Genomic DNA, 64,859 nt, shown 5'->3' with positions numbered 1-64,859 from the left:
CTCTCTCTCTCTCTCTCTCTCTCTCTCTCTCTCTCTCTCTCTCTCTCTGGGTTTTTTTTCGAGACAGGGTTTCTCTGTGTAGCCCTGGCTGTCCTGGAACTCACTCTGTAGACCAGGCTGGCCTCGAACTCAGAAATCCACCTGTCTCTGCCTCCCAAGTGCTGGGATTAAAGACGTGCGCCACCACCGCCCAGCATCAGAAGCATATTCTTGAGATTATTTCTCACTGATCTTTGGATTTTCTCAGTACCTGGCATACTGCCGAAGACACCTTTAGCACTGAGTTAGTGTTTGTTAAGTGGGTGGATCAGAGAGCACAAACTAAGAATTGTGAAAGTCAGAGGGGGGAGGGGGAGGGAGAGAGGGAGGGAGGGAGAGAGAGTAGAAATGATGAAATGGGACTACAGATATTTTGAAAATCAAAAGACAGCTACACCTTCTCTCTGCCATGTCTTCTTTTTTCCTGAGCCATACAAGACTTAAGGGGAACCAGATAGAACTCCTCAACCAGTTGCAAAATTAACCGTGGTGCTATTTAGAGACACGTACTATAAGCTACAAGATCGGATTCTTTGGGATTAAATATATCTAAAAATGATGGACTAATTAGGCTGCTAGGGTCTTCAGCGGTAACAAAAACTGGTACTGAGTAACTGAAGCACAAATGGAATGCATTGAAAGATCCTTGAGGAGCTCACTGAGTCAACAGAAGTAAGAAAAGAAGGCTCGAGACACAGCTCTGCAGTTAAAAGTGCATGCTCCTCCTCCAGAGGCCCTGAGTTTAATTTCTAGCACCCACACTGGGCAGCTTATAACATTCTGTAATGCCAGCTCTAAGTGGATATGCTGCTGCCTTCTGGCCTCCACATGTACCAGCACATACATGGCACACGCAGGGGTGTGTGTGTGTGTGTGTGTGTGTGTGTGTGTGTGTAATAAATCTGTTTTGTTTGTTTGTTTGTTTGTTTTTGTTTTTTTCGAGACAGAGTTTCTCTGTGTAGCCCTGGCTGTCCTGGAACTCACTCTGTAGACCAGGCTGGCCTCGAACTCAGAAATCTATCTCTGCCTCCCAAGGGCTGGGATTAAAGGCATGCGCCACCACTGCCCGGCTGTAATAAATCTTAAATAAAATAAAATACTAATAAATTTTAAACAAAATGGACAAAAGGACAGGATGAAGAACCAAGCTAGAAACGTGGGCAGTCACCCATGGAGGCAAGATGAGTGATTTTTTCAACCTGTGGGTGGTGACTCCTTTGAGGGGTCATATATCCGATATCCTGTATATCAGATATTTACATTACGATTCATAACAGTACCAAAATTGCAGTTATGAAGTAGCAATGAAATAGTTTTATGGTTAGGGGTCACCACAACATGAGTAACTGTATTAAATGGTTGTAGCATTAGGAAGTTTGAGAACCACTGGTCTATAGGATCAGATCCGTGAAAACCACACCACAGGAAGGATGCCTCTGCTCTAACACTGGCAGTGGCCCATCCCATCACCAAGCTCTGGATCTGGTGATGAACACTCATAGCTGACCCAGCTGTCATCCTGTGAACAAGTGTTGACTGACACCTTCACTGTAATTCACTACAGTTGACCAAATACTTTTATGAATTGCCTCTTCTCTTTCCATCTATCTATCTATCTATCTATCTATCTATCTATCTATCTATCTATCTATCTACACACACACACACACACATATATATATATATAAATACATATATATATAAATATATATATATCTCTTTCTCATCATAGTCTAAGATGAACAGTGTATTACTTTTTTATTGCTGTGACAAAATAGCTTAGGAGAAGAAATTTTGGTTTATGGTCTCATAGGTTTAAGTCAATGACTGTCCCTGGGCATTGTTGTTAGGTCTGTTGGCAAGGCAGACGTGTCATGGAGGAAGCTCATAGTAAAGGAAAGCTTGTCTCTTCCAAGAAATCAGGAGGGAGAGGGAAAAGGAGGGAAAGAGAGAACAGAGATCCACACCTCCACCTAGTCCCTACCTCCTGACAGCCCACTCTTCTGTGAGTTCATCAGTGGATTGATCCGTAGAGGAGGTCAGTGTTCTTGGGCTCCATTTGCCCCCTAATAAAAACAGAAGTGTTGGTTTCGTGTCATCTTAGTTACTTACTAACTGGTACAATTAAAATATCCCGACAGAAGCAACTTATGGGAGAAAGGGTTTGTTTTGGCTTACTGTTTTGGAGAGATACAGTCCATGGTGGTGGAAAAGACACGGCAGCAGGCAGGGAAGGTGAGGAGGCAGAAGCAGGAAGATGATTGGTTGATTGGTTATATTACCCCTGCACTCAGTAACCAAGGAGTGAGCAGGAAGTGGGACCAGGCTACAAAGCCTGCGTGTGTGTGTGTTTGTGTGTGTGTGTGTGTGTGTGTGTGTGCAAACATGAGCACTTATGAGGGGGAACTTTTCACATTAAACCACAACACGTGCTGTGATCCTGTAGATGTCATTTCCCAGGCAGTACCTTCACAGTGTTCTGAGCCATCCATAGACCAGGCCCAGTCAGTCTTCTCTTTCTCTACAATCATACACAAGATCTCATGAGGACATAGGTACATGCTTGGGAGTGGAGGAGACTGCAGCAGAAAGAGGACCCATAGCCATTTGGGCCACTTATTCATATAACTCACACATGCCTTCAGGATATACTTGAGCCTGGGCATGGATATATATAGTACATCCATTTAAAGATGGATTGCTCCTGTGCAAAAAGCTGGATGTCTCGGAAGTTCCTTCAGCTTCTCTATGTCTGGGCCACACCTTGTAGGGTGCCAGTCACATGGAGGTGGGTCTTCTCCTGTCAATTATTCATCTTTAGAAATACTCTCTTGCCAGGCGGTGGTGGTGCACGCCTTTAATCCCAGCACTTGGGAGGCAGAGGCAGGCAGGTTTCTGAGTTCAAGACCAGCCTGGTCTACAGAGTGAGTTCCAGGGCAGCCAGGGCTACACAGAGAAACCCTGTCTCGAAAAAAAAAAAAAAAAAAAAAAACTCTCTCACAGACATACCTAAAAGTGTGTCTCCTAGGTGATTAGGAATCCTGTCAAATTATCAAGCCCAAGCTTTCATTAGTGAAAGTGTTTCTAAGGAGAAAACATTTTCTCAGTGACCTTCAAGAAATAAAAAGAATGCATTAATTGGTGTTCTCCAGATGGTGACAATCAATAGAAGTTATGTACAGACACAAGAACAGACAAAGCTGGGAGGGAGGAAGAAAGATTCATTTCAACAGCTTGGTTTACGCAGTTGTGGAGATTCTGTGAGAATCTGTGTATGCTGATAGGCTCGGGACTTGGGGAAGTGTTAAACTTGAGGTCTGAGCCACCTTCTGATACAATTGTTTCCAGATTGATAGAAGTCAGTCTTTGTTCTGTTTGGGCCTTTGTCTGGGCTAGAACCCGTTGTAGAGATAAGGCTACCCTTGGACTGGTAGAGATCAGCCTCCTTCTGCCTCTAAAGTGACTTGATTAAAAGCGTGTGCCACAAAGCCTGACATCTCCTTGAGCAGGGCTTCTCAAGCCTTTTCCAATTGTGATCCTTTTCTCCTAAAATCCCAGATATACAGATATATAAAATAGTGTTACAAAACTGAACACGTATTAATTAACAAATCATAAAGAAATTTACTTTAAAACAATTCTTTGGTATATGTTTTCTTCTAAAGAGAGGAAGGAAGGGAGGGTTTATTCTGACTTCTAGTTCCAGGAGGTACACACTGTCATGGAAGGAAGGCACAGCAGCAGGAGCAGGAGGCTGGCTGGTCACACTATACCCACAGTCAAAAATTAGATGGTATAAATCTTAATAGTCTAAATCTCATATAATTCATTCATGACAAAAGCATATTTTTATGGTGATAAGATTGATATTCTTATTTATTTAACATAAAGAATTCAACTTGAGTGGCTGGAGAGATAGCTGCACAAATTAAGAGCACTGGCTGCTCTTTCAGAGGACCCCAGTCGATTCCTGGCACTCGCATAGTAGCACACAGCCATCTGTAGCTCCAGTTCCAGGGCACCTGATGTCCCCTTCCGACCTACTCAGGCACCAGGCATGCACATGATCCACAGACACACATGCAGGCAAAATACTCTCACACATCAAGTAAAATTAATGACTCTTTTTTGTTTTGTTTTGTTTTATTTTTTCGAGACAGGGTTTCTCTGTATAGCCCTGGCTGTCCTGGAACTCACTCTATAGACCAGGCTGGCCTCGAACTCAGAAATCCACCTGCCTCTGCCTCCCAAGTGCTGGGATTAAAGGTGTGTGCCACCACGGCCTGGTGATTTTGAAAATTAATGGTTGGAGAAATGGCTCGTGAGGTAAGAGAACTTTCTGCTCTTCCAGAGGACCTCAATCAGGTCCCAGCATCCAGTCAGGTGATTCACAACTGCCTTTAACTTCAGTCCAGGGTCTCTGGCCTCATTGGTCACCTGCACACATGTGACATATATGCATTTAGACACACAGATACACAGACACACAGATAAATAAAAAAACAAATTTTTAAGAAACCAGGGTTATAAAAAGATGCCATTGCAATTGGGAAATATACAGAAATATTTAAGGATTCAGTATACAGTGATACATAGTTAGAAGATGTGTGTGTGTGTGTGTATGCATACTCATTAAATTAGAAGTAGAATGCTATGCAGTTCTCAGCAAATAATAGTCCTACTGTTGCATCTAGTAGTCAATAAAGTGGCCCTTGCCACGTGACAGAAGGAAAATGAATTTGAAAACTTCACAAGCCGGCCCCTCCAATTATCTTTGCGACTTTGAATGTACTCACTAGAATTTCTGGGACTTGGTTTCATGGGTTAATCAGTTATAAAACCTATATGTCTTTTCTATGGTTTTTGTTTTTTGTTTTGCGACAGGGTCTCACTATGAGACCTTAAATAGTTGAGAGCTCACTAAATAGACCAGACTGGCTTCAAACTCGAAGAGAGATCCACCTGCCTCTGCCTTCGGAAAGGCATGTAGCATCACATCCTGATACATCTTTATGTCTTTCCCAGGGTTGATTGACAAAAAAATGAAATAATGTATAAGAAAAATATAAACTTCAGAATGCCCCCAAATGGAGCAATCACATAACCATCTCATAGTATTTTATGGGATTCATTGAGTTTATACTAATTCTAAAACCATAGACTAAATGGCATTTCTTGCTCATACCATCTAAATCCAGACTGGAAACCTCCTAAATGCTGAGGTGTTAGATCTTTATCACTTGGTATGGTGGCTGGCCCACAGTGGTACTCAGCAAATAATGCCAGTACCCATGCCTAATAGCTGCTCTTTTAGTGGCCACCGAGAAGGTTAAATATGTTTTAATTTCTCTTAGTCACCAATATGCTTTTGTTGTTCAGGAATAGACATGGCATTGTGGGTAGAGAGAGTACTGACCGACCTGGGAGTCTAGAAAACCTGCTCAGCTATGACTATGATTTGTCCTCTGTTCTCTATGTCCCTCACTCATTACATCACAAAATACAAATAGACCTCATTAGTCACTCTCATCGATCACTGTCTACAGAGAGACAGAATGCACTACACAGTGATCATGACACAATATGACGTCATTATAGTTAGAGGAAACAAGGATTCTTTGCAGTTTGTGTTGCTCTGCACATAATGTTTGATTGTTCTCTGACGTGGTCTTTTTCACCTACCATGCTCCATGAACATCACAGTTGGGTTTTTTCAGAGTGAGTTCAACACTGTGTATTTCCACCGAGGTTATTTTCTTCTCTGTGACTGGCAAATGTCAGTGCATTTAATATTTGATTTCAGAAATGGCTAGGGAATCTAAGTCACAGTACGGCAGTCATAAAAGTTGTAGATGCCCACAAGGTGGCAGCATTGTATAAATATTGAAAACCAAGACACTGGGTTCTTGGAGACTCCCTTTTGTGGTGTATTCTAGAATCTATTGAGTAGATGTCTGATTTTGTAAATTCTTTTAAGTATGACATTCATAGTTTCCTTCCTTGGTATATTTTGCAATCCTGAAACTGAGGGACTTAAGTAAAAAAAAGCATGTTCTTCAACATGAAAAAAAAAAAAATCTGGGCGGGCGGTGGTGATGCACACCTTTAATCCCAGCACTTGGGAGGCAGAGACAGGCAGATTTCTGAGTTCAAGTCCAGCCTGGTCTACAGGGTGAGTTCCAGGACAGCCAGGGCTACACAGAGAAACCCTGTCTCGAAAAACCAAAAAAAAAAAATCTATTTAAGTAAATGAGCCTTAGCTGTTCTGTCAAAACATTTTAAACAATGACAAATTTTACCTATGGAATAGTTATGGCATAAACTAATGTGTATAAGAATAATATTATAGATTGAATGTAATGGCAAATACTTTAATCCCAGCACTTCAGAGGTAGAGGCAGGAGAATCTCTAGGAGTTTGAGGCCAGCCTGAAATACATAGTAAATACCAGTAACATTGTATAAATTTTTGTAAATATTGTAAAATGAATGCAGTAAGAATTGCAAGAAATGGTTGCCTTAGCATGGAAAAATATCAATCCAGGTAGATGCCATGTAAAACCCCAATATTATCACATTGAGTAGAAGACAGGTTCAGAGACCTTTGGAATGGCCTGGAAATTCTTATTTCTGTTCCCTGTGACACACTTAAACATCTTATAAATACCTTATCAACAGGAATTGTCTCCATGAAAAGCAAGTTGCAGAAATGTCCCAGTGGCTGCCTTTTCTCATTTCGGGCATCAAACAATAATTGTGACATTCATTTTTTAGCTGGCAGTCTGTCTCCTCCCACTAGGAGGTTAGAGAATGTCACCTTTGGTTTGTCGACTTGTCTAATAATAACTGTAGAAGCATATATGTCTGTGGGTTTTATGGCTGAGACAGAGTACTCTCCCATATCCTGTTTCAACAAATGCAGAGCAATGTAGTCCTTGAGACTGTGAGGGACAATGAAAAAATATATACATATAAGCTAAGTAAGGATGAAAACCGAACTTGAGCCTTTAAAAAAAATACCAAATAAGCCAGGTGGTAGTAGTACAAGCCTTTAATCTCACTTGGGAGGAGGCAAAGGCAGGAGAATCTCTGTGAACTCAAGTCCAGCCTACTCTACAAGGTGAACTAACAAGGACAAGCTGTTCCAGGACGGCTAAGGCTGCACAGAGAAACCCTGTCTTGAAAGACCCCAGATAGATAGATAGATAGATAGATAGATAGATAGATAGATAGATAGATAGATACCAAAAGTGTTTCATATAGGCTAAACAGCCTACCAAGTAAGTAGAAGAATCTTGTCTATTGTCCGCTTACATAGGTAAGATATACTTTTAGGAGTTCTGACCAAGCTCAGAGCCCAACAGAAATTTAGGAACTCATAAACTACAAAATGCTCTTACGTGTAAAGGGTTATTTCAGTATAATCAGATATTTGATCTTGGTGGATTAGGGCCCTACCAGCCAAACCACCACACACACACACACACACACACACACACACACACACACACACACACGTGACCACTCTGGCTCTGCTCACTCCATTGCAGCAAGTCTTAGCTGGCTCCAAGTGGAACAGTTATTCCATTTCCTGTGATAACCATCAATGCCTCTGGCCCTCAGCCTGGCAAGTTGAGAGTTAACAGGATGTGGTTTTAGGACCAGCACTCCTCAGGAATGGTAACTCAACAGTCTCACAAAGAAAAGTAGATTACTAGAGTGAACCATGAGTTACAGGAGCACAGCTTCATACCCTTGTTGGTGAACAACACAGACGGGAGAGGCCCGGAAGGACAAAAGAAAGGCACATGGAAATTGCAGAAACTCCAGAATTTAAGGACTAGTCTTCTTAATAAAAATAGCTAAGAACACCCCAAACTGCCAGGCAGTACAGTAACAGTTCATGCAAATTGAGTAAAACTATTAAAAATATAATTTGATAATCTAAACAGTGTCAGGTCGATCTAACCAGAAGTGTGGGAGAAGGCTAAAGAAGGCCCGTCAGTGAAGGTACATTGTCTTTTACTACCTGATGCTTAAGCTTTTGCGCATTGCACTGCAGAACGTTCCTTTCAAACAAGTCATAGCCTCCAGCATTGTTTCAGAGCAATCCTGAGAAAGAGGGGAGAGGCCTGGCTCGATTACCACTGTTGAATTTCATTACTTTATTGTGTTGGGTGGTATAAATCATTTCTCCTCTTACTCTACATTAAGCATTTTCTTAGGCAAAAAAAGAGGGGGGCTTTTAGAGATTATTTAACCCTGTGTCCCTCTCCTATCTTCAGGAGTAGCTATTCTGAAAACTAAGTTATAATTGCTGTCTTTCTTAAATATCCTGAAAGGGAACTTGCCTCCCAACCCTTCTAATTACTACTATGCTACTGTACCGGTCGGAGGGCCATTTATTGTTGGTTTGTTTGTTTGAGTTTGGTTTTGTTTTGGTTTTTTCGAGACAGGATTTCTCTGTATAGCCCTGGCTGTCCTGCAATTTACTCTGTAGACCAGGTTGGCCCTGAAATCCGAAATCCATCTGCCTCCGCCTCCCAAGTGCTGGGATTAAAGGTGTGAGTCACCACCTCTAGATTCTAGGCTATCCTGAGGCTCTTTGATCTCCAGTCCTTCCCAGCAAAGTCATTTTCCTCTTCTGTTCAATTGAATCAAATTCGCAGTTGATTCTCGAATGGACAACAAATACCTTCTCAGTCCTGTCACATCTGACAAAGGGAGACGCTTTCACTAGCATGTTCAGAATCCAGGTGAGGGAACAATGGAACTACAAAATTAAATTCAGATTTTCTGTCAATATGTTAGTCAGAAAGGAAGACCTAACAGCCTCTTTTGGAAATAAAATAAAAAGACTTAGATTTGAGTGTGTAACTATAAAATTAAGTGAGAAACCAGATTAGCCCTTGAGTGAGCTGAATCAGTAGATTGTATCAATACAGAATCAGTTTCCAGTGAACCTGTTTGATTATGATACAGAGGGTTTTTAGGCCAGTGGCATTTCTAGAATTATACTCTCTTCAACTAATGTTGCGTGATAACCAATATTTAGCTACGGTAATATTCATTATAGCATTGTTTGTTTAGACTAGAAAAATCTGGAAAACAACAGAATATTCATTTGGGATTGGTTCAGCGTTCCATCAATACTATTTACCTTTCCATAGACATTAGGAGTGATACTGCAGAAGACTGGTTATATAGGACCATATTTCTGACAAATTATTTACAGAGAAAAAAAACTGGTCTCAAGATAGAAGTATGACCATTTTGTTAAATTTAAGAAGTAAAATTAAACATAAAGTGTACACACATGTATACTTGAAATTTTAAACATTCTTTAAAAATATTGAAACATGAGTTTTATATAAACTAAAAGGGCTAACGGGTAACTAGAGAGGTCTTAAATCTATATCATTTGCCCACTGAGATATATGTAAGAAGCTCTATCAGGAATTCTTACCAAGTTCAGACCCCAACAGGGAGTAAGGAGTTCATGAACTACAAAATAGTCCTGAGAGTTAAAGGCTACTTCATTATAATTTTTAAACTCTTTTTTGAGTATCGTGTACTGCAGTTACATCATTACCAGTCTTCTCCCCCTATAGCTCCACTGTTGTCTCCCACTCCCTCACAACCGTGTTTTATATATACACATACACATACACACGTACACACACACAGAGGCATATGTATAATAAAGGTCACTTATATATAGCTGAACATTTGGGATTGGATAACCTATCAGGGAGCTCTACCCCAGAGAAGACTGACCAGCCCTCTTGTAGCAGCCATTACTTGGCTTCATCTAGAGGTGGGCACTTGAGATTCTCCACAACCATGTTGCTTATTAACTGGTGTTATCATTGTGATGGTTTGTATATGCTTGGCCCAAGGAGTGGCACTATTTGGAGGAGTAGGCTTGTTGGAGTAGTGTGTTACTGTGGGTCTGGGCTTTAAGACCCTTATCCTAACTGCCAGGAAGCCAGCCTTTTCCTGTTTGCCTTCGGGACAAAACGTAGAACTCTCAGCTCCTTATACATCATGCTTGCCTGGATGCTGCCATGTTCTCACCTTGATGATAATGGACTGAACCGCTGAGCCTGTAAGCCAGGCCCAGTTAAATGTTGTCCTCATAAGAGTTGCCTTGGTCATGGTGTCTGTTCACAGCAGTAACACTCTAACTAAGGCAATCATTGATCCAGTTTTTTGTTTTTTGTTTTTTGTTTTTTGTTTTTTTGTTGGTTTTTTTTTTTTTTTTTTTTTTTTTTTTTTTTAGGTTTTTCGAGACAGGGTTTCTCTGTGTAGTCCTGGCTGTCCTGGAACTCACTCTGTAGACCAGGCTGGCCTCGATCTCAGAAATCCACCTGCCTCTGCCTCCTAAGTGCTGGGATTAAAGGTGTGAGCCACCAACTCCTGGCCTCAGTGTTGTTTAAATGACCGTGTTGTTACGATTTCAAGGATGTAACTTACTGTTGTATATAGAAGACACTATGTCATAATCCACATTAACAAAATCTTCTGAACAATGCAGTGAGGAAGAACAGAGACCAAGAAAAGAAAGAACAAAAGAAAGATAAAATTGCTGTCAGTGTTAAATACAGGGAAACAGGCTGAGTAGACGGTGACTCTGACCCAAAAGTACATTTCCAATCTCCTGGGGTTTTCAATCACTCCATTGACTCCAGCATCTGATACTGAGTATCCTGGGGGGGGGGGGGGTGGCTCTTTAGCACCTGGGGCAGTGCTTGATGTGTTTGTTCTAAAGGTGTTGCATTTTTTTCTACTGATTTGTAGGTTTGTGATCCTAGAGATGGACAAGCCAGCCTGTGTTTTTTGAATCTACCTCAACTTCTTCATTTGTTCTAATTTTACTCAAAATACATTCTGACTACCACCCAGGGAGCATTTCTTGAGGAGCACTGGCTTTACAAAACAATTGTGGCCACTTAAAAAAGTCTAGATTTGTCAATAAATACAGCTGTAATAACCAGAACATGATTATTTAAATTTGTGTCCTACTTTTCAAAAGTTCTCTCTTGGTTAAGTTAGGGTTCTACTCCTGCCTTTGCCATCAAGATCTGTGTGACCTTAGGCTCGCCAGTTTATCATAGGAGGGGATAAATGGTGTGTATGAAAGCTCTCTGCAAATTGTATTTGAAATGTAGTAATTATCAAACTTGATCTCTAAATCTCTTCAGGGTCTAAAATTTTTATTCATTTTAAAAATAATTTTAGTAAATTCATCTGATAAGTGCCAACTATTATAGTTTGGCACATATGAAGACTCCTTTAATTGGAAAACGCCTATTTTAATGAGTGTGGAATAGTTGGTGAGTTTAAATAACAGCACCCCAAATAAAGTCAAGTCTTCAGGAACTTAGGGTAAACGGTTTTACAGAATGATAGATGAGTTAAAAGAGAAGACTGAGTCCCAGCCAATACCTTAAAAAAGTTTCCACATTTGAAAGCAGATATCACCAAGTTTGCCCATCCTGTGCCAAAGAAATTAAAATCAATCGTCTGATCGGCATAATAGAAACTACGGCTGCAAGGGTTGTGGCCACTCGCACATTATTTTGTCCCTACTGGAATGGTGAGTACAATATTCTGGAAACAAATAACACATGCCAAACTATACACATCAACTTTATTTTCCATGTGCCTGTGTAAAATCATATAACCTTAGAAGCACTTCTGAAAGACACTTAGACTACGAGGCCCACAACTGAGATTTTTTGCAGGTGGGTTTCTAACAAGTCCTCCTTTTAAAAAGTTAGATATATAAGTTGACTTAAAAAAAAAATGGCCGGGCAGTGGTGGCGCTCGCCTTTAATCCCAGCACATGGGAGGCAGAGGCAGGTGGATTTCTGAGTTCGAGGCCAGCCTGGTCTACAGAGTGAGTTCCAGGACAGCCAGGGCTACACAGAGAAACCCTGTCTCAAAAAACCAAAAAAAAAAAAAAAAAAAAAAATCATTGACCCTCAGCACCAGTTTTTAGGATTATTTTTACTTAATATGGATAGCTATTTTGACTGCATGTAAATCTGTGCACCATATGGGTGAAGTGCTCTGGAGGCCGTAGGGCATCTGATCTTCTGGAACTGGAGTTACAGACAGTTGTAAGACATCATATGGATGCTGGGAACCGACCCCAGATCTGCTGAAGAACTCCAGCCATCTTTCCAGCCCCCCACACCCCAAAAATGCATTTTAATGACACAAATGTAGGAAGATAAGAATCTCAATAAAATACATGAAATTAGATTAGTAGATGAAAAACATACAACTCGCTAATCTTTAGAACGCTTTGCTAGATTTGTACCTATCTAACCACAGACCTTTGAAAATCACCTAGTTTAGTTCTGTTTGTGTTCTCCCTACCACAGCAACTAAGTATTTATAACCCTCCACCAAGATGCCTCATGTTTGTGTGTGTGTGTGTGTGTGTGTGTGTGAGAGAGAGAGAGAGAGAGAGGGAGAGAGAGAGAGAGAGAGAGAGAGAGAGAGAGAGAGAGAGAGACTGACTCTCAGCTTTGGCCAGAGTTTGCTTATCCTTCAGAACTCCTTGTTAAGCCCTAGATAGACTCTGTTTTTAACTACTATACCAGCTTTCAAAGTTGCATTTAAAACTTTTTTTTTTCCATTTTTCCTGGTCTGGAGTGATGGCTCAGTGGTTTAGAGCACTTAAATACCCTTGCAGAGCACCTGGAGATCACCCACCTCAGATGGGTCTCCAGCACCTGTGACCCCAGTTCATGCGCTCCGGTTCTCTCTTGCATCCACGTACGTGGTGCACAAAAACTCATGCATGCACACACATACACGAAATAAAAATACATCGCTTTTTATTTTAATGTTTATTTTAGGATTCATTTAAAAGTTTTACAATTCAGGCTATATTCGTGTTTCATAGCACCCTAGGGAGCTTTTGTAAACCTTAACCTCCACACTCAAATTTTAGTAAAATTTTATACCTGAAAATAAGGTCAAGCCCTGTTTTATCAGCTTTAAATAAAAAATTACCTCAAGTTTTAAACAACGTCGGTTTTATTTTGTAATATTTATTTATACCGTTTGCATTAATAGTGTACTTCTCAACATGACCCAAGACGAAACTGTGGGGATGGGTATAACAAATTTTACTATGCGCAATTTTCTTATTGTTGTTAAGGTTTTCTGTTCAATACGTAATATTATGAAGCTTCTTTATAATTGTTTCTTTCAAATAATAAGTGTATTCAAAGGGATACGAACAGACATAGGGCGAGACTAATTCCAAGTTCTTTATGCTCCCTTTAAAAATAGGGGAAGGGGAGTTAGCAATATTTCACGGAGCCTTGGACTCTAATTACTAGTAATCAACAGGGATCGCTAAAACCTGAACCACTTCCTAAACCCAGCTCGCCCAGAGCAGCTTTTCTCTTTCCATCAGAGACCACAATCTATTTCGACCCACTGTGCTGGAAAAGGACGGCCCCAGAGTGACCTGAAAAAGGATCAAAGGCTATAAACCGCTTCAAACGCGGAAAAAAAGGTCACTCAATTCCTAAGGAGACCAGAAGCTTTCATTGGCCACATTTGAAAAGAAGGTGACTCCCTAATGCGCTCTCCTGACGCACAGCAAGACACTGCCCTCAGGGTCCGAAGTGACTAACAGGTAGCAAGAGCCGCGGCCGGCCGGAAGTAGAAGTGAGCCCGGGCGGGGAAGAGGACAGGCCGCACCAGGCCTGCGCAGTCCGCAGGTATCTCAGTGCGCAGGCGCAGCGGGGCGTGACTGGGTGACGCTAGGAGAGTGGGCTGCGACTCTCGCGAATCCGGTTCCGCCCTCCCTTTCTCAACCCACCCTACCGAAAGAGCGCCCGAGATCCCTTTCCCAGAGTGCTCCGCGCCGTGAAGAAGCGGCTCCCGGGGACTGGGGGCATTTTGTGTTGGCTGGAGCTGGAGTAACAAGATGGCGGCATCAGCGGAGTGACGGGTTCCCTCCGGGCCGGAGCCGGCGGCAGTGGTGGCAGCGGTACCGCCGCCCTAATTCACCGCGCCCCTTCCCCAGCCCGCGACGTCGCCGCGAACGCGAAACAGCGGCGACCGCCCAAATACCAAGTGGCCGAGCTTCAGCAGCCGCGACCACCCTTCACTAACTGCGGCCTGGCCCTAGCGGCGGCGATCCGGCTTCTCTCAGCCGCCTTTGCGCCCTGTAACGCCAACAAAGCCTTGGTTTTAGGTTGCCTGCCGCGCTCTTCAGTTCTGCCGGGTGGAACAGCCCCGGAGGCTTCCATCCTCTTCCAGAGGTGCCGGGGCTTGGCCCCCGCCTCCGTCTTCGCATCTCAGGATGGCGAGCAGCAGCGGCTCCAAGGCCGAATTTATCGTCGGTGGGAAATACAAACTGGTGCGGAAGATCGGATCTGGCTCCTTCGGGGACATTTATCTAGCGATCAACATCACCAATGGCGAGGTAATCACTTGGTTCGGGGGGAACGTTAACGCTGGGCTTTTTTTCACCCCAACCCCCCTTAGTACTCCAAGCCTCTTCCCACTGCACGCACGCACGCACGCACTGGGGAGTCCAGAGCAAGCCAGTTTTCCTGGCTTAGCAGCCTCCCCCACTATTTCCCAAAAAAGGAAAAACCCGATAGAAAAGGAAGGGTAAACTCAGAGGTTTTCCACTTTGTTCAAAGTATCTTATTTTAACCGTTAAGATGAGAAGGGCGAAGTCGTGTGATCGCCATGGTTTTCTTTGTATTTCTTAAATTTAATCTGAGGTTCTTGTTCCAGTTATAACAGTTTCCTTTTAAAAGTATCGCCTTACGTTCCAAGGTTGCCTGTTTTCTGGATGACTCCTTTCATTCACTTTAGATTTAGAGGACATGGAAAGGGTTCGCCTTTGCCCCCCTGAAAAGGCCTTTGAGGCTGCTTGTGCTTTGTAATTACTGAGGTAGCTTTCCCCATCTTTTCACGTCCTTGTAGAGGCGACTAGAAGCAAGCATTGCTAACATTTCTTCTCGTTTCCCAAGTGAGTTTGAATCTGTAGGGATTTTGATACCATCATCCCCTTTCCTCTGCAGGAAGTGGCAGTGAAACTAGAATCCCAGAAGGCCAGGCATCCCCAGTTGCTGTACGAGAGCAAACTGTATAAGATTCTTCAAGGTGGGGTTGGCATCCCTCACATACGGTAAGAACCTTTGAGCACGTAGTCGATCACAGAGGGAATTGCGAAATGTTGAAAGGGGTTGAGGCTGGTAATTGGACCCGATGAATCGGTGTTGGTAATGAGTCCTCCAGATTCCACAGTTAACCGTAATCGTTGAGTAATTTTTAGTTCTTCAACTTAGTTTGTTCCACTGCTTCATTTAGCTTCTGTCATTTTTCCACTTCCCGAGGCTTTCATTTGCAGTTAACTATGCGGGTCGTCTTTGGTCCCTACGCGGAAGTGTTGGCTTCTTGCTATTTTTAAGGAGACCTTTGGTGTTCATACGTTTGTCCCCTGAAGTGGTTTTCAAGGTGTGGATGTAACTGAGTTTAGTCTATTGGGGTTGCTATCGGAGCTGGTTTGGGAAATGGCTGCTCTTTTGTTGTGTTTTTGTTCCAACATGTCTTCCTCCTCCGCTTAGAAAATGGCGGAGCGACGTGACTCAACCCCCATATTTCTGCCTTTTTCTCAGCTTGGAATCACAAAATAAGCTTCCTTTATTAGCCTTAAATGGATTAACCTTGAAAAGCCAAGAGTTGAGTTTCATAAGGCCATGAGATTCTGGGAACGAGATGACATGGCTATGTGATCTCTGCAGCAGATTCGACATAAACTTGTGAAATTGTACTCATGTAAAATTCTTAGCCCTGTCCAATGCGTTCGTTGCTTTTTTGCTTTTGTGAATGGTAATGTTTGATGTTTCAGTTCCTACAAACTTTATGTGTAATGGCAAAGGCAGTTTTGAACAGCACCAACTGTTGAAATCTGCTGGTCAGCTGTATAAAAGAAAGCTTCACTTGACAACAGTTTGATAAATAGTTTCAACCTGTTGAATTATTTTGTTGGTAACACTTAAAGGGAATTAGAAAGGAATGAATGGTAAATAGAAAATAATCAGGATAGAAACTGCTCTTTCAAATATTTTAATGTTTTAGAATAATTTTAAATTTTGTTTTTGAAATTAACCTTTAAAAGTATAGTTTTAAATCTCAACTGTTTCCTAGCAGTACTCACAGGTAGCATTTGCAAATGGAATCATAGATGAGAAGTAAATGGACTGTTACATAATGTATTCTCTCTTCTATCCCTCCCTCCCCTCTGCCTACAATGGGCATTGTAGACCAACCAACTACCCTGGGCCTGGAACTCAGAGATCAGCCTGCCTCTGCGTTCTTAGTGCTGGGAATAAAGGATTCAGCCACACCTGGGCTTTTTTCCCCCTTTGAATCCTCAAAGAATTGTCTTCAACCTAAATAACACTACTTTTAAAAACAAATTTTTTAAAAAAGAAAACGTTTTAATAAAGATGTTGGAAGGTAAATACACCACTGATCATTTGTAAATGAGCTCTTTGAAAATTCAGATTTATGTGGCAAATACTAAAGTGAAATTGGAGGAGATCTAAGTTTGAGCTTTGAACATTTTTTGTCCCTAATATACACAATCATGGGAGGAAATAAAGCCCTCAATCTCCACTGATTTGTTTTCATTACCATTGTTTTTCCTGGGATTTCTTAGAAGTACAATCACTGTACCAGGTCATTTGTATTTGATTATATATATTGCCCTCTGTTGAGAGAGTTATACATTTCAAAAAACAGTCCTTGCCTTTTCAGTGCTTAAAAAAATGCTAATGTGTTATTCAGTCTAATAGCTTATTTAAGGGCCATGCAGATACAGATCATTAAGGGCTTTGAGTAGTATATTAAATAAGCAGATGAATAAACTAACTTGGGAGCAGACTAGTAGGTGCCTACTATAAAATGGTGAATGCAGAGAGAGTTAAGGGCTTTGTAAGTAAGCTTTCCTTGGGTGTGGCTAAATAGGATTAACCTGGCTTTTAAATTAAGGCTTCCTGGGAAAGGAGATGAGATTTCAGGAAGAAAGCTTGGTAGACTGGTCGGGGAGGGCATCCAAGAATAGATGGCTTCTGGGAGTGGTTCCTAGGGCAGAATGGTAATTAGGGAGGGGTGGGGAGAGTGTACTGGGATATTTAGCAGTGGTAGGAATGGGTACATAGACACAAATAAGTGTGTTGGGTTTTGGTTTTGTTTGTTTTTAATTATTTTGAGACAAGGGTCTCATTGTACAGTTCTGACTGGCCTCAAGCTCAGATTGTTTTGTCCTTCCCTCTCACTGGTTTTTGTCTATTCCTCAGTATTTCTATGTCACTTATGCATACTAGATAGATAGACAGATAGGCCCACACACATATAATATTGGTAAATACTGAGTTGGCTGCTAAATAGAGCAGTCTGTTTTATCCATTAATTGATATTAATTTAAAATTTAAATTTTTACCTCATTGTACCCATCCCCCTTTCGTACTTTGGTTTGTGTGTGTACATATAATCTGTTTATAAGATGGACTTTAGGATAATCTGGTATATCCTAAAAGAGACTCAGTTGCCTATGAAGATGGTGGCCCCCCTTCCTCTGTACTTTGAGGGACTTGCAGCCACTTAGAAGTCTAGCATCAAGAGTATGACATTCAGTTGTATGCTACAAGAAACTGATTCCTTTGGCTTGTGGGATATCTGGAAGCTCATCTAGAATCTCGTCTGTTGTCTTCCTTTGCTATGTGCTGTTCTCAAGTCAGTTCACTTTCTCTACAGAAAAAAAACTGTTTTCATAAACAGGAAGAGTTGTTACCTAAGTGGAAATGGTTAGGGATTGGATATTTGAGCTCTAGATCTGCTCAGGGCTCTTGAAGCTAAGGTGATCTAGAGTCAGTCTCTTAACCTCTTGAAGGCTCATCAGCTTCCTCATCTATACAATTAAAAAATTACTAATTTATTAATGTTTTTAGTTTTGTTGGGGGTGGAAGAGTGCTGAATAGAAAGAAATGTTGAGGAGGCTCTGCAGTTAAGAGCATTTAAGGTTCTGAATTGAGGTCTCAGCACCTGCTGGGTTGTTCACAGCTGGCTCCAGCTCCAGTTCCAGGGGAGTGTGATGCCCTCTTGTCATCCAGGCACTTGGACTCCCATGATACTTACATACTTATACCCTTTTACTACCAAGGAAAAAATAGGAAATGTATTCTTCTGGGAAAAGAACTCACTTCTTCCCACCTTTTTTTATGTTCAGAAGTTTGGGTGTGAATAAAGATTTCCTATTAAAAGTGTTTTTGATTGCTTATTTAATCGCAGACCTTTCAGTTCATGAGTTTTTAAGGCTTCCAGGTGATAGTTACAAGCATTTTGTTTTTCAAAGTTTGGTGCTATGTCAAAGTCTTACCATTAAATGTTTTTTTATGAAACTACCTCCAAGACTAATAAATGCTGCATCTGCTTCTGGCAACTTTTAGATTAACTATTTAGAAGGACATAATGGTAAAATGTACTTTTATAGGAAAAGTGTGTATAAGAAGGTGGTTTAGGTATGGGAAAATAATTTTTGCTTATGTTTTTCAACTACATCTTCCTGCATTTGCACTTATGAAGCACTAGTTAATACAGTTATTGCTAAAAGAAGAAGTTTAAACAATTGCAGTCTTAAACTTCTGCTTTCAAGTATATACGTTGTGAATAAGGTTGTCATGTTATAGAGGAAAACAGCTGTTGAAGGTGTTATGAAAATGACTTCTTTCAAAGTGTACCTAAATTCAAGTGTACTAGAAATGCTTTGTATTGTTAATTTGTGGGATGGTGTTTTTGAGCTGATAAAACCTGAGAGAACATCTACTGACACAAATTTAAAAAAGAACATCTGATAAATTTGAGTTCCTGGCTCCATGTTCTCCTGAGAGCCATTATCACCTCGATGTCAAGGTCATATCTTGCCTGTTCTACACTCCACCCCTTTATTTGATACTGAGAGAGGCATGCTTTCTCAAGTACCAGTATCCCATGGAAGGAACAATATAGCTAGGCTTGGTGGCTCATGTCAGTAATCCTAGCATTTAGAGCATTGTGAGGCCAGCCTGGGTAACAACATTAGGACCTGTCTGCAGAGGAGAAAACATGTATAGGCAGAAGTCTAGAATTTGTTGCATCTTTTTAAGTCAGGGTCTCACCATGTAACTTGTCTGACTAGGAACTCAACCTTGTAGACCAGGCTACCTTGAACTCTGATATCCTTCCTCAAGAGTGTTAGGATTAAAGATGTTCTCCACTACTTTTCAGTAATTCAGCCTTGGGTTATTACTAAGTAAGTTACTTTTGCCTATCTTTTATAAACTACAATCTGAATTTTTTAGGGTAATTTTTATATTATAATTGTGTGTCCATTTTTTTCTAAATTTGGTAACTGACCAAAACAAAGTACTAACAATACCAAAGCCTTCAAGTTGCTAATCTGCTTCTCACCTTAAGTTCTCTGTAGAAATTACCTGACAAAATAATTACGTGGCTGTGATGCTCCTGGTTGAATTCTCAGTGATAGTTAATAACTTTAACTTGATTCACTCCCTCTAAAGACCTAGAATATTGCCATTCCCTAGTCTTGGTGACCAGTGAGTGGAGATGTATTGTGGCTGGTTTAATAAGGACTTTGAAAGTGCCATACAGAAAGAATTAGTTGAAAAGTATTAGATATTAAAATGGAAAAGGCAAAAGCCAAACTATTTGAACCTAGAAGTCCATAATTTTTGAGGCAAGAGGTTCAAGAACAGCCTGAAGCTACATTGCTAATAATAATAATAAAGCAATAATAATTAACCAAACAGGAAAGAGCTCAGTAGTTAAGAATGTGTACTGCTCTTACAGGAGATATGAATTATATTCCCGACACCTATTTTGGGTGGCTAATGACTAACTCCAGCTCCAGGGAATCCAACTCCTCTGTGATCACTCCACTCGTGATTCATATAAACATTTTGGAAAAATAAATAAAATGAAGAACAAGAGTCACACTATTCAAGCATTATTTGTTAACTACCTCTTAATCACTACAAGAGTCCTATAAGTTGAGAGTTTCATATAAAAATAACATAGTATATGACATAGATATTTAAGGGCCTTTAGGGTGATTCTGATGTGGAAAAATACTGGACCATACTACACTATGTAGGATAACTATTGCATACTACTTACTGATTGGCTTACGACTTAAAGAGGTCCTGTTAGGTGGGTCTCAAGTTTGAGGCTAGCCTGGTCTACAGAGCCAGTTCCAGGCCAGCTAGGGCTGCCCAGGGAAACCCTGTCTCAGAAAAACAACAATGGACTTTTTATGTGCTTAGAGTGCTATGCTTCTAACCTCATACAACCAGATGGTTTGGTGATTTTTGTTGTTTGGTGTGTGTGTGGAGGGGAATATCTAAAACTGAATTAAGCTACAATGGTTTGAAGAAAAAACAGGTCTTACTCAGCATAGCCTTTGGGTATAAAGAAGCTCTTACTGTGACTTGATTTTATGTGTCTGCTTGCTTTTTTTTAAATCCAGCTATAGGAATACATAAAAAAAGAAGTAATTGATACATGTATGGTTAAGTTCTTTAGCTTCTTTCTTTTTTTTTTTGTTTGGTTTTTTGTTTGTTTTTGTTGTTGTTGTTTTTCGAGACAGGGTCTCTCTGAGTAGCCCTGGCTGTCCTGGAACTCACTCTGTAGACCAGGCTAACCTCGAACTCAGAAATCCGCCTGCCTCTGTCTCCCAAGTGCTGGGATTAAAGGCGTGCGCCACCACCACCCGGCAGTTCTTTAGCTTCTAATGTTCTCCAGTTCTAATACTTGTATTAGACTAAGACTGGGCTAATGCTCTTTCTTTTGCCTTGAATACTGTTCTAAAGAAACCACTGTATCCTTGAAATTTAATGTCCCAGAACTGTGTGTGATAGAACACACACGTAATCTCAGAATTATAGGCCAACCTGGGCCACAAGTGAGACCTTGTCTTGAAAAAAAAAGTTCTTTAGTTTATAAGTTTAATTGCTATCTTAGCCATTGAAAATGTCTAGGTCAATATCAAGAAGGGGGTTGCTGCATTCAGTATTTGTGTGGTGTGTGCTTTTTTTTTTGCTTGCTTGTTTGTTTGTTTTTTAAGAAAATGGCTGCTGGGCAGTGGTGGCACACGCCTTTAATCCCAGCACTTGGGATGCAGAGGCAGGCAGGTTTCTGAGTTCGAGGCTAGCCAGGGCTACACAGAAAAACCCTGTCTCAAAAAACCAAACCAAAAAGAAAAAGAAAATGGCTACAGTGGCTGAAGTATAGGTAGTATAAATTGCCCTGTGTTTAATTTGTATTGCCTTTAAATGTACAGTGGAGAAATTTACAAGTGAAATTTAAGAAATTGTCCTGTGCTCCCTTATCTGAAATTGAAAAGCTTGGAAATAGTTTTTTTTCTTTTTTTCTTTTTCTTGTTTTTTGGTTTTTTGGGTTTTTTTTGTTTTTTTGAGATAGGGTTTCTCTGTGTAGCCCTGGCTGTCCTGGAACTCACTCTGTAGACCAGGCTGGCCTCAAATTCAGAAATCCGCCTGCTTCTGCCTCCCAAGTGCTGGGATTAAAGGCGTGCGCCACCACCGCCTGGTGGAAATAGTTTCATTAGAAGTGTCTCATATGTAGTACTTGGTAAAAGTGTAGGGAGAACCTTCTGGACTAGAGTTCATGCTTTTATTAATATCATTCTCTACTACTTCTTTTCTTCACATTATTTATTACTGTTTTGTTTAGTTTGAGATGGGGGTTTTACTGTGTAGATGAGGCTGGCCTCGAACTGAAGATCCACCAACCTTATCATCCCTAGTGCTCGGATTAAAGGTGTGTGCCATTCCTCGACGCCTGGCTTCCCTTTTCTGTTCTTCATTATGCCTTTTATTTTCTGGTTGGAATTGGTTTTGTGTGGGGGCTGTTCCTATCACCAAATTGTCCTTGGTTAAATCAGTGTTCCAGTTTTGAATTTGTGCAATTTTAATTCAGAAATGAATGTTAGCTTCAAATAAATCTATAATGGTTGAAACTGTCTTTTAAGTTAATATACTTAAACATATAAGCATGCTTATATACAGCATGTCTAAGTAAGTTATATATAAAAATGTTTTTTTTCCTATGAATGCCCACTGTGTAAAAGTTTAATTGTGCAAGTTTAAAATAGGCACACTTCAATGCAGAATTTTGTGTTCTGAGCATGTGTTATGAATCAAGCATTGGCACCAGTAACTTTGACTTCCTCTGAAAATTAGGACAACCATGTCTAATTCTCCAAATGAGATTGAATGTGTAAGGGCATAAGAATTTTCTTAATTTCAAGAGGAGATTGAATGTGTAAGGGCATGAGAATTTTCTTAATTTCAAGAGGATAGTATATAAGAAAGAATAAGTTTCAAACTGTACATAGAAGTACTCAGTTTCTTTCATTGGTCATTGTGTTAAAATTAGAGGTGTCTGTTTCTATGACAAAGCACCACGACCAAAAGCAACTCTGGGAGGAGTTTATTTTAGCTTAGAGTTCCATAGCACAACTGGGAGAAGCCGGGGTAGGAACTTGGAGGCAAAAGCTGAGTCAGGCCATGGAGGATTGCTGCTTGCAGACTTCTTTACAGCAGCATTTAGGACCACTAGATCGGACTTGAAGGACCTGGCTCACCTTCAGGCAATCTAGTGGAAGTATTTTCCAGATTAAGGTTCCCTCTTCCATATGACTTGTGTGAAGCTGACATAAAACTCTCTAGCACAGTCAGATTCAAGGGACAGATACCTTTAAGGATGTCTGTTTGAATCCAGTGAAGTGAGCCTTTCTCAGACCTATAGCTACATGACATGGGTCGAGAGATGGCTCATCATCTATTCTTGGGTAAGAGCATTTGTTGCTTCTTGAGGATTGGAGCTCTATTCTAAGCACCGAGATGGTGGCTCACAGTCATCCAAAACAATCTCTCTCTCTCTCTTTCTGTATATACACATATGTGTGTGAATATGTTTGTGTGTGTACACATACATACATACATACATACATGCAAAGAGTTGTTTGTCTTCCTTCTGCTTCCTGAATACTGGAACTACAGGTATGGGCCACTACTCAATACTTTCAATACTAACATGAGAAACAATTCCCTTACAGCCTCTCTCAAATGTTAAACTTTTGGTCATGAGCCTCCATAAATACTCCAACTGTCCTTAAGATTTCTATAACTTCTAATTATAGAATAGGAGAAATATTAGAAATAACTTAAAATGACAGTTTGCTAATGAAAAGCTTGGCCTGTTTAATGTGTGTGTTTTATTTTTGTCATGTACAGAGTTGTACAGTCATTACCATAATCCAGTCTTAGGGTATTTTCATCATATTCCTCAATGATACCCTGAACTCATTAACAGTTATTCTCTATTTCCTTGCTGGACAGAGGAAGGCAGCAGTTTTCTTTTCTGTATGTATATAGTTAGTTGCCTATTAGGAAAATACTGATCAGGGTCTTGGACATAAGACAGTGGGAAAGTGCTTGCTTGGCATCTGGGGGCCTCTGGGTTTGGTCTACCACACCCAACCAAAAGAGCAAGACTGTGAATCATTTGTGCTGGACGTGCAGATGATGGCTGTATTTTCCACTTCCAATGAATAAAGGTATTGTAATACTTGACTCTCTTGACCTTCAGTTGTCTACACCTTGTCCCATAGTACTAACACTGTTATCAGTGCTTAAAGTAGTGAGAACAGGACCTACTAGAACAATTCATTCATTGTGATTTTTGTCAAACTTTAATAAGAATGCATAGCTTTAACCAAGAGAAATGCAAATAAATTAGCGGATATAAAATGGTTTTTTAGTGAATTAAATAGTGAAGAAGACAAGGTTACTGATTCTTCTTTGTAATACAAACCATACTGGTTACCTGCAGTTTATTGTGACCATTCATGCTTTCACCTGACTCAGTAAAAGTAACTTATTCTCAAGTAGAAATTTTTGTCTGAAGGATTACTGCCTCAGTCTGCTACCCTAGGCCTAGTCCTGGAAGCTTCTAGCCTCTATACAATCTAATGTAGCCCTAGAATGTTTTCAGCCTCTGAGAGTTACTGCTGAATAAGCTTGCCCATTCTTAGTTCTTTCTGATCTCTGGCTGGCAGATTCAACTCTGCTATTCTGTCTCTCCAACCTGACTGAATCAGTCTTGCTTCTCTTTCTTGTCCTCTCCAGAAGTACTCTGCTTGGCCTCAAACTAACTTCTAGCAATATGTTCTGATCTTGTGGTCCCTTCTCATTCTCTGGCTTATTCTGTCTTCTTCATCTGTGTCTAGTTTGTTCTCATTTTGCCCTTTTTGAGCTGTCTGTAAGGCCCTCCCAGTAGAAATGCCTTGATTCCTGCCCCCTCCCTGCATTGCACCTCAAGTAGCTTTCCTTTCCTCTCATAAGAGTTGGGCATGGGCTGGCGAGATGGCTCAGTGGTTAAGAGCACTGACTGCTCTTCCAAAGGTCCTGAGTTCAATTCCCAGCAACCACATAGTGGTTTCACAACCATCTGTAATGGAATCCAATGCCTTCTTCTGGTATGTCTGAAGACCAGTGTAGTCATATAAACAAAATAAATCTTTAAAAAAAAAAAAAGAGTTGGGCATATCCTATTCTGTCAAATTTTTCTCTGATGTATCACATCACTTTGCCTGACACTCAGTTAGACATTTTCATTTCTTTTTTTTTTTTTTTTTTTTTGGTTTTGTTTTTTTGAGACAGGGTTTCTCTGTGTAGCCCTGGCTGTCCTGGAACTCCCTCTGTAGACCAGGCTGGCCTCGAACTCAGAAATTCGCCTGCTCTGCCTCCCAAGTGCTGGGATTAAAGGTGTGCGCCACCACTGTCCAGTTTAGACATCATTTTCAAACATGAGTGCTTCTACAAATTAACTTTATCTTCATTGTTTGGGATTAAAGGTGTATGTACTAAGGGTGTATCTGTATTCCAGCCAGAGGGATTAAACGTGTGTGCTAAGGCCAGAACACAACTAGTGACAGGCTTTTCAGTAAATCTTGGTGTTCACAGTGTGATCAGATATCCTGCAACAAATCTCTATAGTACGATTAAGGAGCAGTCTCATTACTTTTTGGAAATTAATATTTTAAGTCATCATCTAAAGTTTTTTTCTCTGACAGATCTTTATTTGACTATTACGTATTGCATGGTAAACAAAGATAATTGTGAAAGAAGATATTGTTCGGTTTTGTCTTGTTAGCTACTATAAACATCAAATTCATAAGTGTGCAATAGTTTGAGTGGTGTTTCAGGCTTTATGCTAATGAGAGACATCAAGAAGTACATACAACAATGCCCTTCTGCCTCTTTCTCCAGCTCTTAAATTATTTGGGGATGTTCCCTGGGCCTTGGAGAACGACAAGGTATAGAAGTCCCATTTAAGGCCCATTTTCAACAGTTAATGTCAGCATTTTGACCAGTTAGGAGGCTCTACAGTTAGCCCCTGACTCACTGCAAAAAGTAGCCTCTGACTGCAGCTGACTGCAGCTGACAGCAGCACTGGTGCATGGACATAGACAAGAATATTTAGAAGGCATTCTGATCTGCATGCAGTCTCTAGTCAGCAATACAACAGTGGTCTGAAATTAGAACCAGTTGATTTGAGCTTTTTCTGTATTTCCTGAATCTCTTAAATATCACTTTTGAAATCCACTACAATTCTGTTCTGGTGGATGATATTGAAGTGATGGTAGTATTGAGTATCTGAGACCATTCATTGAAATAAACAATTTCAAAAACAGAAGTACCAGCATTTTGATCTGCATACAGTCTCCAGTCAGCCATGTAACAGTGGAAGCTTCCCTAGCAGGGTCTTCGAGTTCCTAAACCACAGGCTTTTGACCAAGTTTATAGTACCAAACATTATATAGTGAGATCTTTGTATTCCTATGTTAATATTGATGTTTTAAATCAGTGCTATTTATTAGCAGTGCAGCATGTTAGAGCAAAACTGTAAAAAGGGGAAGGGCATTGAAATACCTAAGAAGGAGTTTCCTAGATACCTGTAAGTAATCTCATCTTACCGTGGAGCTTAGGCTAGACTCTACCTCAAACTCCTGAGGACTAGTGTTACAGCCAACATTCACAGATTATATTTTTTAAAAAATCTTGGCTTTAATTCCTGTTGGTATTAGCAAAGAAACTAAGCCAGGTTAGGCTTTTATGTCATTTACAGCAATTTTAACTTTTTTCTGGAGACAAAGGCTTGCTGTATATAGCCAGGTTGGTTCCATATTATTTTGGAGAAGAATGTGTTTGCAGACATGAGTAATCGCACTTGAGTTATTTAATGTGCAGTATATATAGCACAAGATAGTTAAGCAATTCTTCTCGAACAGATAAACCTAATCATGCGTGCCATGTGTACTCCTTTTGTAATACTAAACTAAGCAAAATTTGATTTCTTTGCAAAGACAGACAAATAGGTAAGTGCAGTTTGGTGTGAAGGGAGTCATGAGCGACTAAGAAGCCTTTCTGTAGTGTTGTGGACGGCTGAGGGAATCATTTCTTCATTACAAAGAGTTTGTCCAAGGTCAGGGAAATGATGCAGAAGGCTACAAAATTGATTTGTGCTGGTGACAGTTGTTTATTAGATAGGTGGCTGTGCGGGAGGGAAGGGTCTATTACTCTTTATTTTGTGATTAGAGGAAAGGTTACCTTAAATAAACCTTAAATAAACAATAGAAATCTGTCTTTGAGACAGGATCTTCTTAGCTGAGGATGGCTTAGAACTCATCAGTTCTCCTTACTCTCTCAGGTGCTCGGTTATTACAGATGTGAGCTGCCGTGCCTGAGACACCGCCTGAGACTGGTCTCTCAGGTGCTCGGTTATTACAGATGTGAGCTGCCGTGCCTGAGACACCGCCTGAGACTGGTCTCTCAGGTGCTCGGTTATTACAGATGTGAGCTGCCGTGCCTGAGACTTAACGTTAAAACAATGTAAATTTTAGGATGTTAAGTAATAATGTTTTGTATTGACTCTTTCCTTGTTAGGTGGTATGGGCAAGAAAAAGACTATAATGTGCTAGTCATGGATCTTCTGGGACCCAGCCTTGAAGACCTCTTCAATTTCTGTTCAAGAAGGTTCACTATGAAGACTGTACTTATGTTAGCTGACCAGGTATGTGAACTTTTGATAAAACAAACAAAAACTGAGAAAGGTTGTTTATGAAATGTCAATATTTCATAGAGCTATGGTTTTGGGTTTAGTTTTTTGTGTGTGGTAGCACAGACTCTTTAGAACTCCAGCATTCAGGAGGCTGAAGAGGGCTTACCAGTCTATCCTGAGCTTTATACAAGATCCTGTTTATGATAATCAAAGAACAGCAAAGAAGTTTTTCTTTCTCTTTTTAAAATGAATAAGGCACCCAAATAACTAACAATGAATGAATCTAGACAAGTTGATGCTTAAGGTCAAGAAGTCTGAAAGTACTAATGGCATTGAAACAGGTCCAGGGCGTTGTAGAAATGCCTGAGTTGGCTTCTTTGGGACCCAGCTAGCTTCAAACTCCCTAGGTTTACCACTGGGGAAACTAAAGTAGAAAAAAGTAGTCCTTTCTAGGAGCCTAGAGTCAAGAAGAGAAAGGTACAAGTTAGTCAAAGTTCTGTGGTAGAAGAGTTAGCACTAGTAATGGGGAAAGACTAGCTAATGCTTGTAGTAAAGGCTTTCTTGCAATGAAGTACTTGAGAGTTGTTCTTTCTTGGTATGTAGAGCCCATAGAGATGCACCTGCCTTTGCCTTCTGAGTACTGAGATGAAAAGTGAGTGCCACATTCAGCAGCCCATGTATTTATTTGTTTATACTCAAAACAGGCCAAAAGCCATTACTAGTTTAGGCCTGAAGAGCCAGCAAGCTTGAAATCAATGAGGGGCTCTGTTGTTTTAGTCTGACTCACTGTTGTTCTTGTGTGGTCATTATAGACTATGAGTGAGTGAGCTGACTGACTGCAGTGCTTGGGAAGGAAACTCTGTGCTGCTTGCTTTTATCACCTGTTCTACCCCTTTTCTTTTTCAGATGATCAGTAGAATTGAATATGTGCATACAAAGAATTTTATACACAGAGACATTAAGCCAGATAACTTCCTAATGGGTATTGGGCGTCACTGTAATAAGGTTAGTTAAATGCTCTTTGCATGAAAAAACAAAGAGTAAAGTATTGACATGAATTGCTTTGATAAACTTAAATTTTTAAAAAGCCATAGTAAATTGAATATTCTGTAATTTACGTAAGAGATTGTGCTAGAAGGATAATCAGTTAACTCTATTAACTTAGTAACTTGAAATATATTTTCTACAATTTATCCAACCAAGGCTAGTTTATTTATGTGAAAATAATAAAATTCCAAGGGCTTTTTAATGAGCTTTAATTAATTAACTTTATTTAACTTGGACAATTGTATCTAGTTTTCATTCACTTAAATAGTGAAAACACATATAATCCTTCTTGAATGAAAGGAATCCGATTTTTAACCTTAGACTCTAAAGTGTAGTTTTGTAATAATGCACTTGTGGCAGCCACCAACCCATCTGACGCTATGGCTGACGTGGTTGATACTGAGTTCTTCAGTCCTTGGATTGGTGTATTTAAAGGAATAACTCTTAGGCCTGCTTCAAAAATAGCTTACAGTTTATTACTTGGGTTTCAGGTTGGGTGAGTTCTCCACCCCTCCTCCATGCTGTTACAGGAAAATACTGACTAGCAAATTAAACATTTGTGTAGCAAAATGAGTACTTATTGGGGTTCCTGATGATCGTTCCACGTATGGGGTGATTAGGTTATGACGCATGATCGCAGTTAGAAACTAATTATATTGAACATTTTGTCTGCAATGCTTAGTTTTATTGAGTGAATTGCTTTCTTTATTCATTCAATGTTGAGCTCGGGCAGACAGGCAGCATTGGCAATGCACGAAGCATGTTCCAATCTGATGATCTCAGAAATTCTCAACTTCAGGACAAACTTGGGGGAGGGGGGCTTTTTTTGTTTGTTTTTTTGGAAGGAAACTTCCCATTTGTTAACCAGGTAGGGAGTGTGGTGTTTTAGGTCCAGCTGTAAATGTTTACCTTTGTTTGCCTGTATGAATGCCAACTTGGAGCCATTATTAGAACTGCTGTTACTTGTTAATGCTGGAGATATTAATGTTGGTCTGACCAAGTTTTAGGAAATTAGATTTTTTACTGAATTTCATACATTTAAGGGCTTTTCAGCCGTATAGTTTATCTTGCATCCCTAAATTGCATATAAAGAAATGAGACTTCTCTCTTTGAAGCATCCAGGTTCTTAGTTTCTACTGTAAAACCTGGTAATTGGTTGGAAAAAAATCGATCTTAATTTTTTCTCCTGCAGTTTTGGTAACTTGACTCTTCTATTGGCCATTTCCCAGCCCTCTCCTTCTGTTTTCTTATCCTTAGACACCCATTATGCCCACGTGATCCCTGTTCTGCATAGTGACAGAGCAGTAAGCACATGGGTTTTGCCTTTACTTTAAACAATGGCCTAGATAGTAATGCCTCACACTCTTTCCCCCTTCTTAGGAATAGTCTCTTTAACCACATAGATGATGTCTTGGGAAGTTCATGTTCCATTTTTAGAAGCTGTGTCCTCAGTACAGATGGTAAAATATGACTTGTGGCACTGTTTACCTGTCTGTAGCAGTTTTGAGAGAGACCATAGAACAGAAGTGAAGTGCTTCCTTTAAGATTGAAATATAAGTGTTCCTCTTGGACACTTCAGTGTCTTGTTTCTGTAGTTGGGGTTTTTGTTTTGTTTTGTTTTTTGTTTTTTTGGTGTTTTCTGTGCTACTGTAGTTGGAAAGTGCCCATTGTGTAAGACTGGCTCCTTCAGTCAGCTTGTACCAGTAGATTGTATGCAAGGGATCAGGCTTGATGGGGTGGGGGCAGCTTCCGAGTTTGGTTTTTGAAGTTAAATTTCTTACTTGGAGATTGTTCTGAATTTGATATTGGAGTAGCCATTCCAATCTTAGTGAATTTGCTCATCTTTTCCAGTAATCAGCCCTGCATGGTTTTAAAAATAAATTTTAAGGTGACTAAATGCCTTCTACCTCTTCCTTACTGAAGATTTTTTCCCCCATACATTCTTTTTGGGGGGAAGGGCAGATTGTGGTTTTAAAGATTACAGATCCAAATTCCCCATTTTTTTATTTAAAAATTAAAGAGCCAAATGTCACCATTGATATCCCTGTTTTCAGGCAGTGACACAATCATAGTGGCATTAAAAACTATAAGTATTCTAGAATTCAATGTTCTTGAGCATGTGATTTTTATTTGGAAAACTGAGAAGCTACAGTGCTTGGTGGAAGAAGGATGGCATTTGGCTACCCTGTTCTTTCTCTAATGCCTCGGTGTTGCCTGTCTGCGCCGGCCATTGTTGCAATGTACGCAATACTGTTTGATGCACTGCCACCTCTATTGTCTGTTCAGTGTTTAGAATCTCCAGTGGGGAAGAGGAAAAGAAGCATGACTGTTAGTCCTTCTCAGGACCCATCTTTCTCAGGATTAAACCAGGTCTGAAACTGTCTCCTATTCCAACCTCAACCCCAAATTCATGTGCTTTTCTTTCTTATTGTTTTATTTTAATTACTTTCATTTAATTCTGGGGAATATAGATCTTGCTCAAGCACCTCTTACGTTGGCATTATTCAGACATACTTGGCAAACATGTAACATTACTAAGATATTTTCATGGCTTTTGCTTAAAACTTTTTTAAAGCTTAGATCTAGCCTGAATGAAAATAGGTATTGTCTTTGTTTTAGATTGCTAACATTGATAGGAGGAAATGCTGTTAGTTTAGTGTTGGAACCTTTACTTTAAAAATACACCTGAGTGAGACTAGCTTTAAAAATGTGTTTGGAGTCGGAGAACTTAAAATACAAATTGAGTCTCACTGTGCTGTAGTGACCACTCTACTGTACTTTCCTCTCCTTCCCTAAGAGCCTCAGGTAAGTATAGGTCAGGTTTCACAGCCACTATTTCTCAAACATGATTGTGAATTGGGCTGTCAGTTCTTAGGTTCTACCAAATGGCTGCTTAAAAAGCATTCTCTGCTCTAGACTAGAAGACACTGTATTCGTAATAAAATAGTGACAATTTAAGGAATAAAGAAACTAAATGGTTAGTGACCATTAGTAACAGTAACTGAATATATGACCTGATTTAGATTTGGGCAGGCTAAACAACCCAGTAAGCTAATTGCTTTACATTTTATTTACTTCTGAGGAAGTTGTAGTCCTAGCCCCCATGTGATATTGTTTGGTTTGAGGCCAGGTCTCTGTAGCCCAGTTGGCCTAGAACTTACTATGTATATGGGCTGGCCTCACACCAAGAGCCACTCCATCCACCTATCTGTGCCACCATGCCAAAATGAATTGTTTGTTTTGGTTTTCAAGATAGGGCTTCGATGTGTGAACCAGGCTGGCCTGGAGAACTCAGATCTTCCTGCCTCTACCTTAGTGCTTGGATTAAAGGTGTTCACCACCACCACCACCACCACCACCACCACCACCACCCAGCCCCAATATGAGTTTTTATAGAGACAAAGGAACATTTACTTTAGGGAAATGAGATTTGATGCTTCTGGAACCAAGTCTTTAGTTTTTGATAATATATTCTCTAAAAAGATTATATCGGCATAAATAACCAAAAAGGAATGCAATGCTATACACTGGTTTAATCATCCAGATAACCTTTCATTGATTTTTCTGAACTGACCCAGTTTTTGTTTTTGATTTTTGGTGTGTTCAGTACTGTCGAGGGGCTAGCCTCCTGCTGTTGAAAGGTTTCATATACTCAGTCTTATAAAAAAGAAATACCTCTATTGGGCTGAGTTGTGGTGGTGCATGCCTGTAATCCAGCAGCAGGAGAAGAATCACCTAAAGAAAGTTCCAGGCATCTGGGCGGTGGTGGCGCACGCCTTTAATCCCAGCACTTGGGAGGCAGAGGCAGGCGGATTTCTGAGTTCGAGGACAGCCAGGGCTATACAGAGAAACCCTGTCTTGAAGAAGAAGAAGAAAAAAAAAAAGAAAGTTAGTTCCAGGCCAGGACCAGTTGCATAGGGAGTTAGTTGCATACCAAGACTGGTTCTCAATAAATAGCCCCCAAATACCCTAACTGCTGTGGCTTAATGTTGGCTAGGGGTAAGAGCACATGACTTAATGCATTCATTATAAGAGGAAACAATTTGTAAAAACTTAATAGCTTCATTTGTTCTTATCTACCCATCTGTATATTTTGCTTACATTTTGTAGCTTAACAACTTGATCATCTAAATGCTTTAATATTTTGTTAATATTATACAAGCTAGTTAGGTTGCACATAATTACTAGTAACTTGTCCCACTAGTGAAGATGGCCTGTGTCTTTGCAGGTGCAATTCCTATGCTTAACTGACTGATACTGACTTTCCTTACTTGATTCTCCCTTTATGTAGTTTCTTATTAAAGAGCAGGCATTTGAGAAGGTAGTATTTGCTTTGGGATTTTTTTGTTTATTTTATAATTTTTATTTTTAATACTGTTTCCACATTTTTGTTAGAGGAAATAACTTTTAAGTGCTGAGTTTCTTGAATCAGTCTTGGTTGTTTACACAGTATCTGCTTATTGAGCGCCAGCTGTCAGACACATCACAGCCACATTAGCTCACTTTCCCTTCTGAAAAACTGAAAGGAATAACAAGTGTTTTAAATACCATGAAGCTGAATATCTTTTTGTTAGTTTTTCTGTTTTCTGTGTAAGTCTGCAGAACTGTGTGCTCATTTACTATTAGTATACTGATGCTGGTTTTCATATTAAGAGGAATGACCAGTGTGAGCTGTATGTATTAAAGTACTTTCCCATATTCCTAAATAACTTGATTGCTTAGGGACTTTAATATTAGATTTACAATGTATCTCTCATTAGTCTTGTATTATAGTAGACCAACTGAAAGTATAGTTCATAACAGCTAGCAGAAATAGGTTTTGTTTTGGTTGGGGAGTGGTATCTCACTGTGTAGCCCTGGCTAACCTGGAACCCTCCTTGTAGAGCAGGCTCTCCTTGAAGAAAGAGATCTGCCTGTCTTTGCCTCTCAAATGCTGGGAATAAAGGCATGTGCTGTTACCCCTGGCTGATATTAACCCAAATAGATAATTTGCTTACTTATTTAACATGTTTTAAAAGATTAAGTTAACACATTTCCTAAAACATCACAGATTCCACACTGGCAGAAGAGGCCCAATAGTTTAACAAAAAGAAGAATATAGATATTAATTAGAAAAGACACGCTCTTACATATGTTCTATGTGCGCATAGAAATGTCTAGCTTGATGTTCCAGATAGAATTTTATTATAGCATAGTATGGTAAGTAGGGCATTTATAAAAATTAAAACTTTAAATACATTGGTAAAAGAAATGAGTTTTGTTACTTTGTCATCAAAAAATAGGTTTCCCTTTAAAAACTTCAGTTTTGTAAGCTAAATTTGAATTACTTAGTAAAATGTGCTGTTAGTACTTTATTCCTGGGGTACTATGTAGATTATATACAGCTAAACATTTTCTTCTAAAATGCTAATGTGATTTGGGTTAGCTCATTAAGCAGATAATTTGTAAGCCACCTTAATTTAAATGTTATGCTTTTAATTTTTGGATTAACATTTTATATTTTTCAGATATTGAAAAACAATGAATGCATGCTTATTTTTTATTTTTAAAATGTCTTATTAACAGTATCAGACTTTGAGGTTTGTTCTGAAATAGCTTTCTATTGACATACTGAAGAATGTTCTTTGTGGATGAGAAGATACCTAGAAAGCTGTTCATAGATTTAAAGCATTCTTGTTTTATCCATAAAAATGAGCTGTCAAGTATCATGAACATCTTTTACAGCTCTGCTGTGGGACATGTACATTCTTACTGGGAGAAGACAGGCTACTATGTATATAAGAACTGGGCAGGTGAAGTTACACAAATAAGGATAAATTACTAGGTATAATGAATAGGGGGGCAGTTGTTAATTACTGGTGAAGAATAGTAAAGGCTTATTGGGATGTTAAATCTATAAATTGTTCTATTTAGACTACATTTTGATATTTGAATATACTTACTAATGAGTAAGATTGTTTAATTGAACAAGGTTAGAAACCTAATGTCTCTTTATTTCTCTTTTGAAGTTATTCCTTATTGATTTTGGTTTGGCCAAAAAGTACAGAGACAACAGGACAAGGCAACACATACCATACAGAGAAGATAAAAACCTCACTGGCACTGCCCGCTACGCCAGCATCAATGCACATCTCGGTATTGAGCAGAGGTGAGGCTTATCAAATCCAAAATCAAGGCAAACTAGTCTTAGTGTCTTAGGGTACTTCTTGGCAGAGAATCTAAGGAATTGCTTATTGTTTTATCCCTTGCTGTTAGCTAGTGCAGAGAAGCCAGTTAATCAGGTCTTTGATATCTTGAGTGTTGTCATAGAAAGTTAAATAACTAGTATAAAAGCATATACCTGCAGTCTTAGCACTAGGAGACTGAAGCAGGATGTTAGTCAATGATTAAAGGCCCTTCTTCTTGGGCTACAGGACAAGTACTAGATTGGCAAGAGTCTACATTATGAGACCCTATCTAGAAAAGGAAGGGATGGAAGTTGGAAACAATATTTTGACATTTCTTTTGCAGTTTAACATGCCTACTTTTAAATTTATTTATGTATATACCTGCATGTACATTTGCACACCAGAAGAGGGCACTGGATCCAATGGGACTACAATTACAGATGGTTGTGAGCTACTATGTGGGTGCTGGGAATTGAACTCAGGACCTCTGAATGAGCAGCCACTGCTCTTGAAACCACTGAGCCATCTCTCCAGCCCTACCTATGCCTACTTTTAAGTGATGGCCTTGGGCATTGTGTATCTTAGTACCACTGCTTGTGCTTACAACTCTAGCTGGCAGTGTGAATCTGTGAGATTGGAACCTAAAAATGAGGCAGATTGAAGTCTCATGCAGTAGCCAGCTTTATTTAGAGCATCAGACAATTTATACTCTGAGAGTTAAGAAGAGTCACATGAGTAAAGTGTACAACCACTAGCAAAAGCTACATTTGACAAAAAAACATGATTTTCTTTAAAGGGATATATAATACCCAGGTGTAATGAATAATTCTCCACTACACCTGGGAGGAGCACATTCCAAGAACAGTTTGATGTTTTCTGAGAAACTGAGGTCTCAAGACTCTAGTCTTGTGTTCTTGGAGTTTTCTCAAAAGCACTCAGAATTCCCCTCATACAAGTCCATTCTTGAACTGTGTCCAAAAACCTGAATTTCTGAGGCAGGATTACCTCCAAGCTTGAAGCCAGTCTCAACCAGTAAATTAAAAAAAAAAAAAATGGTGATTTGTGAACCACAGTCTCTCCTCTGGCTTTCTATTTTTGCACTTTTTATTTTTTCCAGTTCCCTTCAATCTTGAGGTAGTTTTTTTTCTCCTTAAATGAAAAAGTATTATCTGTCCAAATAAATACCACCAGCACCTCCCCCCAAAAGGGTATTTTCTATTAGTAAACTTTATTACTTTAATTGCCCAATTTTGTAAGACACCAAAGAGTTCTTTTTGGGGGCGGGGGGGTTTCGAGACAGGGCTTCTCTGTAGAGTCCTGGCTGTCCTAGAACTCACTCTGTAGACCAGGCTGGCCTCGAACTCAGAAATCCGCCTGCCTCTGCCCACCAAATAGTTCTTTATCATTTGTGAGCATTTCTTTTCTTTTGTTTACAATGCTTGGTTTTCATGTTTTCCCATAATCTGATTTATAAAATAACATTCTCTTTTCTAGTCGCCGAGATGACATGGAATCTCTAGGATATGTTTTGATGTATTTTAATAGAACCAGTCTGCCATGGCAAGGACTAAAGGTAAGTGGATTCAAATTACTGAGGGTTGTTTTTGTTTATCCTTTTTTTTTACGCTATTATTATTATTATTAATTTTATGTGTAATGCATGTGTGTCTGTGCATCATGTATGTCTAATGCCGGGGGAACCCAGAAGTATCAGATCCCCTGGAACTGGAGTTGCAGTTGATTGTGAGCTACCATGCAGGTGCTGGGAATCGAATCAAATCCTCTGAAAGAGCAGCCAGTGCTCTTTACCTCTGAACCATCTCACCCTGATTCCAGAGGGGGGTTTTGTTGTTGTTGGTTGGGTTTTTTTGTTTGTTTGTTTTTTGAGACAGGGTTTCTCTGTATAGTCCTAGCTGTCCTGGAACTCAGAAATCCTCCTGTCTCTGCCTCCCAAGTGCTGGGATTAAAGGTATGCACCACCACTGCCTGGCTGTTTTTATCTTAGTTGAAGAAAAAATGAGGCAAGTGATCCTAAAATTTGGGGGTTGGCGTCGGCCTAGTAGACTAAAAGCAACCTGGCAACATAAGGACCCTTTCCATCTCAGGGGGAAAAGAGCTTCGTAAGGGGAGAGAAGAGGAAGAAAATAACTGGAAGGTGTTTTCCACATCTGAGGTTCAGCCAAAGACTTTAATTTGAAGAATAAAATTTAATCGTTTTAGTAGGAAATTAGTTGAAAGCAATTGTTTGTTTCCTTTGTTGTAGTGATTGGTGACCACTAGCCTTATGCAGGTGGACTCACGGGTGGGTTTTTGATATTCAGTGTAAATGAATAAACCAGTAGTATAGAATTCAGTAGCTATTTTGAACCTTTAAAGGAACAGTAAAATGCCCAGTTCTTTCATGAATCACATTATCCAATATGAACTTGATTCCATGCATTTTTTACTTAGTTCTCACATACTGAATCTCTAGTATGTCTCTGTTCAATGAGTTGAGTTGCTAGACTTCTTCTAAGTTTTAAATCAGTTTATCTTTGCATTCCTCCTTTTCCTACAGGCTGCAACAAAGAAACAAAAATATGAAAAGATTAGTGAAAAGAAGATGTCTACTCCTGTTGAAGTTTTGTGTAAGGTAAGGATATATGATGAATGCTTAAAGAAAATTAATGTGGGGCAAATATGGAGGTATAGACCTTTAATTCCAGCACTTGGGAGGCAGAGACAGTCTTGGTCTATATACACAGCATTCTGTGCATCCAGAGCTAAAGTAGTAAGACTGAATAAAATGATGTGGGCTGGAGCGATGGCTCAATTGGTTTAATAGGTGCCAGGTGTGTTGTTGCACGCACTTGCACCTTTAATCCTGGCATTCTGGAGTCAGAGTCAGGTTAGGGTAGGACTGCCCAGGCTTTGTAGAGAGATCCTATCTCCAAAACAAAACAGTAAAACAGACAAGCCAGGCATGGTGGCACACGCCTTTAATCCCAGCACTAGAGAGGCAGAGACAGGCGGATTTCTGAGTTCGAGGCCAGCCTGGTCTACAGAGTGAGTTCCAGGACAGCCTGGGCTACACAGAGAAACCCTGTCTCGAAAAGAAACAAACAGACAAAAATAGTAGTTGCTACTCTTTTAGGGGATGCAGTTCAGTTCCCAGTGTTCCCATTGGGTGGGTGGGTGGGTGTGTGGGTGTGTGTGTATATAAAACTGATTTGTAGAAAGGGCAGCAAGGTGCCACAGTGATTAAAGACCTCTGGGACAAGTGGTGAAAGGAAAGAATCAGCTCTCTCAAGTTGTTCTCTGTTCCACACACAAGAGCCATATCACATGCACAGCCGTTCACAGACACAGTATACGCAGGAAGTAAGTAACAATAGTCATACTAATTAAAAAAAAAACCAATCTGACCCTAACAGAAAGGCATCTGATCTTATGGTAGGGGAAATCACCCTAGTTATTTTCCCAGTATGTAGATTGACTTTGTATTGCCTTCAAGTACTGAATTGTTTGGAAGCACAGTGCTCTTCTTGGAAATGGTTGTTTCTTTTGCAATTGTCATGGAGTTTCTATTGCTGTGATGAAACACTGTTCAAAAGCAACTCAAAGAAAGGGTTTGTTCCATTTCTTATCACTGAGGGAAGTCAGCAGGAATCTGGAAAACTGAAGCAGAAGCCAGTGGAGGGAAGGAGGACTCCTGTTTTCGTCAGTCCTTGCTCCCCAGAGGTGCCACCAGCCCCTGTGAGAAGTCTGCTCACACATCAGTTTACAAGAAAATGCCCCAAGGGTTCCTTTCTAAATGACTCTAGCTTTTGCCAAGTTAACAAAAAACAAAACAACAAAAAAGACTAACCAGAATGACAATGGCATCTTGAGTATTCTACAGTGAGTATATGGTGAAGTTTAGCTTAAATTAATGAGAAAAGCAGGCATAGCTTCCTACATCCATTTCTTTTTGCTTATAGTTTGAACTTGGATTCTTTGTCTAACTTAATGTTTGCTTTTCATTGTTTTAAATTCTGAATTGATAGGGGTTTCCTGCAGAATTTGCCATGTACTTAAATTACTGTCGTGGGCTGCGCTTTGAGGAGGCTCCAGATTACATGTATCTGAGGCAGCTCTTCCGCATCCTTTTCAGGTCAGTCGTGGAGCTGTGAGTAGTGCGGAGACTGCTCTTACAGATAACCCTGGTGTGTGTGTGTGTGTGTGTGTGTGTGTGTTCGAGTGGAATAGACTGGAAGATTGTATATCCTAGGGCTATAAGAAGCGATACCCATAGTCTCACCAACTTGACCACTTAATTAGGGAATCTTGAGTGCCAAAGAAATTGCCTTCCCTAGAGAAGAAGACACCAGTGGTCAGCCGTGAAAGTATAACATACAAGCAATTTCAAAGTAAAAATTTTGAAATTAGTGATAAAAAAACTTTGAATAGTTGCAGTGGTATAGAACCCCATTCAGTACCAGATAAATTAAAAGGCATTAAAAGCTTGGCATGGTAGCATTCAGTGCTCAGGAGGCAGGTCCAGACAGATATCTGACTTCCAAGACAGCCGGGGCCACCCAGAGAAAGCTTATCTTTCAATAGTTGGGGGTGGAGTGTTGAAATACAGAATCTGAAGAAGGTATACCCAAAACTCTAGCACATGGGAGATAAAGGTGGAAGCATTGGATGTTCAGGGCCCTCCACTGCACTGTAGTAGTTAAGATTAGACTTCAGAGCATTTATGACTCTGATTCTTTAAAGGAACCAACAAGTAAATCATTAGTCTCAGAAGTGATGTCCCAGGATATACAGTTTCCCTTACAAGCTGCTAAGTTCTGTGCATTCTCCCCCTAGGAGGTTCTTCATGAATCTTTCTAAGTAACCAACAGCTTGACTCTGCTGTCTCTTCTTACTCCGGTTTTTTCATTCTAACATGTCCCTTTTGGAGAAACGAGGTTAGGGGTGGGTTTTGTTCCTGGGCAGTAGAGTGCTTGCCTTTAATCCCAGCAGTCAAGAAACAAGCAAGCAGGTCCGTGAGCTTGATGGTGGTCTGATGTATACAGAGTTCTATACCCGCTGGGGCTATCTGTATAATAGGAAAAGAAGAGCCCTCAGCTGTCTTGAAAAGTGATTCAGAGATTTAGCTGGATAGTATCATTCAAAGATTAACATAACATTTCCTTTTCAGGACCCTGAACCACCAGTATGACTACACATTTGATTGGACGATGTTAAAGCAGAAAGCAGCCCAGCAGGCAGCCTCTTCCAGTGGGCAGGGTCAGCAGGCCCAAACCCCCACAGGCAAGCAAACTGACAAAACCAAGAGTAACATGAAAGGTTAGTAGCCAAGAACCAAGTGACGTTACAGGGAAATTAAATGCAAATTGGGTAATTCATTCAGTTCTAACAGTGTTAGATCAAGGAGGTGGTTTAAAACATAAAATTTGGCTTCATATTTAAAAAAAAAAAAAAAGACGTCCTTGGAAAATTTGACTACTAACTTTAAACCCAAATGTCCTTGTTCATATATATGTATATGTACTGTATATATACATATATGTGCATATATTAAATCATTTCTCTTGGGATTTTGGGTCATTTTTAACAACTGCATCTTTTTTACTCATTCATTAACCCTTTTCCAAAATAAACATTTGGTGTTGGGAATATGGTACTGCCAATCAATCCAAAATCCTAGACCTAACACTTGTTGATTTTTAATAAAGAATCTGGTTAGCCATGGTATTTTGACTTACTTTCAGACTAACAGTGTTAAGATATTTTAAAGTTTTTGTTTGCATGTTAACGCTTTGGCATTTAATGGGAAAAGTGAGCATAATCTCATTTCCAGAGGTGAGTCTTGGCATTGCCTTCAGCGTGTCTGTTTTCTCAGTTGCAGAGCAGCTTGATCATTACAAAGCTCAGTATAGCTTCCAAAACCAAATTCTCTCTCTGCTAACGAAGTATGATGTCCCAATTTCAGAATGATCTTTCTTAAGGGGAATACTTTATTTAAATCCTGAGGAACTTCCGGCACTAGGGTTCAGTGTGGAACCTGAAGCCTGCAGTTAGACTGTCAGTTGAAGATAACTGAGGCAAATGCCATTAAACTGCTAGCCCATCTCTGTCTCTGTCTGGCACTTTGTGTGCTGAGGAGTAGAACTGTCAGAGCACAACATCATTCCCTATTCCTGGTGCCTTAGAGTTCAACTCCTTCCTTCCATGTTACTGACTCCCTCTGAGGCCTAACCTACTGAAACCTGCCTGCTTTGTGCAAGTGGTGGGCAGGTAAGGTTTGGTTTCTAATTACTCTGTTTCTGAAAGACTGCTCTAGTCTGAACATGGTTTTCAAATATTAGTATTTGTTCTATATTTTAGTGTTGTATTTAAATAATTTTTAAACATAATAGATTCTAGAGCTGGGTGTAGTGGTGCAGACCTTTAATCCCAGCATTTGGGTGGCAAAGACAGGTGGGTCTCTTAGTTCGAGGCTGGCCTGGTCTACAGAGTGAGTTCCAGGATAGCCAGGGCTAAATAAGACCTTGTTTTTTTTAAAGAAACAAAGAAAAGCTTCTAGTACCTCAGGAACATTTAAATAAAATAAACTGAACTGATGTCATCCTGATCCCAGCAGCAGCTCAGTTATTATGTTAAAGTTGAAGGGCTTCCTTTTTTATGAGTCTGTATTTGGGGAGGACTGAGCTGAGATTTGTTGTAGGCGGGTTTTAGATCATGAGCCCAAAGCTATAGAGCAGAGACAGCAGTATGTTGAAGCTACTCTGCCTGTGACCTAAACTGGGACTTGGATGCCTTCTTCAAGTTCTATAATATGTTTGAGATCTCTTCTGGCCTAAAACAATTTTCTTCAGGCATTCAGCAGCCTTCAGAAAGAAGTACCTTAATTTTTACCTAGTTTTATTGTTCCAATTTCCTATGTGTTTCTTTTTTTACTCAATAAACAAGCAGAATTTTTGTCCTGCTTTATCCAGGTATTAAAGACGAGAAGTTGGATCCACTGAGTTAGTATGTTTCCTTGTAAAAGAAAAGTGATTAAACTTAAGTTTAAGCCTTCTTTTGTATTGTAACTTTGTCACAAAAGTAACTTGAAATCTTAAAACAGTTAAACATCATTAGGCACAGTGGTCGTGCAAATTATTACATGTACATGGTCTTGTAATGTTCTGAAATAAGAGATTTTTTCAATAAATAATTATATTATGATTGACTACTTTTAAAGGTACATTTGTAAGACCAGGTTCAGAGACATAATTGCTTATAGTCTCAGCTACTATGAAGCAGAGACAAGAGGATCACTTGATCTCAGGAGTTAATGGCAATAGAAAGTCCTTCACAACAGTAGGTGGGTGCAGTAGGTTACCAAGAGATATTTTTTCTTTACCATAAGCACAATGTTGCTTGCTACTAAAATATGTCATTCTGGGGCAGGAGAGTTAAGATGGTAAGTGCTTGAGACCTAACTTAATCCGTAGAACCAACATTCAAAAAACCAGGAAGCTCCAATAACAAAAGCTACACAGAGAAAACCTGTCTGGGGGGGTGAGGGGAAACTAAAGGAAGAAGGGAAGAAAAGACCAGAAGGGGCAGGGCATCGTGGGCAGGCAGCACATCACATACCCTGAATCCCAGCAAGCAGATCTCTGTGAGTTTAAGGCCAATCAAGGTGACTAAGACTCTGTCTCAAAACAACAGAGCTAGCAGGCTGTAATGATGTATACTTGTAAGCAAAGCCCTGGGGCTTGCCGGCCAGCATGAGTAAGCCTAATCAGTGAGTTCCAGGTCCACAGTGGAAGACCCTGATTCCAAAAAGGTGAGATTTCTTAAACGTCTGTAAAGATAAGAAAACGCTGCTACCCTATGGGTGAAATGACCTTGAGAAATCTAGTCTTAGACCTGCCTCTCACATGGTGTAGATGAATGGTGACTTGAAACTCTTAGGTAATAGAGTATACATAGAGCTGTAGGCTATTTCTGCTTCTGTAGCTTTTGATTTAATGGAATTGTCCAATAATGGTAATACCATATTATTTCTCTGCTCAAAAATTATGGAAAATGACTGAGGATGGTGGCATATACCTTTAATCTCAGCACTCGGGAGACAGGAGTTTAGATCTCTGAATTTGAGGACTGCTGGGGCTACATAGTATAACTATCTTCAAGACAAAAATTGTAGAGGGTATTTCCTAGAATGCTCAGATACATTCTAATTTTTCCTGTTGGTCATCTCAGAAGCTTGCATGACAGTGAATTCAGTTTCATAAATCTTCAGCAAATAGACTGTCTTCTGCAAAGACTCTCAATGTTGATTGACATTTACTGATATTTTTATAGTCTTTTGAGCTTGTGGAAGGGGTGTTTTGGTTTGGTTTTTGGTTTTCTCAACAAGTTTTTTGGTTTGGTGGGTGTTTTTTGTTTTTGTTTTTTAATGTTTCATAGAAATTACAAAACGTTCTACCTATTCACTGAGAAGTGTACAAGGATTCTTTTAAATCTTCCTTGTTCAGTTAATACGTACTTGTTTTTGTAATTGGTGGCTTTCTGGTCTGATAACTATATACTTCTAGGCCTTTCAGTTATTGCATCTCATAGCCAGTCAAGACCAAGAGACAATGGTTTTTTTCTAATGTCTCTTGGATTTTTCCCCCAATGCAGAAGTGTCTGAAACAATAGAATAAGAAATTTGAGGGCAGCCTGGGTTCCCTATTGACATCTCTTATCAGAAGCATAACACATACAGGAAGTTTAAGATGACTTCAATTACAGACAACATGGGAGAGAAATGTAGCTAGATTGTTTAGAAGGCAGATCCTCATGGATTCTACTCTCCCACTGTCTTCAACTGCTCACTGTCTCAGACATAAGTATTGAGCACCGTTATTACAATATAAAAGATTACGATGGACTTCCAAGATAAAGTGTCTTTTCCTCACCTTAGCCTACCTGTATCAGTGTTCCCCCAGCAGTGGGCTTCACCTCCCAGTCCATGTAGCTTAACCCTTCCTGGTATCATCAACTGCTGCCAGGAACACAGCTAATAATTCAGCAACTTAACCCAAAATGGGGAAGGGAAGACCTTGAGATATCTGGAAAGAATGATCTACCTTGAATACACGGTCCAAAGAAGACCAGGAAAGTGAATCTTCTTGCTGAATTCTGGGATTTTTGTCAGCCTTTTTCATTGTGGACAGTAAAGCTGGAGAATAACACAGTCCAAGAAGAAATGAAGATGAAAGTCCAAGAGATCTCTCTTAGGCTTGCTGGACCTGTTAAACTCTTCAGCATGTCATGTCAGCTCCTGTGGATGGTGACTGTCAGAAGACCTTAACAGGGTTCCTGAACCTGATGCCCAATCACCTGCTAGTCGGGAAGGACTCATTCTTAACAGGTACTTTAAGTTTAACTACTATAGAAACCTGTTAGAAAATGAAATCTGAGTAGAGAAGACAGTAATTGAGACTGTTAATCTGTGTATGCAATTCAAAGATGCTTTGACCCTGCTACACATAAATTACCAGTTTGTATAAAAAATGCTTTAATCTTTCACTTGTAGATGAGAGTTACTAGAATTGCTGTGTTGGTGTTTTTGGTAGGTTGTAGTGGGTTTGGACATACTGGCAGCTTAATTCAAAATTCATCTAGCTTAATCTTGTATAACTGGAAAACCATATAAGAACATTGTAGGAAAAATTAGTTAATTTAAATGAGATTGTATGGTGATTTTTGAATTGAAAATAACTTCAGACTATTTCATTCTTATAATGTGGAAGGAAACGAAATTTCAAACATCCACCACAAATATATAACCCTTATTACCACATGATGGCCCTTATACTCCCAGTGATACAGATGTGGAAGCAGGTGGAATCAACCATCTCTAAACATAACATTGTCTTCTTTAAATGGATTCTGGTTCTATCTTTTTTCTAAAAATTGAATGTTTGAAATTGATTCATAAGTAAAGATACATGTCTTACAGATTTTATTTTGAGGTGATGAAGTATGTTACATAAGAATAAGCACTTTTTCCTATTCAAAGACTTGAAAAGAAACTTTTAGCTTCATTCCTGGATCATCACTAATCCTCCAATGTTGGTGATATTCTTCATTCTCCCCCTTCTGTAGGAACAGATGTTCATCCCTCATTTTTAACTGAGATTACAGTGAAGATGTACTCTGGAACCAGGGATGCCACTCAGACTACAAGATTTTAAAAACAAAAGACTGAAACACACTAGAAGAGAGTGCTTGTTAGTAGCTGAAGAGTGAATGTTGGAACCCTGCTAAGAAGTTTCCTTCTTGAGTACCATCAAAAGACAGCTCATTGGAGAGACGATACCTGGGTAGAACATCTACCATTGAACTGTATAGCTGAAGAACTACATCTGGATTTGACTTCTGTATTCTACCAGGAATATTGTTAGACTAACCTTCAGCCAGTCCCTAAACAATTGTTGACCATAGACTGAACTAGCAGGTCCACACAACACACATAGACTTCTGACCTAGATCTTCCCTATTATTAAAAAAAACGAAGTTTTCTTGTATTTTGACTTATAGTTTATAGTAACTGGTTTTCCCTTTAAAATCTACTTGCTTGAAGGGGTATTCAATGTAACAATCAAACTACTAAAATACAATTACATGAATACAGCAAATTATTATAAGGGGGAGGGGGGAGTCCTAGGTTTAGTAGCTGGGAAATGATGTTTGTTTTACATGGGGTAAAGGTTGTTTTTGTTTAACTAGTCCATACATAGTTTCTTCATTTTAATAGCTTCTTAGCCTGTGAAATGGGCATTCGATGACAGGTATGGTCAAGTTTATAGATGCAATTAAATCTTGTTTGATAGCCTTTAAAGTAAGCCTTAATGTGGCTGAGGAGCTAGTCCAGTAGATAGAGCACTAGCAGATGATAAGAGCTAGCATTCAGACTCCTAAGAATGGGTAGACATGTAGGCCACGTGTAATCTTAGCACTGGGAATAGTACCCACAAAGCAAGCTGGCCAAACTGTGAACTCTAGGTCCAGTGAAAAGCCCTGCATGAATACATGGAAGGTGGTGAGCCGTCTGGAAAGATGTTTCAACATCTAACACATAAAAGAACACAGTGCACTGAACAGTTTTGTTTTGTTTGAAGTTTGCCAATGCTATTTCATAATGTTTAATTAATGTTTGCTTTATGCGATTTTAGGATCATGGAATCAGTATCACTTACGTACCTGTTCTTTGATAGGAGACACTCTGGGAAGGGGGAGTAAAACACATCTTTGCCCTCAGAGCTTAGGATGGAGTGTTTATCAGTACATGAGGATGATTGGTTTTCCTCATAAATGAGAAATTCGTAGTAACGGGTAAAAATACATTTATCCCCCCCCCCAAAAAAAAAAAAGATGATTATAAATGTTTGATAATGTCTTTACAGTTTTATTCTTGAAAACCTTTGTAATAAAAAGAGTAAGTAGTGGGAAAATTTTATATATCCCATGAAGCCTGAAAGAAATATCCTACCAGAGCTTGAGGAAGAAAGGGGGAAGCAATATAGTACTGACAGAGGCATGGGGTTGGTTTTTGTTTTGGTTTTTTGGTCTGTTTGTTGTTGGTTGTATGTGTTTGTTTGTTTTGTTTTTTGCTAAAGAAGTCCGAAATGTAGTTAGGTCACCTCAGTGGTTTGGAAGGGAATAGACCAAATGGCCTTCATGGGATGTTCGTGTTACTAAGAGGTGGACTTTTTATTCTTTCTTAAGCAAAAAAGACCAGCCATTAAAAGTAGCAGCCCTGTGTTCCCCCTTGTGAGGAGAAGGAACTGTGTATCAGGACAATTCGGGAAGTGCATAAATTATTTCTAGGTTAGGAGTTAGTCTTGATCTTTTTAATGCAACAGGTAGGGAAGTAAGTAGTACGATTAATGTGGGGGTTTTATAAGAAAAATCATATCTTAGGGGTACAGAAATTCAATGTTTAATTCATTAAAGCTTACTATTATATAATCTCTTATCAGAAATGATGTACACAGAAATTCATGTTTCTAATCTAGCTAGAAGCGTATTCTAGTGCTGCAATAATGTCTTCTGTTTCTCATTGCTGTTGGGTTTTTTGAAGTATAGTGTGTTCTTGCTACAAAAGGTGAAGAACTGGACATCCTCTTGAATATAAGAACTCTGATACAGCTTAGAGCTGGTTGCTGCGTCTGTGTCTGACTATAGACTGCTTCTTGGGTTATTCAGAATGAGGACTCGGAGGGGCTTTAATCAGAGATGCATGTACTCCGTTTTGAAGAGTTTGGGTTGGTGATTTTTCCAGATAAAAACAACAGCACTTACAAGTGATTGTCCTACTTGTATCTAATTAGGGGAGTACTTGTAAAAATGTTTAAAATTTGTAACATCTTTTTTGTTTCCATTTTTTACAGGTTTCTAAGCATGCACTGAGGAAGCGAAGCAGCAGAGCGGATGTGACTGGAGCAGCGTTTGTCTCTCCCCAATCTAGACATTTTAGTTCATATGTGCACTAGCCAGTGGTTGTGGACAACCATTTACTTGGTGTAAAGAACTTAATTTCAGTATAAACTGGCTCTGGGTAGCCCTGCTGATACTGAGCTGTAGCCGCTGTACTTGTGAATATTAACTGAGGTAGTGAAACATGGTGTCCGGTTTTCTATTGCATTTTTTTTTTTCAAGTGGAAAAGTTAACTAAATGGTTGACACACAATTGGTGGAGAAATTGTGCATATGCCAATTTTTTTTTTGTTAAAATCTTTTATTTTGAACTATACTGCTTTGAGATCTCATTTCAGAAGAACGGCATGAACAGTCTTCAGCCACAGTTGTGATGGTTGTAAATGTTCACAATTGTGTGTTCTTGGGGTTTTCCATCCCTGGGGTTTGCAAGTTGTTAACTTAAAACATTCTTTAAATGGCTGGCTTCTTGTTTGCAAGCCAGCTGATAATGGTAGCAACCAAAGATTCCAGTGTTTGAGCATTTGAAAGACTCTGCCTGCTTACCTGTGCTAGAAATAACAGCATCTAAAGTGAAGACTTAAGAAAAAAAACATAGCGACTACTAGATTATCTTTAGGACTCTGCATTAACTCTATAATGTTCTTGCTATTAAAAAAAAAGCATATTTGTCACGGAAATTTAGTTACCGTCTTACAACTGAACATGTATGTGTGTTGCTTAGATAAATGTAATCACTGTAAACATCTATATCACCTGGGATTTTGTTTTTATTTTGAAATGGGAGCTTTTTGTTTACAAGTTCATTAAAAACTAAAAACTGTTTCTGTAAGGAAGTGAAATTTTTTTTTAAACAACAATGCCTTGCTGACTCACTATGAAGTGTGTGTATATATATATGTGTGTGTGTGTGCGTATATATAGACACATATATATATCCATCCCCAGTTTTTTGTTTTATATATTTTGAGACAGTCTTGTTTTGTAGCTCTAGCTGGCCTCAAACTTACTATAAAAACCAGGCTGGCCTAGAACTCTCAGAGATCCTCCTGCCCCTGCCTATCTAAAATGCTGGGACTGAAAACATGAGCCACCACCCCCAGCTTTCCTTAATTTTTGATAGACTACTTCAAGCCATTTGTTATATGATACTCCTTCGCTACTTTTTTTTTTCTCTTTGTCTTGATCTAAAGAGTAAGGCATTCTTCGCTTTTTGTTAGTTTATAACTCGCAGGCACACTAACCCCGTGCTACAGCAGCGGGAACTTTGGCATTGACTTCTGTCGCCACTGACTAGCAGATGAACTGATGACAGTGAAAGTGTTAAAGGGTTTAACTATAGTACAAAATATTTTTCTTAAATCCTTGTGAAATGGGTGGAAGAGTGTCATACTGTGTGAAGTTAGTGATTGTCAGCCCTCAGGCCCCACCTCTCTAGGTACCTGTGCACGCTTCCCCCAGTCTTTCTTGTTCACTCTTCAGTTTTTTCTTTGATCCAAGAGAAGGAAAAACTTACAGTAATTCTTTTTTTGTTGTTTTTGGGTTTTTTTGTTGTTGTTTGTTTGTTTTTGTTTGTTGTTTGTTTGTTTTGTTTGGTTTTTCGAGACAGGGTTTCTCTATGTAGCCCTGGAACTCACTCGGTAGATCAGGCTGGCCTTGAACTCAAAAATCCACCTGCCTCTGCCTCCCAAGTGCTGGGATTAAAGGTGTGCGCCACCACTGCCCGGCTACAGTAATTCTTTAAATGGTGTAATTTATTCATTTACAGCATGTCAAGATAAATTAAAAGAACATTTGTCGGAAAATGCTGCCAGGAGCCTATTGTGTAACTATAGGTATTTTGTATAATAACCTTGAATTGTAAATTGACCCGTGTTTGGTAGGATTGTGTCAGAATTGATTTGTATGGTTTTCCTTTTTTTTTTTTTTTTTTTTTTTGAACAGCAATAATTACATGATTGCCACGTTCTGTCACCAAGAGATGTGTTATTACCATAAAACTGAAATAATCTTATGAGGTGGATCTGATGCTGGGGTGGCAGTCTTTCCTAACCATGCTTGTCAGTTGGGGTATTTGTTTCTTGACTAATAAACCCTTTGATACTTTTAGCCGGAAATCAGTCTCATAAAGCTATTTTTGAGTGTAGTTTGTGTAAAATAAAACTGTTCAGCTCTGGTAATAGCTTCCTAAGCTGAACCCCCTCTCTAGCAAGATATTTTTCAGTGCTTTTATTTACTATGCACTTAGACTATGCACTTTTTCTGAAATATTTTTGTAACACTTTTTTGTATTTTTGCCATTTGAAAAGGTTGTGGTGTTGTTGGTGTGTCATTTAAGTTGTAGGTTTAAAACTGCTGTTAGCTTTGTGAATCAGAATCTAGAAATGTTCCTGTCCTGGTATATTGTCGTCCCATCAGCAGCTGGAGCTGGAATCCATTGATCTTCTAGCTACCATTCATTTTCTTCACAGTTCACAAAGAAGAGCGTGAAATTCAGTGAACACAGTTACTAATCCTGTCTGGAAATGAATCTCATTTCACCAAATCAATTATGTCTTTCCACTAAATGATGGTATATGTTGAAGACATCACTTTGAGATCAGAAGACCTCACCACTAAAGGCTCCACCCTGGCTGGCTCAGCTGAACTTTAGGTTACTACTCTATTCTTTGATGCAGCTTTTTAACTGTTGGGAGATGGCCATTCTAACTACTGTTGAATGTCTCTGTTTTGGGAAGATAAAATAAGAAAATAAAAAAAGAATATATATGAAGGGAGAGGGGCTGGTTGTCTCTCCCGTGTGGTTGTGCATATGCTCTTATGACCCACAAGTGGACATAGAAGGCTTACCTTTGCTGTGATTTCTGTCTGCTTTAAGTCCCTATCATACTGTAAATATTTCAGAGTGTACTGTAACACGAGATGAATTGTTATAAATCATGAACCACAGAGATGGTGTAGTCTAAGCCAGTAGGCTGTTTTCCCTGGAAATTGCTGGGATAATAAAGAATAGTTTATTGTAACGCAACTAGAATGAGCCATGAAGATTGCAAAAAATGGCCATGGAAACCTCTTTTATTCAACTGAAGATTTTGTAGTATCAGTTTGGGTGTACTGAAAGTGGGCCTCCGACTGTCTTGGCTGTGTTGTGTTTAGTCTTTGTGGGCCAAATTGGCTTACATGGTAATGAATAGGACAATGACCAAGATGTAAGGACATCTGTATGACATGTAGCAATGATCGGGAACTTAAACCAGGTGTGCTGGCCCATTTCAGGGTGGGGTATCCAAGAGCCACTGCACTGCATTCCTGCTGTGTGTTGATTTAAAGTACCACTAATGTGTTGCTGTTACAGCATTTTGAGACTCAGTCACTGAGACAAGTCACTAGTATCAAAACTTTTTTAATGCCTTTTTCTCTATTTGGAATGTCAAATATATTTAGTAGATGTTTCAGTGCATTTTGTTACGGATAGTTGAGTAGCTACTAGGCATGGAACTGGAGCCTTGTACCTGTCAGGCAAGCATTGTACCACAGATCAGTTTACTATGTACTTCATCAGCCAAACACCAAATATGGCCTGGTCCACTTACTGTAAAGAGAAAGGAAATGGTTAGCAGTTGCAGGGCTAAAGTGATGGTGGCATATACTTTTGAGTCCCAGCATTCCAGGTGGTAGAGCTCTGGAAGTTGTGGCTCAGCTAGGGTACATGGAGGGAGCATGCCTCTTTAGGACTAACAAAAAGAAGGAACTTTTGGACCACCCTTTGGTGCCAGATTACAAAATGAATCTTTCAGAAGTGGGTCACTTGCATGTTTGAGAATGGCAGGGTCTGCCAGTTGACATCACTGATGGTGATTCACTTAAGTAAAAAGTAGATGCTTTCATCTTTTTATAGAAATGGGATAAAGTTCTATTTTGGAAGTCAACAAATTAAAAAGCAGGAACACAGCATATGCCTTTATCCCACCCAAGAGGCAGACTGAAGACAGATCCTGTGATGTATGCCTACAATCCCAGAGTTCAGGAGACTTAGAGAGTTTTGAGGTTCCAGACAAGCCTGGTCTGTGGAGTGGGTTGCCCAACGGGAAAAGCTTATCTTGCAAAGTATTAGTGTTTTTAAGTAGTGTTTAGTCCTAAGTCAACAGTGGGTAAGTGGGAGTGACTACCCATGGTGCATTGGACTGTTGTTTTTCCAAACCCTAAGCTTTCCATAAAGTTCTGTCTCTTTCACATGTGACAGTATTGAAGCCTGGTGTTGGGAGAAATATGGGGGTGGGGGGAGTTTGCCTGTTCTGGAAAATTACTATAAACCAGGATGGTTTATAATTAAGTGAGTTCCATCTGACTGCTGGGGTTAAAGGAATGCCATTATCACCCAGCTTCTCATAACTTTAATTTGGCGTTTTCAGGCTGGTCTCACCTGGTGTCTCTCCCCTGCTATACTAGATGTGAACTGCATTAGACTGTCTTCTGTTTATCTGGTTTTTGATGCAGGCAGGGTCTCTGCTTTCCCAATTCTGAAGCCACTGACAACTGCATTTTACATGGGTGCTAGGGAGATGCTTTGGTGTAGTTTGTAGCTCAGGGTGATGGTTTGTAAGATTCGTGTGTGCTTTATTAATATGTTTGTTCTTGAGTTGTGAGTGGACTGTGTCTATTAAACTCAAAAATCCACTTTTTGAAGTGCAGAGAGGATGGAATTGAAGCAGAAGGCCTTGAGGTCAAAGAACCATGACAGTATGTGTAGTGTGAGATGTTTGCAAGTTCTCCTGTCCAGGACACCGTCTCTCAACAAATCACAGTACCAAGTGACAGTTACAGAAAATTAAGAGATATAAGGAAAGAGAACTAGGAATGGGCCTGTCTTCAGTCTCCTCCCAAGTCCCTCCTTTGTTAGCTTTTTCCTCACCTCAGCCCCAATAGAAATTAGTGGAGGGGTGGGAAATTAAAGTGGAGTTCCCCAAAGAGGATACTAGAAGCTCTGGAATAAAATAAAAATGATTTCTTTGTGTATTCCTGGCTGTCCTGAAACTCTCACTGTAGACCAAGCTGGCCTCTAACTCAGATCTCCCTGCTCTGCCTTCCAAGTGCTGGGATTAGAGGCCTTCCCCCACCACAGCCTTCAGGAAACTTAAATGTAGACTTGGGAGCCTTCCTTTCTTGTCTTCACAAACTTGTTAGCTCACATACACACATGTACAGGGCCAGAAGATATGTATGGCCCCTTGTAGTAACCCACTCACGTTCATTGTCTGAAAGCCGAGGAAAGGGGCCCTAGCTGTATCATGCTGCAGGTGGCTGAAAGCATGTAAGGGCCACATCAGAACTCTCTGGGCTGGGAAATCTCCCTTTGGCATATGACTTTGGTCTCTGATGGAGATTCTCAACCTGTGGGTCTTGACCACTCAAAGGAGTCCACAGGGGTCACCTAAGGCCACCAGAAAACATTTCCAATGGTTTTAGAAAATGAGACACATGCTCCTTATCCCTCTCCAGGTGTGTCTGTCCACATGTAGGTGCACCCAAATAAGAGTTTTGGGTCTAGTGACATTGTTGAGCCAACCCTACACATGCATCCTGAGCATCAATATAGGGAGATTATAATATATATATATTATATATATAATGTGCCAGGGTTGGTCCCATAATGTAATTAAGCAGACCAGTAATCAGCTGTGGTTGATACTTAAAAAATGGTAGATCGTAGAAAGCTTTAATGAACTGTGTTGACTGAATTATGCCATATATCTTGTATTTTGTTTTGGTTTTTGTTGGGTTTTTTTCATTCGTTTTTCAAGAAATAATTTCTAGCTGTCCTGGAACTCTATGATCTCTGGACCAGGCTGGTCTTGAACTCAGAGATCTGCCCGCCTCTGCCTCCTGAGTGCTGGGATTAAAGGTGTATGCCATTAGCACCCAGCTATCTTTTATATTGTTAATGCTATTGTTATATATTACTTTCATTAGAAAACCATTCCATGACAATGGATTAATTGTATAGAGAACATTAAAAGAAAATGTAGTGAATTTTTTTTCCTTATCAGTATGGTTTTGTTAGGATCCAAGAATCATCAAAAGAATGATAGCATTCAACTAGTGTGCAAAAGCAAAGAGCATTTATTCAGCTGAATCTCCTGCATTCAAGGGTCTCCCCATTTGCAAATGGAGACCTCTGGTTGGACTCACAGGACCAGTTTTTACAGAATTCAAAGGATGAGTGTGTGCCCTTTTACCTTGATTTGTTAGTTCTATCTCTAGGGATCTGACTGATTGTACAATTGGTCAGGGTCTGGAGATTTCCCAGGAAGCCACTTACTCACTCTAGCTACCTATTCTTACTGCAGGCCAAAAGACAAGTTGTCCTCAGACTGGCTGCCCACAGCAGTGGTTGGCTGACCACAGGTTCCTGGATCCAGGTCCTCATTTCAGAAACAAACTTAGGCCTAGTCTCCCAAATTGCCAGTTTGCAACCTGTCATCAGAGTCAGCCTGGCTTTGGCTAACTCAGTCCTCTCATTCTCCCCTCTGATTTGTAACTGAATCAAATCATTGGTTCATCAGTTCTTTTTCACGAGGTCCCAGTCATTGGCCAAGGGGTCAGTTGGAACCTAAGAATGATAAGTTACTGCCAAAACATGGAATTTTTTGAATTAGCATCTCAGTCTGTAAGGTGGGGTAATGAATGTTAAATTTTTCTTCTGAAAGTGCTTCCTGCTGACATGAGGATGTTGTTTTTGGGAGCCCAGGAAGGCTGAAATGCTAGTCAAAGGTTGGGCAACGGCATTTATCACAAGCATCTGATTAGATGATCCAGCTGAAAGGCAAGGAACCATCATATCGATTGGAGTGGTTAATTGTCAGCTTTCAGCAAGTCAGAAGTCAGCCGTTTGCAGTACTCAGGTGGTCCCTGGATGTCAGCTAAGTGAAAATCTGCTGAGACTAATATAGATTAGGGAAAGAAGTTAAGAAATCCCAAAGCCACCAGGCAGTGGTGGTGCATGCCTTTAATCCCAGCACTTGGGAGGCAGAGGCAGGCGGATTTCTAAGTTGGGGCCAGCCTGATCTACCGAGTGAGTTCCAGGACAGCCCAGGCTACACAGAGAAACCCTGTCGCGAAAAACCAAACAAACAAAAATCCCGAGGCCAAAGGAAAAATTCTATTTTTAAGGACAAGCCTGTGTACTTATCTGGAGTCTGATCTTTTGATCCAAGTCTTAGGAGCCTTGATTCCCTGGAGCTTATGTGAACTTTAGCTTACAAAAGAATGTACATTAGTATTTACATTAGTATTAATATTGAAGTCCATATTTTAGGAAAAATAGATAACAGGTATCTGTAAGACAACAGAAGTAGACTCAAGACCTAGTAAAACTATAGGTTTGGGTCAAAAGGCACAAGACAGTCTATTCTCAGTCTGGAGGGCTAGATATTGAACAGATTGAACAGAGATGTTCTTAGCATGATAAGAAGCACCTTTAAGTCTATATTCAGAAAACAACGAAAGGGAATTTAAAATCTTGAGTTTGTGACTGAATTGTAAACTGCCAGTGTTCCGTTAGCTTATCACAATTCCATTGATCAATATTAAAATTTTGAGCTTGTGGAATCTTAGTATAATGGCACAGATGAGGGAAAGAAAGCTGCAATATTTTCCATTTTTTAGATATCTTAAATCACTTTCTTATACCTCTACAACTTGCATTTACACACCGTAGATAATTTCCGACCCTCAGAACAACTTTGTACACCTTAGAACACTCAGAACTTGCATAGACTTTGAACCTTTTTCTTCCCAGCCAGTCATTTATCAGAGACATAAGTAGTTACTACTGAGGACAGTTATTGCAAAGCAAATTTAAATACAGGAACAGTAAAAAGCCATGTCTGAAACCTGTTTATATTTTAATTTGAAGCCTGTTAGTAAATCAAACCTGTGTGCCTTTTTAAACAAGAGAACTAATAGTTTTAATTAATAAATAACCCAGTGAACTAGCACAGTAGTGGATTACCTTCACATGAGCTAGTTGCATGTTGTCTAGCTGTTAAGCTACAAGTAGCTGCCATTGCAATTGCAATTAGAGAACTTGGATAAATTAAAATGACAGAAACTGAGCCGCGGGTTACCGTGCAGACATGGCCAAGTCCAAGAACCACACCACACACAACCAGTCCTGCAAATGGCACAGAAATGGCATCAAGAAACCCCGGTCACAAAGATACCAGTCTCTTAAGGGGGTTGACCCCAAGTTCTTGAGGAACATGCGCTTTGCCAAGAAGCACAACAAGAAAGGCCTGAAGAAGATGCAGGCCAACAATGCAAAGGCAGTGAGTGCACGTGCAGAGGCCATCAAGGCCCTTGTGAAGCCTCAGGCCATCAAGCCCAAGATGCCAAAGGGCCCCAGCCGCAAACTCAGCCACCTGGCTTTCATCGCTCACCCCAAGCTTGGGAAGCGGATTCGAAGCTACATGGCCAAGGGTCGTAGGCTCTGCCAACCAAAGCCCAAGGTTCAAACCAAGGCAGAGGCCAAAGCTCCAGCCCAGGCTCCCACAGGTGCCCAGGCCCCTGTGAAGGCCCCATAGAAAAGGCTCCTGCCAACGTGAAGACAGATGGACTGCCGTGACACACCTACCCACACACTATTTGCCGATGACCAGTGTCCTATGCTGTTTTTACAAATAAACTCGAGGCAAGATCTGTTAAAAAAATGACAGAAACTAGTCCATATTCCATTATCAGATGCCCCATGCTCCTGCATCTCCAGTTTAAACATTTTTTATCTTTTTTTGGTTTTTCAAGACAGGGTTTCTCTGTGTAGCCCTGGCTGTCCTGGAACTCACTCTGTAGACCAGGCTGGCCTCGAACTCAGAAATCTGCCTGCCTCTGCCCCCAAGTGCTGGGATTAAAGGCGTGTGCCACCACTGCCCGGCTGTTCTTTTTTTTATCTTTTTTTTTTTCAGTTTAAACATATTAAATGCCATATTCAGCAGATCTCTGACAGGTTTGAGGGCCAATATTTACCTAGTATATTGAGTTAAACAATCTTTACTTTAGTTATCTGTTCTAAACTGTACCTTTTAAACATAAAATGGGAGACTAAATAAGGCTTTAACTCATAATTTAGCATGACATCATACATATTTCTGAACATTTATAAGATTACTGACTATCCCTGTTAGGTTTGAGCCTTAAAAATTAGTTTTGAATTGAAGATCTAATAGTATTAAAATATAACTTTTTAACTTGAGAACATACTCCATAAGGAGGCTTACATAGCAACAGTTTTCTGTATGATTTAGTTTAGGCTGAAACCAGTGTCAGGACAGGAAAAGGTTAAAAAGTTGGGGTTATGAGAATTCTTATCAGCTCTTTGGACTGTTGGCAGCTTGCAAGAGTTCAGGCAAATTGAAAGGAAGGGGAGGTGGAGTCTAAGAGCCAGTGATTTTTAAACTTTTTAATGTTTTAACCCTTCAATATAGTTTTTAAATTATCAAATTATTTAATCAAAAGACAAAGCAACAAAAACCTCAGGAATATATAGCTAGTTAATATCATATTGCATTAATCAACAGCTGTATTTTTTGCAAACAGTGGCTATGACAGCCCTGAACAAGAAGGCTTTCCTCTCTAAGCTGCAATAACTTTTCTGACTATAGATTAACGCTTTTCCTGTGGCAGAATTTTACAGTTTTTCTAATGCATTTGGAATAAATGTCTTAAAATAACATGCAGCTTTCCTGACACCTCTTTATTTTTAATCCTACCAAGAACTATAGCTTGTTTCTGGTTTCTGTTTTAAAACCTTTTATTACCATATCCACTTTTTTTTGTTTGTTTGTTTTTGTTGTTGTTGTTGTTCTGTTTTTGTTTTTTGAGACAGGGTTTCTCTGTGTAGCCTGGCTGTCCTGGAACTCACTCGGTAGACCAGGCTGGCCTCGAACTCAGAAATTCGACTGCCTCTGCCTCCCAAGTGCTGGGATTAAAGGCGTGCACCACCACCACCCGGCCATATCCACTATTTTTATCATCAGATTTATAGCCATCATTATAGGGACCACCTAAGCTTTTTTCTCATCAAAATTGCCTCCCCTCATAGGTTTATAACATGATTGCTGTCCAATAAATACAACTTTTAAAATTGTAACCATAACACTAACAGAGACATTTTAATTACTTAATAAAATTTAGAATGTCCCATAGTTGTACATATATATAATTTTTAAAAATTTCTTTTGCAATATCACAAAGTATCCTTTTCTAAAGAATGAAGTTATAGAACATAACCATAGTTTTTAGAAGACAAACCAAGTTTTAACAGTGTAGTCATAATTTTAGAAGACAAAACCAATTTTATTTTTTAAAACAGTTTAAACAATCCAGTGTTTCTAAAATCAATATCAAGTATATTTTCAATATTGCTTTTTTTTTTTTCGAGACAGAGTTTCTCTGTATAGCCCTGGCTGTCCTGGAACTCACTCTGTAGACCAGGCTGGCCTCGAACTCAGAAATCTGCCTGTCTCTGCCCCCCAAGTGCTGGGTTTAAAGGCGTGCACCACACTGGCCAGCTCAAGTATATTTTCATGTTACAAAGTTTGGCTGCTAGCAAGAAAAGTTCTTCTATACCAACAAATGAGGTGCAGTTTTAATACCTCATTAAAGAAACATTTTTAAATCCTATCTTTTTAAGTCTGGTTTCTAGGACAAAATATCCCAATTAAAAAAGTCTTGCTGGGCAGTGGTGGTGCACGCCTTTAATCCCAGCACTTGGGAGGCAGAGGCAGGCGGATTTCTGAGTTTGAGGCCAGCCTGGTCTACAGAGTGAGTTCCAGGACAGCCAGGGCTACACAGAGAAACCCTGTCTCGAAAAACAAAAACAAAAAAAACCTTAGTTGGCTTGTGCCATGTGTTGTTAACCCTGAGTTGTTTAAAACTAACTTTCTGTTACTAATATTATAGATAATTAACCATATATTACAAATTATGAATTAATATAACCAAGACATGAAAAACATAGTAAGCTATAGTAACATATGTAAGACCAGTCAAATAAACATGCAGTGGCCACCTATATTTATATATTTAAATCAGACAGACAAAACCTTTTTACTTTTAGCTATAATTTCAAGGAAGGAGCACCTTGCTACATATTGAATCCGGTTCTCATGGGTACAGAAGTTCTGTACCAGGATTAGCCATCAGCTTTCTTATCAGAGAAACTGAGAAGCTGTCCATATCACTTTAAGAGCATCTTATACTTGAACAAGCAGTCTCCTGCCTAGTGCCACCTTGAATCATTATGTGAGGTAGGAGTTTTTCCAACAGTGTTCAGCTTCTAGCTGCACATGTAGGGCTTTTGAGGGCAGCACCGGTTTAGAAATCCCTGTGTTAAGACTCAGTTAAGGGGGAATAGCAAGCAGATAAATTTTGTCCATCTTTTTTAATATGAAACAATTGAAACTAAGACAGGCATTCCCGTGAAGTGTGAAGATGACATTTCAGACAGGTTAAATGAGCTCTCAGATGGTCAGTTTGGAAGTCTTTCCATTCAAGCTGGCAGAGCAATGGAGCAGAAAATGTGGGAGCACATGGTGCTCTTGCAGGGCTGGGAAAGGTAAGGGCTGGAGCCATGGCAATGGACTGGGTGTGCCTCAGACCTGCAGTGAAAACTTTTTTCTCCTGTGTGAATTCAGATAGTGAAGGGAGGCTATTTTTCTTTAGCCATTTTCCCTCCTCTGAATATGAAACACAGAGCTACAATTAAGCAACAAAATGAAACTATAGACCTAAATGGTCAGACATGGGCAGACCAGTGCCCCAAGAACAATCAATAGAGTTTGGGGGATAGGGGAGATAGAAAGCTTTCTCCTCTACTTTGGAGGAGGGCCATTCATTCGGGCAAAAGATGGTTGGTTTGCCAGGACGAACAATCAGACCTAAGTCGTCTGAAACTCAGCAGAAGTCCTTGAAATGATGCAGGATCAAGCCCAGTGGGGTGCTCTGTATCTGTGCCATCTTAGTAACCAAAAAATAATGTGTACACAAGGACAAAATCACAAACACAGAACAGGAAAGTGAAAGAAAAACAGGAAGGCTGTCTCAGATGGTCTTCCTTTCTGTGCATGTGAGAATTAAAGACTCACAGTCTTTCATGGGCAGACTTTCTCCCTGCATACAGGAGGCCCACAGACCCACAGCAGATTTAGAAATCAGATGGGAACTAACAAGTTCTCCCAAATGGGTTTTCAGAAGCATCTTCCTTAGTCTCAGGCCTGGTGACAGAATATGCATCTGCTCTGTCCCCCTAAGCCTCCAGATTGACAACAGAAAAACAGACAGAGATACAGTCTCAGATGGAGCACTCTCAACTTACCAGTTGGTGGGGAAAGAAATTTCCCCAAGATACATGGTTCATCCATGATTTGATGGATTTGAAGGGTGAGGAGTGAGTCTCCATAGAATCCCGGACAAGCCCCCAAATGTTGGGAACTCTAGACTCAAATAGTATGCAAAAGCAAAGAGCGTTTATTCAGTGGAGTTTCCTGCATGCAGGAGTCTCCCCATTTGTGAATGAAGACCTATGGTAGACTTGCAGGACCAGATTTTATATCAGAATTCCAGGGAGGGGTATGTGCCCTTTTTACCTTGATTAGTTAGCTCTATCTCTAGGGGTCTGACTGATTCTAGAATTGGCTAGGCTCTGGAGACTTTCCAAGGGGTTGCTTACTCATCAGGCCCTTATAACAAGGTGTCCTCAGATTGGCTGCCCACAGCAGTAGTTGGCTGAGCATGGGCTCCTGGATCTAGGTACTTATTTCTGAGAAACAGAAACTTAGGCCTAGTCTCCCAAACTGCCTGTTTGCAGCCTGTCATGGAGTCAGCCTGGCCTTGGCTAACTCAGACCTCTCAGTTTTACCTCAATAATTACAGCAGGAGGTGGGAAACTGCAACATGTTATTTATTTTTTTAATTTATTTAAGTTATTTATATGAGTACACTGCAGCTGTCTTCAGACACACACTAGAAGAGTGACTCGAATCCCATTACAGATGGTTGTAAGCCACCATGTGGTTGCTGGGAATTGAACTCAGGACCTCTGGAAGAGCAGTCAGTGCTCTTAACCACTGAGCCATCTCTCCAGCCCTGTAACATGTTATTTGTTATGCAGTTCTATCAGCCAAATCTATGAAGCTGAACAAACTAAACTACCATTTTGATAGCAAACATCCAAACTTTGCCAAGCTGATAGACTCAAGAAAACCAGACTTCACACTGGTGGCAAGTACCTCAAACAAAATGTAGCAGCTTGGAAGCTTCATATTTGATGACACTCAGAATCTCCAGAGCTATAGAACCTCACAACTTTGCTGAGTATTTACTGTTGCCAGCAGCCAGAGACATTGTTCAAGTTACGATCAGAAACAAATTTGTAATGCAATTGAGTGCAGTTTCCTTATTTAAAGACTCTGAAGAATGAATGATGTCTGCTGATAAACTTGATCAGGAAATTCTGCTCCTTTTTTTTTTTTTTTTTTTTTTTTTGGTTTTTCAAGACAGGGTCTCTCTGTGTAGCCCTGGCTGTCCTGGAACTCACTCTGTAGACCAGGCTGGCCTCAAACTCAGAAATCCGCCTGCCTCTGCCTCCCAAGTGCTGGGATTAAAGGCGTGCGCCACCACCGCCCAGCATCTGCTCCATTTTTAATAATTCAATACCCTGCTTGATGAGTCTATAGACATTGCAAACTGGGTTACCTGGAGTATATTAATGATGCTGACTTTAAAGATAAGTTTCCGTTTTGCAAACCTCATGAAACTACTATGTAATGATGTACTTTACAGTTGGTTCCTTTCTAAGTGAGCATAAGATCGCTTGAGGAAAGGTTGTGGTGTTTACACAGACAGTGCTCCAGCAATGCTAGGATAGTGATCTGGATTTCAACATTTAGTACTGAATGAGTCACAGAAAGTCATCAGAACTCACTGTATGATTCATCAGCAAATATTAGCAACAAAGATGCTGCCATAAGAGTTACAAGAAGTGATGGAAAGTATCCTAAGTTCTGTCGAGTTTGTAAAGGCAAGCACTTTTTTAGTCAACTGTTTCCCAACTGTTCAAGAAGTTGAATGTGCTGCAAAACTGATATTACACACTGAAGTGAAATGGTTGTTGAGAGGAAAAGATGGTCTTTTGTTGTTGGTAGTGGTGGTGGTTTGGTTTTTTGAGACAGAGTTTCTCTGTGTAGCCATGACTGTTCTCACACTCACTCTGTAGACCAGGCTGGCCTTGAATTCAGAGATCTGCCTGCCTCTGTCTCCTGAATACAGGTATGTACCACCACCACCACCATCACCTGGCTATTGGAAAAGTTTTAAAACATATTTTTTGAGCTTTTTGATAAACCCCAAATATTTTTTAATCAAAAAGCAAGACTGCAGTGTGAAGCACTTTTCAGCAATGCAGGTGAACTGCAGAAAACAGCTTACTTAGTTGCCAACTTTAATGATTTTAAGTTTATTTGCAAAGAGCAAATTGCAACATCCCTCAATTTGTCTGAAAAGATCTCACCATTCCAAATGAAATGTTAATTTTGGCCAAAAAAAAAAGAAAGATAAAGAAAAAAGAAAAAGAAAGAAAGCAGGAAAGAGAAAGAAAGAAAGATTGAAAATAAAATTTATGTGTTTACCTTATCTATTCTCTTTGAAGAGCATGACATTGAACCAGACAAAAGGATTATGGATTATGATGATCATTCTGTGAAAGAATTTGTGCATGCTTGAAGATTGTTGTATTTTCCAAATCTACCCGACACCCCACTTGTATTCACCAGAAGCCCATTCACAGCCAAGGTTGAAGATGTTCCTGAAGCAGAAAAAAAAAAAAAGCATTCAATGAAGTTATTAACAAAGATGCAGGAAGAACTGATTTCTCTACAGTTATAACATTCTAGATCAGGTGGTTGCAGTCAGACCTAGTTTTGTCTGAGACTGTGTTGCACCTTTCCCATTTCCATCAATGCATCTTTGCGGAACAGGGTTTTCCAGCTCATTGGTTATCAAGTCTACATACAGAAATAGATTTGTTGTAGAAAGTGATCTTGACTGTGCTCTCTTGCAAAGACTACCCGGCAATTTCTGATTGGGTGGGAAAGAAGCAACCTCAACCTTCACACTGATGTTGGATTTTTATGCCTACTGTCACAAAAATGTTGTCTGTGTAGTTTACTATTGTCCTGTCAAGACAGTTACCCATGCTACACTATGCTTCAGGACAAAATTTCATCTATTTGTAATTAGAAATAAATATTCTTTTTTTTTTTTTTTTTTTTGGTTTGGTTTTTCGAGACAGGGTTTCTCTGTGTATCCCTGGCTGTCCTGGAACTCACTCTGTAGACCAGGCTAGCCTCATACTCTCGAACTCAGAAATCTGCCTGCCTCTGCCTCCCAAGTGCTGGGATTAAAGGCGTGCGCCACCACTGCCTAGCTTAATCCCTATACTTTATTTTCAAATTGTAACAATGAAAACACACCCTGCATATCAGATTATACATTATGCTTCATAACAGTAGCAAAATTATAGTTATGATGTAGCAATGAAAATACTTTTAGCCTGGCAGTCAGTGGTGGCTCACGCCTTTAGTCCCAGCACTTGGGAGGCAGAGGCAAGTGGATTTCTGAGTTCCAGGCCAACCTGGTCTACACGGAGAAACCCTGTCTCGAAAAAAAAAAACAAAAAAACAAAAAAAAAACCAAAAAAAAACCCCAAACTTTTATGGTTTGGGTGTCACCACAACATGAGGAACTTTATTAAAGGGTCACAGTATTAGGAAGTAAAGGGTCACAGTATTGAGAACCGCTGGCTCAGAGATTCTGTGTGATCCTTTCCTCTTTGCTGTAGCTAACTCACTGTCAGGCCTAAGTGGGCAGTGGGGCTCAAAATCTCTTCCTCGGGGGCTGGAGAGATGGCTCAGTGGTTAAGAGCACTGACTGCACTTCCAGAGGTCCTGAGTTCAATTCCCAGCAACCACATGGTGGCTCACAACCATCTGTAATGAAATCGGATGCCCTCTTCTGGTGTGTCTGAAGACAGCTACAGTATATTCATATATAATAAATAAATAAATCTTTAAAAAAAATCTCCTCCTCTACAATGTACCCTTTTATCTACATTACAATATCAAGTCTGAATATTACTGGCTCATGGAAGGAAAACAGTTGTAATAATCTCTGTGGGCGTGAGCCCACCAGCCATTGGCTCCAGTGTGTACCACTGGACAATGGCACAGTGGGGTTACTGTGTTCTGTAAGCTGTTTAGAATCAGGAGGAGGCAAGTGGGTTTTCATTGCAAAGCTGATTTGCTTAGCTAATGCGCATGTCTACTGAAAGTAAAGTTTTACTGGACTTAGTAAAACTGGCTGATTTGGCCTCTGGCTTGGGTAGTTTTAATCTGTAGCATGGAGACCATGTAAGGTGCTGCTCCTTTGCGTGGTTTATGACTGAATACAAGTTTTGTCTCTTTGAGATGGAGCCTTGCTACTCTTCCCAGGCTGTCCTTCGACTCCTGGGATTCTCTCTCCTGAGCTACTGAGACCACATGTACACTTACCATGGTTGCATCTTAGTTTAGGTTGTCAACCTGGATACAAAAGTGAACTGTTTGTTTGTTTGTTTGTTTGTTTGTTTGTTTTGAGACAGGGTTTCTCTGTGTAGCCCTGGCTGTCCTGAAACTCACTCTATAGACCAGGCTGGCCTCAAACTCAGAGATCCGCCTGTCTCTGCCTCCCAAGTGCTGGAATTACAGGTGTGTGCCACCACAGCCCTGCAAACATTTCAATACTATACAAACAGTAACAATTTTTTTCCTCACCATTTACTAAATAGGAAGAGTTTCAGTGCCCAGCATTGTTGGTCTTTCCTAGGAATTCAGAAATGATATTTCACCTGGGACTATATTCAGTGAGTATATGGTAAAGCATAACAGTGCTGAAGCAGGTAGGGACTAGAGGAGGAGGCTTCTGAGTTACACATGCAAAACCAACCTCTTGAGTCATCTTAGCCAACATAACAGCTGTTCCCTCAGCAAAGCCAGGAGATGCTGCTGGAGGTTAGTGTCTGTCATATGAAGGAAGTACCCTTGGGTGCACATGGTATGTACATTTTGACAAAAGTTCAAATATACATGTGAGATGTTAGGAGAGACCCCAATTTGCCATGTTCCCAAGCCAATAACATGGTTGGTTGGTTTTTCTTCACAGTTTCCATTAGTGTACAAATGTTTGTGTTAATATCGGGGTAGGGGTACAGGATGAGGAGACTAACACAGCAACACGAACCTGGCAGTAGGAGAAGGTGTCTGGAGGATGCAAGTGACGGGTGCAACACGGAGGGATGGTCAGTGGCACCCAGAAAACACGTTCGCTTGAGCCACTCTACCCTTTTAATCAAGTCATGTGTGTACTGTCAACTGTTGCTTAAACCATCCTGACTGGGAAAGTACCATGCTGTACTGAAAGAAGGTTCCTATTTTTAGGCTGATTAAAAATGCCCTGCTGGGGTAAATGCATCTAAATGTCTTCTGGGTGCCGCCGTCTGCCTAGGCTGTTGTAGCAGTGTAGGAATTCAAATCCAGAACTCATCCATGCTAGGGAAGCAGTGGACGCTCAGCGTTAGCATTTTTACTGTTTCTACCCTTACAGTGAGGAAGAGACGCCGTAAACACGGGGAAGGAAATCCCATGTAGTAAACTAGCGCCGAGGTCTCGGAAAGCCACATGTAGACAAGCACTGCCACCTGGGGAGATACTAAACCTAGAAGACTTGGGGCCGGGCAGTGGTGGTGCAAGCCTTTAATCCCAGCACTTGGGAGGCAGAGGCAGGCGGATTTCTGAGTTCAAGGCCAGGATGGTCTACAGAGTGAGTTCCAGGACAGCCAGGACTACACAGAGAAACCCTGTCTCGAAAAACCTTT

General features: G+C 40.0%; 1 protein-coding gene and 1 long non-coding RNA gene across 5 annotated transcripts; both read left to right on the top strand.

The window, feature by feature from the left end:
- The first annotated feature begins 13,931 nt into the window (after positions 1 to 13,931).
- On the top strand, positions 13,932 to 47,729 carry Csnk1a1 (casein kinase 1 alpha 1). 4 transcript variants are annotated; one of them, XM_028774186.1, is made up of 10 exons: positions 13,932 to 14,496; positions 15,107 to 15,213; positions 27,116 to 27,242; positions 28,137 to 28,235; positions 30,564 to 30,647; positions 34,286 to 34,425; positions 35,939 to 36,017; positions 37,002 to 37,076; positions 38,470 to 38,576; positions 39,612 to 39,765. In XM_028774186.1, the coding sequence occupies exons 1-10, from the start codon at positions 14,374 to 14,376 to the stop codon at positions 39,763 to 39,765; spliced, it is 1,095 nt and encodes a 364-aa protein (XP_028630019.1). In that variant the 5' UTR covers positions 13,932 to 14,373. The 4 variants fall into 4 exon arrangements, with proteins under 4 accessions (XP_028630019.1, XP_028630018.1, XP_028630017.1 ...); XM_028774184.1 differs by lacking the exon at positions 30,564 to 30,647 and adding an exon at positions 46,852 to 47,729 and having other exon boundaries at positions 13,941 to 14,496; positions 39,612 to 39,724; XM_028774183.1 differs by lacking the exon at positions 30,564 to 30,647 and adding an exon at positions 46,852 to 47,729 and having other exon boundaries at positions 13,941 to 14,496; positions 39,612 to 39,760.
- LOC114626700 lies at positions 40,937 to 45,856 on the top strand. The gene is made up of 2 exons (XR_003712278.1): positions 40,937 to 43,826; positions 44,564 to 45,856. It is a non-coding gene; the product is annotated as an uncharacterized LOC114626700 (long non-coding RNA).
- Positions 47,730 to 64,859: the final 17,130 nt, after the last annotated feature.

This window comes from Grammomys surdaster, unplaced genomic scaffold, assembly GCF_004785775.1.
Source record: "Grammomys surdaster isolate TR1022 unplaced genomic scaffold, NIH_TR_1.0 239, whole genome shotgun sequence".
In the NCBI taxonomy this organism is placed as follows: domain Eukaryota; kingdom Metazoa; phylum Chordata; class Mammalia; order Rodentia; family Muridae; genus Grammomys; species Grammomys surdaster.
The sequence above is the reverse complement of the archived record's forward strand: the minus strand, read 5'-3'. Positions and strand labels throughout refer to the sequence as shown.

Excerpts from the sequence above, each read along its gene's own strand:
- Csnk1a1 (XM_028774186.1), top strand. The coding sequence starts at position 14,374 with ATGGCGAGCAGCAGCGGCTCCAAGGCCGAATTTATCGTCGGTGGGAAA. Across the intron at positions 30,648-34,285 it reads CTTTCTCAGGATTAAACCAG|TTATTCCTTATTGATTTTGG; the intron begins GTCTGAAACTGT and ends TCTCTTTTGAAG. Across the intron at positions 34,426-35,938 it reads CATCTCGGTATTGAGCAGAG|TCGCCGAGATGACATGGAAT; the intron begins GTGAGGCTTATC and ends TCTCTTTTCTAG.